A 60,948-nucleotide genomic window follows, 5' to 3' on the forward strand; every position below is an offset into this window, starting at 1 on the left:
AGTAATTAGGCAGCCATGCTTTCAGACCCCGAGTCCCTCAAAGTCTTGGGGCCCCTCAACTGGTCGGGGCCCAGTACGAGTGTCCCCTTTGACCCCCCCCCCCTTTCGCCTGCCCTGCCTTAAAGGGCTATACCATCTGTGACTCCCAAGTCATCACAGGTGTCTACTCTGCAGTTCCTGTATTCCCTGTCTCGACTCCCAGATCATCAGAAGCTACCATTGACTCCCAGGTTGTCAAAAGCCGTGTCGGTTTCCAGGCCGTCAACTTCCAGGTCATCAACAGCTGTGTCTAGGGTTGCCACCTCAATCATTATTGATTCCTGCAGATCCCCCCTGCCTGTCCTAATGCCTGTTCTCCGCTCGGGGAAGTGGGCATGGCCTCTTAAAGTGGGCGTGGCCTATTCAGGAAATGTGGGCATGGTCTCTGTAAACTTCAGTTTCAAATTAGTAGACTGAGTGCCGCCAATTCCTTTAACACTATATATACACACACACGTATAATATACATGTGTAATATACCGTAGGTATACTATACATATATTTTATACATGTATATATATATATATATATATATATATATATATATTTATTATACATGTATGGGTACTCAGGGGCGAATTTCGGGGCCAGGCCGCCCCTAGGCATAACATTTCTGTGTCCCCCCCTCCCCCTATTTTAATGAAATAATATATGTATATACATAGTTATTTATATATTTCAGAAAAATGTAACTGTAGCCCACCTTAATATTTTTTTAAGCACTCTGGACTGCTCACTGTACGGAGGACCCGGAGGTAGGGAGGCACTTATTAGTACAGTGATTAGCACAGTGTCTCCATCAGTCTCTCTCCGGCTCACACACTGTGACTGACTGAGTGCAGGGAGGATCTGCGCGCCTCTCAGCTCAGCTGCTAGATACACAGCAGCCAATAGACTGTGTGTGTGTAGAGTAGCCAATGGGCGGCAGCAGTGAGCCTGAGCCATTTCCGGATGCGCAGGGGGACCGTCGGACCCAGCCACTAAGCGGTGATGTAATGTGCATGGCAGAGTGGGTGGGCAGTGGCGGGTGACGAGCGGAGCTTCCGCCGACATATGATAATTCAGGTTTGCGGCAGCGGCGCTCGTCACTCTCCGCTGCCCACCCGCTGTGCCATTTCAAAGAATGTCAGTCTGCCTGCCGCCCCTTAATTGGTGCCGCCCTGAGGCCGGTGCCTCACAGGCCTAGGCACAAATCCAGCCCTGTGGGTACTTGTTTCCTAGCACTGCGCCCATCGCATCGTATACCATAAGACTAAATATGGTATACAGTGGGATGCGATGCGACCAGTAACAGAAGGTCACGTGCTAAACCATTTTCAGGGAACATATAACAAGACAGATATGACAGATAACTAGGATCAGCACCAAATCCCCGGGATTGGCATCCTTAGTTAGCTGGCGTGTGCCCGATACCCATCCCCACACCGGCCGACCCGCAGATTTACTTACATTGGCAGGCGGGCGGGCGGCCGGGAGTGGAGTGGGTTCTGAGGTGCACGGTGCCATTGGGCTCGTGCACCTCCTCATCAGCACTGCAGCGGGAGGAAGGCGCAGGTGAAGACACGGTCGGCCGGCGTCGGTGAAGGAGCGGGCTGGCCGGCGCAGGAGAAGAGGTGGGGGGCGGGCGGCCAGGAGGAGTGACACTGACAGCAGTGTGGTCGGCGTGCGTGGCCTGCGCAGCGTGACCATCACGCTGCGCAGGCTGCACGCAGGGGTCTGGAACAGCCGGGCAGCGTCTGAGCGAGTGCTCAGACGCTGCCCGGTATTGGACTGCGCATGCGCAGTCTAATACTGAAATCCCGGGATTGAATACTCCAATCCCGGGATTGAAATCCCGGACTTTTTAGGGCCAAATCCCGGGATCCCGCCGATACCGGGATTGGCCACCCTACACCTGACTGTCATGTCCTCAGGTACAGAATTTTGAGGGATTGTGATTCTTGTGAGTTTTGGAAGTTCTAGGGAGTTGGTTTACTGATTCTTGATCTTGGATGAGGCAGGCACTAGGGGAGGCCCGGACGCCAGGTCAGATATGTCCTTTGGCCAGGAGATGTAGAAATGGAGGAGTCTTTGACCTACGGATGGAACCGGATTAAGTCTAGAGATAGAGGAATCGACTGAAACCAAAGGAATCTTCCGATGTACAGATGGAACCGGATAAAGTCTGGAGAAATTTGAACCGGCTGGAACCGTAGGAGTCTTTGGTCCTATGGATGGAACAGATTGCGTCCAGAGGCAGGGGAATGGGCTGGAACTTAAGAAATCTTCAGGTGTACGGATGAAACTGATTGCGTCCAGATACAGAGGCATGGGCTGGAAATGTACGGATGGAACCAGATTGTGTCTGGAGGTGCTTGAATCGGCTGAGACTGGCGAGGAGCTGGGACCTGCTTTGGATTGACGGATAAAACCATATGAGGTCCAGAGAATAGAACAGTGTGTCAAGCGTAGCAAAGCACTGTGCCCGAAGCATGGAAAATGCAGCGAGCCATAAGAGGGGATGTGGTACACTTTGATGGTGTCCATGTCAACATTTGTGAAAAAAAGTGATAAATTCATGTCGACCTAGCCATTGTCGACCTAATGCTTTTATCGACCTTCAAATCTTGCCGACCTTAGCCATGTCTACCTATATTATAGGTCGACCTAAGCCCTGTTGACTCAATGCATGTTGACCTAATACTGTATGTGTCGACCCAATGACCCATACCCTTCTGGAAAAGCTCAATATTTTATGACTGGTTAACAGTCATCAAACTGATGGAACAACATAAAAATAAGGTTAGTGGCTGTGGCCTGATTGTAGCAACACTTAAATTGCTCCATCAGACGCCATCTAGTGGCCGCCAGCATGCAAAACACTTGAATTCCCTCCATATGGGTGAGGAGCAGCATTAGCTATTAATCAGCATTAGCTCTTTTATATATATATATATATATATATATATATATATATATATATATATATATATATATATATATATATAATGGCATTGTCACTTGATTGCATGCTCCTAAAACCTTCAGTGCATCACAAGTGTTCTACCAATTGTAGTGGCTTTAGCGGTCTACTTATTAAAAACATTGCTAACTAATTTGTATTGCTGAGAATGCTTTAAGTAACAACTCAATTGATAAACATGGAAGAATTCTGCTAAAAACATTACTGATGTTCAGAGGTTTTATTCTCGCCAACAGCTTAATACTGTATCTCTATTTGCTGCAGAGTGTGTATTCAGTGAGCTTTGACACGGTGAGCATTAACACAAAGGAGATCCTACATCATACTTACCTACTTATTGGCTGTCCCCTCTAAGAACAACTGGTATATACTGTAGTCATAAATATGTATTGTGGCTTCTATTGTCCAGTAAAATGTATTAGGTGATTAGAGGGGCCATGGGAGATGCTGGAGAAGAGGCCATAGGAAATCCTAAAGGAGGTGCTGCATTATGATGAGGCTATGACTGCTGTGAATGAAGGCAATATGGGGGTGATTCAGTATCACTCGGAAGGAGCGGAGTTTCTTCAAGTTACTCTGATTTCCCCGAACAATTGATATGCTATACATATCAATTGTTCAAGGAAATGTACATATCATTTGTTTGAGTATAATTTAATCATATTGTAAATAAATATTAAAGCTTTTTACATTTAGAAGTAAAAATATTACAAAACGAAAACCAAATAAAGAGATTTTATCATTTTTATGTGATAGTATAATTTGAATTATATTTTTTATGTCATATTAATAATGAATAAGGCTCAATTTCTCCCGAATGTCAATTTGACTTTTTACACTTGCCTAGATATAAACGTCCCACACAGATTTTATAAAACCCCATCTTATGTCAACATCGTCAACATGGCATACGAGACGCAACAAAGTTTGTGTTCTTTACGTTTCCACTTTTCAGGCATTGATAACTTCTAACATAGTATGGCATTGGCAACGCAATGATGTAGGTCATGGTACACAAGAAATACGCTCAGTTAGGCAGCTCGCTAACCCAAAAACTAAAAAATCACTCACTTATGTACAGGCAAAGGCCCTTCATGATTTCTTGTCATCTTGTAACTTAGCCTTCCTACAGCCCAATCATTACACTCATAAGGTAATAACTTTCTTAAATCAAACAGACTAGATTACCAATTAGACAAAGTTCTTCTAAATGTGTTATTCAAGTAAAGCTATAACCTACTTCTACCAGATACTGAGAACACCTTATTATACTGGTCAATTCTAAATGGGCATCACTAAGTGTCAATCACACTTCCCCAATCTAGAGGAAAACGTTATCTTAAAAACTTTACTATACTGTACTCTATTAAAACAATATCAGCCACTTCCTTTAAGGACATGTTTTTTTTAAATATTTTAGAGAGGATACTTGTCTCCTCAGAAATTGACATTTTATAGGCTTAAAGGTGCCCATACACGGTGCAATAATTGGAAGTGTTTTGGACATCACATTGCATGAGATTTGCGTGCAATGAGATCCAAAGCTAGTTCAAAAAGTATGTGCAGAACATACTTTTTGAACTGTACGATGGGATGTGCGCAGAAGCGGGCATTGCATCGCATCACACCTGCAAAACGCACCGTGTATGGGCACCATAACTAATTCTTCAACATGTCTTAAATGTAACCATTCTTATGCAAATATATACCACTGTTTATGGGAATGTACAGCAATACAGCGATTTTGGCTGACAATAATACAGTTCGCAATAGATCATCTGATACATTTTATGTCACTAACCCAAGAATGGGCCATCTTAGGACATTTGGCAACTACTCCAAGAAAATTAAATGAGTGTAAAAAATGATTACTATTCCTCTCTTCAGTAGCTGAAAGATGTATATTAGGTACTTGTGAGTTATCTGGACGCCCGATTTTTTGATTGTATGCCTTAAGTTAAGGCATACAATCAGATGCGATGCGATGCGATATCGCATCGCATCGCATCGCATCGCATGCGACCATCGGATGCGATGACCCGATTTTTCCATAGGAATCAATGTTAAAATGATTCCTATGGAAAAAGGGGTCCTTTTCATACCCCTACTATCCAAGTGGGCATGGAGTTGGATATAAACCTGTGGCGAGCGTAGCGAGCCACCGAGCCCGAAGCGTGGCGAGCGAAGCGAGCCCCGCGAGGGGACGGTATTCCGTGTCCCCTCGCGGGGCTCGCTACGCTCGCCACGCTTCGGGCTCGGTGGCTCGCTACGCTCGCCACAGGTTTATATCCAACTCCATGCCCACTTGGATAGTAGGGGTATGAAAAGGACCCCTTTTTCCCATTGAATTCCATGTTAAAATGGACTCAGTCCATTTTAACATTGATTCCTATGGAAAAATCGGGTCATCGCATCGCATCGCATCCGATGGTCGCATGCGATGCGATGCGATGTGCCCGATCCGACCCGATTTTGAAATCGGGCGTCCGGATAACTCACATGTACCGTATATTACAGCAATGTATTTTTACCATACCTCCTTCAAGTACCATGTTTAATGAAAAATTATTCCAAATATTCAAACATGAATGAATTCAAAGGAAACTCAAACAGAATTTTTTTTGAGTTATGGGAAAGCTACTGTACATGGACACACTACCAGCAGAAACAAATCAACAAATACATAAATGTTTCCGCATGACTCCATGCTCTTCCAAGACCCACAAATTGGCCAACATTAGGAATGGATGTGTCGGACATGCATGGTTATTTTTTTTTTTCTTCCTCTTTCTTTTTTCTCTACCCCATCTTTCTGTTTTTTTTTCTTATTTTTCTTTTCTCTTTCTTTCTCTATTTACTTTTCCTCTATTGAGTTCTATATATGATGTATATTACAGATGGAGCTGGTCTCATCTGAGCAGCTCCCGGCACGCTGATCACCGCCATCCCCCCGGCAAATGGGGGGTGCGCACGTTGTAGACGCTCTCACGCCCCATTCTCGGCAATGGATGGGTGCACCAGCCGCCAGATACCTGTGGCTGGTGCGGTGGCGGAAATGGTTCCATCTGTATGTTGAAAAGTTTCGTAAACATTTAAAGAGACTTTTAATTTACCAAAGCAAATTTTTATACCATGGACTCACACAATTAACTGATGATTGGAAAGGCTGTACTGATAATTGTGTGTATTTATGAAACATCTTTATTATTTAGAAAATGATAAGGAAATGTATGCAAATGTCATGCACAAATATAAGGCACAAATGCCATAGTGGTTAGCATTACTGAATCACAGCACTGAGGTCATGGGTACAAATATCCATTTTTGTGTTTTGTGCTCTGGTTTCTCTCCTCTCACACTCCGAAAACATATTAGTAGGTTAATTGGCTTCTGACAAAATAAAAGAAAATAATAATAAATAGCCATAATGCATTTGTCCGTTCCTGTGATGGAAATCATAGACTGTAAGATTTAAAGGAGCAGGAAATTATGAAAATGACTGAAATTTTTTTTCTGTAGAGGTATGGGTCATTGGGTCAACACCATTAGGGCGACATGCATTTAGGTGGACATGCATTAAGGTTGCATGCAGGAAGGTCGACATGACTGTAGGTCAACATGGGTTAACTCGACAGGGTCATTAGGTCGACACAAGCATTAGGTTGACATGGGGAAGATTGACAGTCGAAAGGTCGACATTGGGTTTTTGACATTTTTTGTCCCAAATGTTGACACAGTCAACATGGACACTAAAACGTGGCACCGCGTCCACTCGCATGGCTCGCTATGCTCGCAATGCTTCGGGCACACTATTTGATTCTTCCACCATGCCCTAGTGGATGGTAGGGCATGAGATACCATCTGTCGGCACATGTCGGCTCCAAAAAAAGTGAAAAACCCCATGTCGACCTTTTGACTGTCGACCTTCCCAATATCGACCTAATACTTGTGTCGACATAACGACCCTGTTGACCTAACCCATGTCGAGTTACAGTCATGTCGACCTTCCGGCATGTCGACCTAAATGCATGGCGACCTAAGGATGTCGACCTAATGGTTGTCGAGCTACTTGCTGGTGACCCAATGTCCGGATCTGCTCTGTAGAGGGCTGCAGAATGTGTGTGTTTCTGTACATAAATAAAGAAAAAACAGACAAATCTGTATAGAGCGCTTATCAGAATTTAAGAGTGAGATTTAATAGGTTGAGAGATTCAGAAAGTGAGAGATTTTGTGAGAAATCTCAAGTTTTTTTTAAAGTGGCAATCATTTACACTGCAAAATCAGTTTGATTATGCAGTGTGAATGATTGCCGCTTTAAAAAAACTGGAGATTTCTCACAAAATCTCTCACTTTCTGAATCTCTCATCCTATTAAATCTCACCCGAATTCTCAAAAGAGCAGCTGCTGTAGGGATTAGTCAGGTCCCTCAAATTATATAACAAAGAACAAAAGCATGCAGCGCTCAGAAATGAAATCTGATTGGATAATTCAATAAAAAGACATTTAATTAATACACACACAAATATACATTTAAAAGCGGTGATAAGAATATGATACCGGGACCTGAATGGAACTGATGGGGGTATATAATAACCTGCTCTGGACAGTCACATTCCTGATGGTAAGTCCAAATTGTATTCCTGAGTGAGCCCAGTGGGGCCAATGAGTCACTGGAGGTATCCCATTAAGAGTAAAGGTGGATGTTACCAGGAATGTCCTCTCTCCGGTACGATTGCACTTGGAATTGACCAAGATGATCGATTGAGGCTCTCCAGGGATGGAGTATATTTTCCTCTCTCCAGTGCGATTATACTTGGGTTGAGCCAAGTTGACCGATTGAGGCTCTCCGGTCCAGTGGGAGGCTGATTATGCAGCCACATGGAATCCTCAGCAAAGTGCCACTTGATGGAAAATTGTGGTATTTGGTCAGTCCAAAGTGGGGATTTCAATGAAGGTGGCGTCCAGAAAATTAAGCAGGTGTGGCAGTAAAAAGGTCAGGTCCCAATAAGCACCAACGCGTTTCGCTGTCACCAAGGGACAGCTTTTTCAAGGTGACCATTGTGAGTCCAAGATGGGGTTTAAATACCCTAGCCAATCAGCAATAACTCGGCACATGATCGCATTTATATTCTATTTCATATCAAATCAGATAATACATATAATAAAAGGAGACTCTCGGAGACAGACCTATTCAAACATATAATATAAACATAATAATGTGAATAAATAACTGTCAATAACTTTCATAAACCAACAACTTAATCTTGTTTGTGCATTGTGTAATACCCCATGGAATATATAATGATTTGTTCTGTGAATGAGGAGTGCAATCTATAAGGTTGGAAAATAGTTTGTATTACTTTAAATATTGTAAAGTTAACTTGACTCTTTCTGTCTTAATACAGTGGTCCAAATGAAGCTACAAATCAAATGCTAAAACAATAATTTTGGTGTTATATTTGCCATCTGCTGGATGACTGATTAATGTTCTGACGGTTGAGTTATACTACAATAATTTGCAGCACTCATCCATGCCAATCTGGGCAATCATCCAAACCTTCCTGCAAAACACCTCTACCCCTGCTGCCATTACAAAAACAACCATAATGTGTTACAAGATATATGCCACGCTCTGGATATTTCTATAAAAGGCTGCAGACAATCACCATAAAGTTGCATTAGCTTTAAAAATAGGGGATGATGTTTGGCTCTATATCCAAACTATGGGCCAGATGTATCAAGCTTCAAAAAGTGATAAAATGGAGAGTGAAAACAGCCAGCCAATCAGCTGCTAACTGACTTGGTACTTCCTGAGTTTGAAAAATGACAGGTGGAAGCTGATTGGCTGGTTGTTTATCACTCTATAATTTATCACTTTTGAAAGTTTGATACATCTGACCCTAAGGCCCTTATTCTGATTGAGTCGGATGGCTCCGAATGCGGACGGACAGCCAATGGTTGGTGTTTTCGCATGTGCAGAGGCGTATCTATAGCGGGGCTAAGAACACTCGGTTCCTGTCCGAAATACGCATCCATCCAATTCAACTAGAATAAGGGCCAATGAAAGTAAGCAAACTACATTTAGCTGTAGTTTCACATTTTGCAGAGGTGAGTTTAGTCTCTTTTGCCTTGCTTCTAGACTCCTTGGGGTTTATTTACTAAGATGGGAGTTCTATTGAAGATGGGATGTTGCTATGGGCAACCAATCAGATTCTATATACTGTATTATCTACTAGAAGTTGCTAAATAAATAAGAAGTAGATTCTGATTGGTTGCTGTGAGCAACATCCCTTCTTCAATATACATTTTAATAAAGAAAACCTCTAGGGGGAAATTTACTAAGCAAAATACGATAGGAATTGGTATTCGTATTCAGTCGTTTTCGTATTTGGGCACATATTCATATTTTTGCAAATGTGAAACGTTAGTATTTTGTATTTTTTAAAATCGTAACAACCTGTCATATTCGTATTTTTGCAAAAATACGAATTAATATGCCATTGAAAGAATACACCTTGAATTTTACATTACTCCAATGTAATATTGAAATTGAATATCAAGTCGTAATCAAAATACGAACGTATACTAGGCGTATTCTAGTACAAGTTATAAAAAAATACTTTTAAAAAATTGCACCTTAATTTGCAGGTGCATTTCACAAAATCAGACTTTTAACATATGTATACTAGGGGTAGTCTAGTACAAGTTGTAAAAGAATACTCCCAAAAAATACGACTTCATACGACATAAAAAAATCCAAATCTCACCATCAATCATACCCCCTTATTGCGAAAACTGAGACAAGAGATGACAACATGACTCACGCAGAAGTTTTCCTGGCTTGGTCGTATATAAGTAAAAATTAATATCCTCTCCAGATTCCTCTTTCAGACAATACCACTGTAGCTCCCTCCACAATTTCTATCAGATGCTCACAAAGCTGTCAGCCACTTTGTATGGGGGGGCTGAAAACCTAGATTCAAGCACAACAACTTGTTTAGGTGGAAGACCCAAGGTGGATAACAGCTCCCTATAATTTCAGAATACTATCATGCCACAATTTTACATTATGGACTGATCCCGCCCGGGCTCCAATAGTAAACAATGGGTTAGCTTAGAAGCGCTTTCTGCAAACCTCAATTTACAGGCCATACCGTGGATACCTGAGATCAGACATTCACTACACCCGACTGTGGGATCCACATTAGCCCAATTGAAAACCGCTATTCCCTATTTTTTACAACCCAATGTTCCCCTCTGGACTGTCAGGAGTATCCACAAGATGGAGGAGGGATGGTGTGACAAGGGTGAACCACATTTGGGCAGGGGGCTTACTTAAATCTTTAACTACTTTACTGTATATCCTCACAGGGGGGTATAGCTAAATTCCAAAGAGACCTCGCACCCTTTGAGTATTTGTGCAACCAGTCCCTGGCCCCCACACATATAGTATCAGGTATCTATAAGATCCTGATACATGATTATTTCCCTGACAACTCCTCTTTCTGTGAAGCCTGGGATAGGGATTTGTCACACAAGGGAATCAAAATTAACTGGGAAAAACACTGTGCAATTATGACGCAATGTTCTACAAGTTTTGAAGTTGTTGAGACGAAGTACAAGTTATTCACAAGATGGTACAGATGTCCTTCCCTTCTAAATAAATTCTACCCCACAGTATCCTTTCTGTGTTGGCGATGCTGTAGTTCCAGAGGCACATTGCTTCACATCTGGTGGGATTGTCCTTTGATAGTCCCCTTCTGGAATAAGGTTATAGAGCTATCCACAGAAATTATAGGCCATCCAGTCCCAAAGGGCCCAGACTTTTGGCTGCTTTCACACTCCAACATTCCTGTGGCTGCCTATAAGAAGTCTCTTCTTAAACATTTAAATAACGCGGCCAGGGCCATTGTACCTGTACGCTGGCACTCAGTGGCACCTCCTACCCCCTGGGAGTGGTTCCAGTGAATAGAATTTTATATGTACATGGATGACATTTTCTATGCAGCCCTGGATAAACACTCTGAATATGTAGCTACCTGGTTTAGCTGGATGGACTTTAAAACAACTAGGTCCTATACATCCTTGGTACCCACCAGTACAACGTAAGATGCCATCAATGTGAGTCGTTTGAAAACTGACCACTGATTCACAATTGTGCTTGCACTTCTGTAACCCCCCCCCCCTCTATTTTCCTCCCCTAATGTTTTCCCCCATTGTAGTTGTTATTTGTTGTTGTCATTTGTTTGGCTATTTGTTTATTGTTATAAAATATATAATATTGATGACTGCCCTCTACCAATAGCTCTTTTCTCACACAACAGATAAGGCCCCCATACATCAGAAATCACAATTAATTGCTTCTCAGATCTAGTGATTTTTTCCCCCAGATAAATTGTTTCTCCAATCTATCTGACTTGCCCCCACACTACAGATTTGTCTCAGTGAATGGCAGATGTTTCCTGTATTAGATTGCATCTTCACATCTGGAAAGTGCCCATACATCACCTCAATAAATTGTCTTTTCACCTGTCTCTTCTTGTCATAATTTAAATAATGGGCGATGCTATAAAACTTTAAGGGAAAAAAAAACAACACAGCTAAGGGTCCCCCATGTTTTACGAACCAACCATAGGTGTGCGCAGGCCATTTAATTAGGAGGTTCACCATTGGTTCACCACTGATCTGGGAGGACAGAGACGCTGAGCCCCGTCACCCCGCAGACTCTGTCGTTCACCCAGGCCCTTCACCCCAACTGCTCCCAGTCTGTCAGGCAGCTTAATCCGGGCTGGGGGAATAGTGGAGGTGCAGGGAGAAAACCAGCACTCGCACACCGGGCAGGACGCACATAGGCATGCAGAAAAATTGCAACCTGTAGGTTGCAGGCTGGAGGAGGCAGCAGCGGTGGGGGAGTGCAGGTCATTAGGGGGTGCCTGGGCACCCACCCTTTGCACGCCTATGGAACCAACACTGTGCTCTTTAGCTGGTGCAGGTTCCAAAAATACGGGGAACAAAACAACTAGGGGTCCCCCATAGTTTAGTAACCAGCACTGGGCTGTTGGAGCAGGCGCTGGTTCCCAAAATACGAGGGACAAAATGACTAGGGATCCCCCGTATTTTAGTAACCTGCACCGGGCTCTTGGAGCAGGCGCTGGTTCCCAAAATATGACAGAGAAAATGACTAGGGGTCCCGCATATTTTAGGAACCAGGACCAAGCTCTCTGAGCTGGTCCTGGTTCCCAAAATATGGGGGACAAAATGACTAGGGTTCCCCCATATTTCAGGAACCAGCATGTAGGTGACGCTGCAGCACTACCCCACTCCCATGGGAAAAAACTTTTTTTTTTAAATACATGCCAACCACAGGGGGGCCCTAGATAGAGGAGGGCCCCTAGCTAGAAGGGGGCCCAGGGGTACTGACCCCTTTTGCCCCTGCTTTAATCCGGCCCTAGCCACAGCAGCAGGGCCTCTCTCCCATGTTCAGAACATGCTGCTCAGTGGTGTGTGGTGAGAGGCAGCTGCAGCACAACATCTGTGTGGGCGATGCACAAAAATATTTGCTAAATATGCCAACATCTCTTTGAGAGATGCGCTAAATATGAGTGCCAACATTTCTGTGAAAGATATTGGATAAAAATGCCAGTGTCACCCACATTTTCTTATATGAATTCAAATAAAATATGTTGGGGGGGGGGGGGGCGTGATCACGATAATACAATCGGAATGACCATCCCCCCAAACATGGTTAAACATGTTAGCACCACCTCCGGCTTCGCCCCTTTTAGTTACATCCGCCAGCCTCACCTCCTTTTTTTTCTAGCTGGCTGTTAAAGGTAGGCAACTCTGCCCTCCTGTTACTGCTGAGCGTGTACTGTATCCAGTGCTTCTGGACTGTGAGATAGGACACACTGGTGATCACTGAATCTGCATACTGCAGCTGGGACCCTGTTTTTCTAAGGGGGGGGGGGGCACCAAACTGCAAACATGCCCCCTAATTCCACTGTCAAGAATATTGATTCTGTATTTTACATAATGAACCCTGTATCCATTGCAATCAGGACTGGAGGTGCCTTGGGAGAGGGAATGCCTTTATTTGGAAGGGTCCCCACTTTTTAACAAATTACAGCCCTGAGCTGGTTTATGTGATGACAAGAGGACCCCATAATGTGTGCCTCCCACCCTCTCCCCGTCTCTTCAGCCCAGTGCTTGGTAAAAGAAAAACAAGGGGGACCAGGGCCGACTCTACCATTAGGCAGCTGCCTAGGGCACCCGGATCTGGGGGCGCCACCATGTCTGTCTATCCAAAGATCAAGAATGTCTTGTTGCACTTAATGCAGGTGGCGCCTGTGGAACTTCTAAGACCTCACCTCCATACATTTCCTTGAGGCATACTTCCCAAGTTTGCTGCTGCTTTTTCCTAGTACTCTGTTGTGGGTGGTAAATTAGAGGGTGCAGGGGACTTGCCCACCTCCCCAGGGGGCAGGATGGACCACCCGATTTTTGGGCCTCCCTGCCATTTCCAGAATGTTGGGCAAGTATGCCTTAAAGCAGTGGTTCCCAAACTGTGTGCCTAGGCTCCCTGGGCTGCCTCGGGACACTTGCAGGGGTTCCTCGGGTTGGTCGTCCAGGACCAATTCAAATTATTTATGATCAATTATTTCTGGACAAAACCAGTGCTGGTGGCTGCCAATCATAAAATGTGTACAATCAGAACCAAATCCTGCCCTTTACCACATAACTGAACCTAAGAAGCACATATAAACACAATCTACTTAATTTGATATATTTTTTGGGGGGCCTAGGGGTGCCGTGGAAAAAATCTGATACTCTAGGGTGCCCTGATTAGAAATAGATTGGGAACTCCTGCTTTAAGGGTTTAGAAAGTGGTTATGTATGTAGGGGGGGGGAGTAGGTTGAAGTTTTGCCTAGGGTGCTGAGAATCCTTACACCGGCCCTGAGGGGGACACAATATTAACTCCCTTACAGTTTTCCCGGCTCGTTATGCTTTTGTAGGGGACCCTATGGCTTTTTAATTTGAACCCTATCATTCACTTTTGGTTGAGCTTGCTGTTGTTTTTTTTCCTTTTTCATCGATGACATCGGTGTCAAATTTCTATTGATGTTGAAACCGAGTGGATGATATTTAAGTGGATTTATGTAAGAAGAGTACTGACACTATTTGAACTCACTATGGCCCTTATTCTGATTGAGTCAGGTGGCGCATGTGCGGATGGCCGGCCAATGTTTCGTGTTTGTGGATGTGCAGAGGCGTTTCTGCAACGCGTCACACGTCCGAACACGGAGTGAGGTCCGTGCAGAAAACGATCGTACGGAACCATCCAAGCAGGGGGTGGAGAGCTGTTTGGGCTTGTCAAAATACAGTTCATGAAAATGCAACACTCAACAAATATATCTGTGATGAACAAAAACATCCCACATAAACCTTCTAAATACCAGGGATAGGGACATTTTTAAATACCTGCCCTAAAAAAAAAAAGATCTAATATATTTCCACAGAATTACTTATTGCATTTTACTGTCACTAAAAAGGCCTTTGTACCACATGTACCCAACATTTATTAAATGTACTGCAAATCGTTGGCTTAAAAACATATCTAATTTACATTGTAATTGGCTGTAAGGAAACGTTACATGGAAATACTATCATCTAGTGGTTGACAATAAACATGCAGTATGAGTGATCTTACAAGAAAACATTGTATCAAGGTTATCAGGACCCGCTGTGCCAGAGTTGTGTCCGACTGCAACCCAATAATGGATGGGACCTCTGGGGGGAGGGGCATGGTCTTGGATGCCCAATAATGGATGGGACCTCTGGGGGGAGGAGCATGGTCTTGGATGGAGGTGTGCCCAGCGCATACTTGCCGACTTACGGTTTTCCCCAGCAGCAGCCAGTACGTGCAGGTGAATAGACACTGCCTGCAGTGTCTATTTGGCCTGGCGATAGCGATGCTGTGGGGCCATTGTCCCACGGTGGGGGGGGGGGGGGGGTGGGACAGTTGGGAGTCCCCCCAGCTTGCCAAGAATAGACACTGTGCGCATGCGCACGGCGTCTTTTCAGCGCCGACGAGCGGCGGAAAACTGGGGCTCGGCCGGAGGACGCATCATTCTGTGAGGCCACGCCCCCTTTATGCAAGGTCACGCACCCTTTTCGAGGTCCCAACCTCCCAACTGCAGAAGTTGGGAGGTATGCTATCGCACACTGTGTACACATGGGGAAATTCAGGCAAACCTTCTGAGCAATTTTGATGATGTAGTCAAAATCGCTTATGCTGTATATACACGGTGCGATAGCCTTGCTATTCGATCCCAATTCGATCAGGATTGAATCACATGGCAGCAAGCCAAATGCATGCATTCAATTTTGACTATATAGTACAGATCTGTACTATACAGTCATTGCTGCACTGTCTATTTGGCTATTTGATTTCAGCTGCACATTGGCATCGAATGGGGATCGAAAGCTTAAAAACTTGTTTGATCTCCATTCGATATCTATGCAATGCTGATCGATTTTGACCATACAGTTAAAATCGAATGGTAAATCTCACCATGTATACACAGCATTAGAAGAATCACCCCGTGTGTACACCCGTTAACACAATACAAATCTTGATAATTGATACTATGCATACAAGTGTTCCGGGACTAATGGCCCTGGAGCTGAAATTGTTGAAGGGTGGAGGGGGTGAGGCCAATGCGCTGTAGGCATGTAGAACCCACACACACTATACGCCACCTAATTCACTATATTAAAATGACAAATTTTTGTATAAATAGTACCCCAGACAAAAAGAGTTTCCTTTCTTTCTGCAGCTGCTTGGATACTTATATCGTTTGATTCAGTATACAGGAATTCCATATCATTAGCTTGTGCACCAGATCCTAATTTACCTATTTTGTAGTGTGAGAATAATATTAGTACTTGAATACTGTCAGTCACAGTTCTGCTCATACAGCCACTTTAGGAAATGTATGCAGTGGCAGAGGAGTGTTGATTATGAGTGCACAGTGTACAGGGCCCCACTCCTAGATGTTCGTATGCTTCTGAGTGGGTAGTCTGTGTGTTACCCACTCTTTATAAAACAAAGGACCACTGAATATGGTGGCTATTAGCTTGCATCTTTAACCTGCTGACACGTAGTGGTGGATTCAGGAGGGGGGAGGGGGCACCAAGGCCGCCCTTGTTGTTTAGGATGAAAAAAAAATGTACATTATACTGTATGCGATCACCATCGAGTTCCCCAGTAACATAGAGCAGCTGACAGACTGAACTAAATGTCCATCAGATGTGTCATACATGACGTCACAACTAGGCAGGCATTAAAATGTGCAAAGTCAGTCACAGACCACCCGTACTCACAGCCAGATGTGCCGATATATATGAAGATATAGTAGCTGTGCTGCACAGTTGACTTGATGTGGAGTTCACAGGCATTGCATTTGACTACACCCTATGACCTGCTAGCGATGTATTACCTAGAGTGCACCCAGCAACAGATGCAGGTTACTGTATTTGGCATTCAGAATGAATCACATGTATCTTCTATGGCTGATCATGCTTAATCACACAGGTGTGTCACAATGATTTCAAACAAAAGGCCACTCGGTAGCATTCCAAAGATGCTTATGATACCTTCTGACATAAACAGTGTAACTCAGTACACAATGTTCTCCTGACAACCGTAACATTTATGATCAAATTATAGTAACCTGAAATGAATAGATTTTTACATAAAGGGCTTTATTCTTATCTGATTGGAACGGGGCAAGTTCCACCCCATTCCAATGTTTAGGGCTCTGTGCATGCGCATGGTCTATCATGCACATATTCAGGCCTCCTTTGCAAATTGCTTCAGCAACCTGCATAGTCACCGATCCATTCGTATACATCGGGCCGGGCGGTCAGCGGCGAGGAGGGGTTCATCCATGGGAACACCCAGCATTTTATGAGTTTCCGCATGAAAGAGCTGGATGTTCCCATGGCTATGCAGGTTGGACAATGCCCGCTGGCACGTCAGCAGCCAGCCCTTTCATTCGGGCAGCCAAACGCAATTAAAAGTCATTTTCCACTGACTCCTATTTGCAAAGGAAGGAGAAATCATTAGATGGTTGGTGACCATCAAATTATTTCTCCTGCAGCTGAGGCATGTGAGGGGATATGTCTTCATTACACATCCCCCCGCATAGTACCAAGAGGAATCGGTGGCAGGGGGCAGGTATTCGGCAGGGCCGTCGGGTGCGAGCTTCGCAGCTTATTGCGCAAACCAGAGTAACCCCCAAATGTATAACTTTCAGAAATAAATTAATCATATACAAAAAAAACCATAATATATTGATTTTTAAAGTTATTAATGCACCTTTCTTTCCAAGCCCAAGCAGCTGCAATCTGTTTTCTTTATTCTTCTTACATTTGTTATATATATGTAACCTTCATTTGTTTTGTAACATAAAAATATTAGCACACCAGTTGCTTTAATCTCCTGATCCTTACTGCCTACACAACAGAAGTAATTATTGTTTTGCTAGTTAAAAGCCCATCAAAATTTACTTTCACTTTGAGCTGTGACAGATTTTAGCCCATAAACTCTCCACCCCACCCCCAGTCCCTATCTGCTCCTACCTCTAATCTCTGTCCTCACAGCTTCCTTATTCCATATCCAACAAGTTTGAAACAAATCAGTGTCTGTTATGACATGTTTTAGCACATAATAATAAGTAATTTGGTCAGTTGAGTGACCTCTAGCGGTCACTGGCGGAAAGTCAAATCACAGAGGTGAGGAGATGTTAGCCTTTTATATAGATGACATTCTATATATAGCTTTGACGTTCACCTCCAAAGCTAGAGGAGTGGCCATTTTGGTAAAAAATAATCTGGAAGTCATTAAAAATAAAACAGATAATGCTTGAATCCACATATCTAAATGCCCAATCTGCCTTAACTGATGCTTACCAAACCTATAAAAATGCTGTTCCCTTACAAAAAAAATACATATATAGATAAAAAATCAAACTTTTAATAATATCCTCACATCCGGCAGAGACAGTGCAGTACACTGTTATGGTAACAAACCTGGTAAGCTCTTATCAAACCTACTGATAGGCAGACACCCTACTGCAACCATACAATCTATCCGTTCCTCTGATAATATCCTGATTAGATCAGCATCTGGTATAACTCAGATATTTCTAGAGACTTCTATTCAACATTATACTCAAAGCCCACAATAGATGTAGATAAACAGAATAGTTTTGGTCCGTACTTACTATTCCTCAGATCTTTGAGGCTCAGACGGATTTATTAATGCATCCCATAACCTCGGAAGAGGTTCTGAAAACAATCACTAACCTGAAAACAGGAAAATCACCAGGCCTGGATGGGCTTGCAAATTAATTTTCTAGAATTTTAGAGCCAAAAATGAGCTCCCCATTAGCCAAACTATTTAATCTTCTCTTATCAGGAACTGCTCCAATCCTATTTTAACTCGGCCACTCTGTTGCTGCCTAAGAGTGGTAACCAAGCTCATACAAACCAATATCCCTCCTTATAACCAAGCTCATACAGACTGATATCCCTCCTTAACTCAGATTATAAACAAGATTGTATCTGATAGATTGAAAAAATAGTATTACCCTTGATTGTTCACCCCGACCAGTCTGAATTTATCTGGGGACGCCAATCGGTGGTCAAAATCGGGAAAGTACTCACTGTTCTGGAATGGATAAAAAGACGATGCTAATTTTATACTATCCTTAGATACTGATAAAGTATTTTATATGGTGAGCTAGGATCATTTGTTTGAGATGCTGGGGAGATTTGGGTTGCCATACAAATTTAATACTTCCCGAGATGACTTTATACTAACTCAAACACTCAGGTATTGGGGAATGAATACCTCTCACAACTGTTTTGCATATAGGGTCTTATTCAGATCTGAGCTCAGTACAAATTTGTTCGGAAAATGGGCAAAACCATGTGCACTGCAGGTGGAGCAGATGTAACATGTATAGAGAGAGTTAGATTTGGGTGAGTTATTTTGTTTCTGTGCAGGGTAAATACTGGCTGCATTATTTTTTCACTGCAATTTAGATTTCAGTTTCAGCACACCCCACACAAATTTGTACTGAGCTCAGATCTTAATAAGGCACATAGAAAGGCCCCCACCAGGGATGCCCTCTGCCCCCTCTATTATTTGCGCTGGCATTATAGCCGTTGGCCATAGCACTGTGAACATCTAATATTTATAAAGGGGTAAGGGTCGGATCAGTGGAGCTGAAGTTGGCAATGTTTGCAGATGATAAGCTGCTATTTGCTTCAGATCTGACCACCATCATACCAGCTATTGTCCAACTACAATAAGTCGGAGCTTATGGTTATTTCTGGTGACCCATCATCTCTCCAGTCTCATCCAGATATCTCACAGTTCCCATTAGTGAAGACCATGTTTAGAGATTCATATTCCTAATACGCTTGATCAATTTTACATAATAAATTTCAAGCCTGTTTTGACCAAAATATCTAAACTCCTTTTGAATTGGACTAACTTACCCTTGTCTTTAGTCTTTAATAGGCAGAGCGGCAGTAATCAAAAGTGTAGCATTTCCGAAGTTGGCATATGTACTGCAGATGCTACCAATAGATGTTCCGAAAACCGACAATGCCTATATATAAACCAGGTATTCTCCTCCTTTTTATGGGCAGGAAAAAGGCTAAAATCTTGTATGCGAAGCTCCAATTACCTAAATCGGAAGGTGGGATAAATGTCCTAGATGTAAGTGTGTATAGTAGAGCGTTGGGTTTTAGATACATTAATGACTGGTTCACGAACTGTGAATTGGAGACCGCTTTCTTTCACCCTTACTCCCCAAGTGCGCTGCTTGACTCATCCAAAAACAAGATACCACTAGAAATGTTTGACACAGTTTTAATTAAAGATACTTATAAGACATGGATTGTCACAAATAGAAAACAACTGAGGAATCCCCAATCATCCAGGTTCACTACATTTTGGGGTAACCCATTGTTCACCCTGGGTGTAGATAATGCCACATTCCTGGGCTGGTGGGAAAAACAGCACCCATCAGTTAGTGATGTCTTCGACCCGGGAGGACATATTCTCTCATTTCAGGATCTGAAAGACAAGTCTAAACTGATGAATACTCACTTTTATATGTATATGCAAATAAGGCATTTTATCCAAACGCAACCCCCCATGCTATTGGAAAATACTCACGACCCTATTCATGTATTATTCTCCATTGCCCGCACCGATAGACTTCATGTATATTACTTACAATTACTTGACACAAATAAGGCAAAAAGTGGATGAGCTCAGAGTCCAAATGGCAAGTTGACATACCTAATTTAGTAGACGTTGACTACATACTGAAACAATCCTTGTCTACACTAAAACATCTCTATTTGGTCTTCCTACTTGAGGTTTATCTGAAAATTGTATCATGTGCCTACATCTCACCAGTGCAAAGAGCTCAGTGCCAGATGCATCAGATAGTTGCGTGAAGGAGAACTGCATCTTTGTTCCATAACCTATGGGAGTGTGGCAGGATAGCACATTTTTGAAATGAAGTAATGAACTTTATTAACTCTATGTTTATGATAAGATTGGTCAAATCTTCTATTGCATGTCTACTGTTTCATTTTAAGGAGTGGGACATAGGCACGAATTAAAAATAATTGCTACCTGTGATAACTGTGATATTGGGTGCAGCGAATGAACTGGTATTAAACCACTGGATTAAGCATTCCATCCCCTTTCCTTAAGACGCTATGTATGGAACGAAGGATTAGATCAATGAAGCCTTTGCATGAATCTTAAATTTTCTAAAACAAATAAAGTAAAGTCCATAAATTTCAAAAATGTATTAAAAGTCTCTTTCTCCACTCAGTGTTGGTGGTCATTTCAGACCGTTAAAAGGTTCAGGTATTTCAACATAGCAAACAAGTATTCCCAATGCGTTTCATCCCTACATGGGACTTCATAATGTAAGGACAATCAATACTATTTCCACTGTGGGCGATCCAAGAAAACGGACAGTCTAATCATCTATCTCCACAATAACAGCTTATCCGGAGGACATTCCGAGGCAACGTTAGACTTGTAAAAGTCATCCAGGTTTACCATCCACCCCATCAGAGGACCTCAATCCACCTATGGACTCTGCTCTTTGGGACTAATTGGCCACCTGGTGTTTCATCTGCTGCTAAATTGGAGACCATTGACCTCTGATGTCCACTTGGTAATATGCCCAACATGAATTATACAGTGATGATTATTGATTGTTTGTCCATAATATTTATAACAATCTTTTAATAATTTTAATTACAGCTAATGAAATAAAAAATTTAAATAAATTGTAAAAGATACCGTTCTATTAGTATTTCAACTAACCTATATATTTTTTTTGGTACTCTTTACTTAGAAGGGCGCCCACGATTTTGATCGTGGGCATCGTTAGTAAAAAATCTCCGGCATCTCGGGCATTGAATGCACTAAAAAATCGGGTGCGATCAACCGACGAGATGCCCGAGATTTCCCATAGGGAACAATGTTAAATGTCTCAATTGACCCAATTTTCCTGTTCAATGCCTCAATTGACCCGATTTTTCCATAGGAAACAATTTTAAATGGGCCACAGAGGCCAAATAGGCACCCTGAAGTGTATAATGGCCACCCGAATTGTTAACGCCACCCCACGATCAACGTCAACCCGATGCGTGGCGAGCGCAGCGAGCCCGCGAGGGGCGGCGGTACGCGTCCTACGACCTTTTCATACCCCCACTATCCACGTCGGCGTGGAGTTGAGAATAGAAAGTGTGGTGAGCGCAGCGAGCCACCGAGCCCGAAGCGTGGGGAGCGCACGCGGACAGCTGTGAAGCCCACGAGGGGACGCGGATACCTGTGAAGGTATCCGCGTGCACTCGCCACGCTTCGGGCTCGGTGGCTCGCTGTGCTCGCCACACTTTCTATTCTCAACTCCACGCCGACGTGGATAGTGGGGGTATGAAAAGGTCGTAGGACGCGTACCGCCGCCCCTCGCGGGCTCGCTGCGCTCGCCACGCTTCGGGTTGACGTTGATCGTGGGGTGGCGTTAACAATTCGGGTGGCCATTATTCACTTCAGGGTGCCTATTTGGCCTCTGTGGCCCATTTAACATTGTTTCCTATGGAAAAATTGGGTCAATTGAGGCATTGAACAGGAAAATCGGGTCAATTGAGACATTTAACATTGTTCCCTATGGGAAATCTCGGGCATCTCGTCTGTCGCATCGCACCTGATTTTTTAGTGCATTCAATGCCCGAGATGCCCGAGATGGGCGCCCTTCTAAGTAAAGAGTACCTTTTTTTTTTACAAGCCCTCACTGGTACATTATTCTGTTTCCACATCACTTCTGTTTATTTGGGAATTGACAAATCCCAGTACCAGCTGCAGTTAGTAGCGCACCAATCAAAACTGTTTTCTTTCAGTTCCATAGAACACTGGATTTGCATCCATCTCTGAATTAGGCCCTAAATTCCCCTTCCTGCACTGGAATCGCCGTAGATGCTTGTCGGATTTTCCGGTTGTGCAGCATTTCGGGGTGCTATTATGGCATTGATGTTGGTGGTCATAGACAGCACCATCACTGAAGTGCTTCCAGGGAGCCAAAGTCGATTAAATTCTGGCCAGGTTACACACTCCTAGCTCCAGTCTCCTCACATGCGACTTAGCCAGGCTAGTGGCATCAGGAGGAGGATGCTGGCCACACCTGTAGGGGGTGACACCAAAAAGGTGCCTTCTCCGTGGTTACAGAAACCAGGTGTGACATTCTCTTTCAACACCCGGATCCTGTCATAGAGAAGGAGCCAACAGTGCAGACACTAGTCATCGGGGGGGGGTAGGGAGTCAACCATCTGCTGTGCCTGAGGTATGTGACACATACTATTTAAAGAAAAAAAATCATACATACTCTGCGTTCCCCATATTACACTCTAAACTGTATTTCATTTTAATTCAGTAATGCTGGTTTCAAAATATTGGAGCACCTAGAAAATCCTGGGTGCTACTCTGCATTTTGATCTAAAAGGGGTATAGGACAGATGCCTCTTAATCTTGCACATTACGGAAAGTATGAGCTATGTAGTGTGAGGCTAAATGGAAAGTCTATATAGGCTATCTGGCTATTATTCTATGGGGTCCATTTATCATTGTAGATTTCCATTATCGGGGGTTATCCGCAAATATTAAGTATCCCCCAAATTATTATTATCATTTGTTTATGTAGCACCACAAGGGCTCTGCAGTGCCCAGTTATAGAGTACATGTCTTTTTTATTTACCATGTACTTGTCCCAATTTGCATTTGTACTGTAAATCACAATCTTTCTTGTATTGTTCTTTGCTCATCTATGTTTAGTCAGGTGCCGCGGAACCATTGTGGCGCCATATAAATAAACGATAATAATAATGGCCCTCCAGCTGTTGTGGAACTATATGTCCCAGCATGCCCTGCCACAGTTTTAGCAATCCATTATATTAAATCTGCGTCAGGGCATGCTGGGACGTGTAGTTCCACAACAGCTGGAGGGCCATGAGTTGGACACCACTGGAGTACATAAACAAATAAGCAAAGCAAGAAAATGGTGACTTATATAGGCCAAGTACAGGGTATATAAACATATCTGCATCACTAGATGATACTAAGCATTAGGGTGGCATAAAACCGAGGGATTAGGTGACGTTAAAGTATGAAGAAGGTTTAACCATTTGAGTGCTCTGTGAGAGATGAGCAAAATATCGGCTTATTGAATTCAAATAAAAATAATACTAATGTTGTGTAAAAAAAGATTTTTGTTTCCTATAAAAGATAAACATTACATGTCATTATAACATTACATGTAATTATAATGACGAGAGGTCCATGGGGAATAAATGATTTGAATTGCATCATTGTGGCCCCACCCCCCAATTTGCAATGCCTGTAATACCGCCATTACACAGTGGGTGAGCCAGCGTCACGACGATGCAATCACAATGGCCACGACCACTCGCAGACTTATTTGGGTACTCTTTACCTAGAACGGCGCTCACGATGTCCATCGCAGTCATCGGGGGTAAAAAATCGCGGGCATTGCGGCCATCGCATGCACTAAAAAAACGGGTGCGACGCGATGCCCGCGATTTCCCATAGGGATCAATGTTAAAAGTGTGATTGGACGCGATTTTAGTGTTCAATGCCTCAATGCCCGCGATTTTTCCATAGGAAACAATGTTAAATGGGCCACAGAGCCCTAATAGTCTGAAATGGCCCCCACAATTGTTAACGCCACCCCACGATCAACGTGAACCCGAAGCGTGGCGAGCGCAGCGAGCCCGCGAGGGGCGGCGGTACCCGTCCTCCGACCTTTTCATACCCCCACTATCCACGTCGGCGTGGAGTTGAGAATAGAATAGTGTGGCGAGCGCAGCGAGCCACCGAGCCCGAAGCGTGGCGAGCGCAGCGAGCCCCGCGAGGGGACGCGGATACCTGTGAAGCCCGCGAAGGGACGCGTTTACCTGTGAAGGTATCCGCGTCCCCTCGCGGGGCTCGTCACGCTTCGGGCTCGGTGGCTCGCTGCGCTCGCCACACTATTCTATTCTCAACTCCACGCCGACGTGGATAGTGGGGGTATGAAAAGGTCGGAGGATGTGTACCGCCGCCCCTCGCGGGCTCGCTGCGCTCGCCACGCTTCGGGTTCACGTTGATCGTGGGGTGGCGTTAACAATTGTGGGGGCCATTTCAGACTTCAGGGGGACTATTTGGGCTCTGCGGCCAATTTAACATTGTTTCCTATGGAAAAATCGCGGGCATTGAGGCATTGAACACTCAAATCGCGTCCAATCACACTTTTAACATTGTTCCCTATGGGAAATCGCGGGCATCGTTTTTTAGTGCATGCGATGGCCGCCGTGCTAGGTAAAGAGTACCCTTATTTGTATAGCCACATCCGATCTCCGCCCCCTTTCACGGCATGGCTGCCCTCTCCCAGACAGGACAGCCTCAATGTTGGCAATCCTAGTGACCGTGCATACGCAGACCCACAGGGAGCTCACTGAGCACATCAGAGGGATAAGCCGCTGTCCCTGCATGGGCTCAATAATATATTCAGGTGATAGGATTGTATATTTCAATGTGATCCTGGGCATTAATATTGTGCTCAGACTGCATTGAATATTATTATTATTATTAGCAGTTTCTTATATAGCGCACACAGATTCCGCAGCACTTTACAGAGAATATTTGACCATTCACATCAGTCCCTGCCCCAGTGGAGCTTACAATCTATATTACCTACCACATGTACACGCACACACAGACATTCTAGGGTAAATTTTTTGGGAGCCAATTAACCTACCAGTATATTTTTGGATTGTGGGAGGAAACCGGAGTACCCGGAGGAAACCCACGCAAGTACGGGGAGAATATACAAACTCCGCACAGTTAGAGCCATGGTGGGAATAGAACCCATGACCTCAGTGCTGTGAGGCAGTAATATGCAATCATTGATAAATGGGCCCCTATGTGATATATATATATATATATATATGTGTGTGTCGTCGGGTCGGCACTCCACACTGATGCTAGAAAACTGACCCTGGCAGGGGCAAACGCAGGATTTTCAGAAGGGGGTTTCCAGAGGGGAGGAGCAAAGCACAGAGATAGACACTTAGGTGACCCAGTATATGCTGGGTCAGTTAAAGTATTATAGATAGAGCAAATGTATATAAATAATAATAATAATAATAAAAATATATATATATATATACATACAGGGGCGTCAACAGCAGTGTAGACCCCTGCGGCCCCTACCGATCCTCCAGCAGTAGGGGTGGGGGAAGCTTTGATGTCCCGCGGGTGGTAGGGGGTATTATATCAATCGCTCAGCATGTAGGGCCTGGATCAGTAATTTCCACTAATTACCCCTTTACTGCACAGATGGTGGGACGTAGTTCCCCGCCGTCGGTGCTTCACTTGCTCGGACCAGGAACAATACAAGTTGTAAGGAGACAGCCCAGCCTCAACGCGTTTCGTCACGTGATGGACTTCGTCAGGAGTCGACACCTCCTGACGAAGTCCATCACGTGACGAAACGCGTTGAGGCTGGGCTGTCTCCTTACAACTTGTGTTGTTCCTGGTCCGAGCAAGTGAAGCACCGACGGCGGGGAACTACGTCCTGGCTTCCCCCGACTGAAGGCTGCATCCAAGGACTCTAATTACCGGGCAAGCTGATTGCTCCTTTCTTATATGTATGTGAGCTTTTATTTCATGAGTAAATTACTTTTTACCATCATCTGACTCGCTTGCGCTATTCTCTCTTACTTTTATATATATATATATAATGTCTTATCACAGCATGTGCATTAAATAATTTTTTTTTTTTCCTGAAAATCATTTGTATAACACAGCACACTTCCATTCTCTATATAAAAAAACATATATTTATGCAGCATTTATGGTGTAGATCTCATCATGTTTTCCTATATGAAGCACATTGCATTTATAACTTTGGCTGGGATGCAGTCACTAGGTCTACAAGCATTGGTCAACACATGAAATTGATATGGTCATTAGGTCAACACAAGCATTAGGTCGAAATGGAAAAGGTCGACATGAGTTTTTCATGTTTAAAAAAAAAAATTCATACTTTATTACCAAAGTGGGCATAACGTGAGCATAATGTGCTGAGCATAGCAGTACACTTATATGGTCTAGGTCGACATAAACAACAAAAAAACAGGAAAAGTCCATGTCGACCCAATGCTTGAGTCGACCTATCTCAGGTGTCAACCTAGTGACTGTTGCCCTATATTATGTCAACCTTATGACCCATATCCCTGCTGCTTACACTGCACCTTTATGCAACTCTTTCAGCGTAACACATTCACTTTATATAAGGCATGCCAAACTATACTGTAAATATAATCTGACATTTGATTGCTCCTCCCGAGTCCCCACCAGTTTGCTGCCTGTTATCTCACAATAGCCTTAACTAGAGAGAACAACATCCTTCTTCCATGATTGCCATTGGAAACCTTTTTTTCAACCATAAAAACTTTATCAACACTATGAGAAAACAGCACAATCCGAGCACAAACGGTGATCTCCAGACTCCAGGATGCACCCGGATGTTTGCGGTCCGCTAGCGCTGCGTGGCGAAGGGGGTGGAGTCAGAGTTTGGCTGAAACTCTTCTGTTACAGTACTGTACATCTCGCCCTCCTGTCTCTGGGCGGTGACATCACACAATAAGGCGGGGCTACGCACGTGACGTCAGCGTGCTCTACCTTCCCCACGTAGAAAGTTTGGAGCTGGCCTGAGACGTCATCGCCGACAGCGACATCGTCACCGCGGGCAGCAGTAGCAGGAGGATGCAGCCGCCGGGCCCCGCTGTACACCCGCATAGCAACAACCCCGGGGACTTCACCTTCGTGTCTTCTACGGAGGCGGACGGTGAGGCCTAGCCTGGGAGTCACTGTCACCTGTGTGGCGTCATCATACGTTACTGTCCCGATAGGAGGGCTCTGCATGTCATCAGCTGGGCCCAGCTTCCATCATTGCCCATTCTAGCGGGCTTATAGGACGGGGCTGGCAGTGACAGCTAGGGTAGTAATAGGCTCAGTATCACGGTGTCTGTGGGCTAGCTGTATAAAGGTGGCATTATACATATTGAACATTTGTTTACTAACAAGAGTATAGCACCGGCATATTGTTTTCTGGTTTTTATGTGGAGGATATACTATGTAGCCTAGTGGAAACATAGATACCTGATTTATGTTGCTAATATGATATAAAGTGTTTTTATTTTATTTTTTTATTTTAATAAATGTATTTTTTGTTATGCTGTAGTGCATGTTGACCAGGCTTGCATGTTAGTATAAATCTGGAACAGTGTTTTTATGTGCTTTTCTTTTTTTTACGAGTCACACAGTCTTGTTTTTAAAGAAATTGGAACCAAATTAATCTGTTTTGGTTTGCTTTGTACAGATGTGACCTCCTTTACCTTGGCATGCCTGGTACTTTTACAGTGCTCAAATAACCCAGGTTATTGCTGGTCCAGGCCTCAGTGAAAATGTCCACCCCAAAAATAACCTGGGAATTGAGCAGAACCTTGGATAGGGGTGAAACCCATGTTCAGGGGCATTGTAAATGGGTAGCCCGGGGCCCATTTACAGCAATAGGAGAGCTCATTCCTACCATCTGCAGAGTACTGTGGCTTCTGGAGTTAGGGGGACACGGCGCATACAGTCTCCACTGCTGTCTGCTATGCGTTGCTGGGGTAAATGTTCGCTATGCGCATTAGTGTGGCATCAATTCACCACACAGATACGGATGCTGAGGGCATCACAGCAGCAGCTTTCCTGAGTGCTGAAATTGCCTACAGTGTTACATATGCACCGTGCGGGTCCCGAACAGCGGTTTCCTGGTCCTCTCCATGCACCTGCCTTAAAGACCCTGCACCCATGTGCAGTGTGAAACGCACCGACCTGGGAATACTTAGCACGCAAAGGAATTTGTTATAAATGTGGACATTAAGCATATTCATAGTTTATTATTATTATTATTATTATTATTATTATTATATAGATTAAGCACATGAAATGCCAGCACCAGTAATCACTGTACTTCTACAATGTATTTTTGGCACATTAGAGATGTGCTTTAAGATGCCTATTTTGAGGAATACTCTCTGGCAGAATGCTTAGCACAGCAAAGTCCATGTAAACATTTGTGCTCATATACCTAACGTTAATATGTCATACTGCAAGAGACATCTGGCACATCTGATTGTTCAGTATTCCCTTTTTTTTCTTTAAATTTTTAATCTTGCTTTCTTTGCAGAGACAGAAACACACTGCTCATAGTGTACTAGACATGCTGGGCTGTAACTTAAACCACACAGGAGTAATGCTGTGTACACACGGGGGCTATAGGGGCTATAATCACTGGGAATATGGTCGATAAGTCGCCGGGTGCGCGCTCCCGTTTTCTGCTCCTGCGACCAGCTATTTACCTCTGCGGCTCCCCCAGCAGAGGTTCCTTTTCATCAGCGACCATCTCTGGTCGCTGATGAACAGGAGACACTGAGCAATATATTGCTAGCAATATATCTCCCCCCGTGTGTACGCACCTTAAGGAATAAACACATACAAAACTTGGCATGAGAAAAACTGTGGCCACTGAAGCGTAGCACTCGGTATACAGATTGTGACTCATTCGCACACTGCTGTATAAAAGTTATGCTGGCTACACACTAGAATGATCATGTGACCATTTTTTTTTAAATTGTATAATGGTCACATGATCTGTTGGAGCACACAATCTGCTCACTATCTGTACCCAGTCGAAGGGAGATTGACAAATCCTTACTGTAGCAGGTCAAATCCTAAATCAACCAAATGACCAGCAGGATGCGTTTAACCCTTCTTATAACCCAGGGCAAATTACCGGGTTGGTTACCCCTTGTTATAAGCTTTGGTGTATTCACAGTGCACTTTGATCTGTGTCAAAACTTCACCAAACCGGCAATTACCAGTGTCCAAGGTGTGCCTTACCTTTCATCATGACAGTGCTCAGCTGCATACATATCAGCCAGTAAGTGGCAATATAAAAGTTGCAAATTTTCCCTGGCACCTCTATGTGTTGCAAAGGAATGGTTGCAATGCCAGCCCACATAACCTGAAATTCAGAATGTCTCATAACATTCAAATATATTCTCCCTTGTGTCTGATAAAGATGATAAATGAGAATGTAAATAAAAAAATATACAGAGGTGTCCACATACATTATTCTCCATGTTATACATGACAAGTGAGCTCTGTGTGACTCTGTAGCACCAGGCAGCTTTTTCAGTTAAATATTTAGCAAAACAATGAGAATAGGACACACAAGCAGCTTCTGATGATTAAAATATGCACCATGTCCATATTCAGTGTGTTACTGCCACTGTATCTCCTGGAAAACATTGTAATGTAGCATTTTGTATGCAGATACAGTGACACACGGAATATGGACATACTGCATATTTTTATCAACAGAAGGTGCTTGTGTCCTTTTACTTGAGCCCCACCCCCCTAATCTGCCTAAAAACGGTAGTAATAGCTGGGTGTGAATAAAGCTTGCAACTTGGATAAGTCTGAATGATATACCAATTTGTGCTCTTCTAAACACAGCATGGAAACCTGAACCCCCTTGAACCAGCCTTCTAGCAGGTGCAATTTCTCTAACAATTCATACACACCGGGTGTTTTTGGCCAATGTGGATAGCCAGCAAAGTAGTGAAAATCGCTCAGTGCATACACACTCAGCATGATGTCACACTTACCTGTTGAGCCGGGACAGGAACACATGAGCATCTCACACTCGCGCATCCATTGTTCATTCGTGTCAAATAACTTAAAAGTTTTGCAAACATTCGGCTGACAGCTGGAAATATATAATAGCATGTATTTGCATTAAATTCAGAATATAATTGATACATAAGCTATCCCCTGCAGAATTGGCATTTGCTCTGATTTGTCTGCAGATAATATCTGAATAAAAACTATATGCACGATTAATTGCTAAATACATAGTACAGACTGGGCAATTTGCTCTGATCAATCTGCACGAATATTTGTAAAGCATAATTGGTGAATTGCAAAACTTATAGCATAGATTGGGTAATTTGCTGCAAACTTACTGTCGATTACCACGCATTCTGGATAACTATGAGCGCTCTAAAATCACATATGTAGTTGTGACATATATTAGACAAACGTGTTATTATATAAACATCACAACCATAAATGTGCAAGGTGCATCTCACCTAATACCTGCCAGATACAGGCATAGGGAGACATGGAATAAAGAACATAACTGCTTATTATATCTATACTATAAGTGAATATATGCACCCACTGACATGTGTATGACTTCTGATGTGACTGATAGGATTTGAAGAAAGAAGTGGTTCACTAGGCCGTACGGCAGGTCACCACCCATCTTCCTATCTGATATATTTGGAATACAACACATATATGTGAAAAGTGGAAAGAGATTATTCTTTAAAAACACGCAATAAAAACGATATTAGATGCAGAGTTGGGAATAAAACCCATTTATTAATTACATCTTAGCCAATAAGAATGTACCATACTTACCTGTAATATTAACAGGAACCGTATCATTAATATTTAATACTAACGGCCTACAGAGACCAATTTTAATCTTTCTATAATTTCTTTTTCTCTATATCTATCATCTTATTTTAATTTTTCGCCACTAAAATCCCTGACACAGGGAAACATATTATCGGGTCAAGCATTATTTTATAAATAATTAAAAATTTGAGATTACTACTTAACTAATGATGACCTGTAAGTGATACTCACTATTATAATTGTTCTGTACTATTTAATAAAGACATATTTGTATTTTAGTCAATTCTGACAATTTTGTGAATAAGGAGTGCGTCACATTGAAACTGATTTGCTTTTCTTCTCTACATAAGTTCCAATTTACCAATCAGTTGACAGCACCTTTAACCTAGGAGGCAAGTGTATATATATATAACACACTCCCCATAGGTGGGCTTAGTGCCATTCACATGTACTTATAACCCTATTGAATATTTGACGTACCATAGATGGTGCGGGTCGCTCACTCTCTCCTCACACTCAGCATGATGTCACACTTACCTGTTGAGCCGGGACAGGAACACATGAGCATCTCACACTCGCGCATCCATTGTCGTGAATGGGGCACGTGAGAGTCTCACACACATCTCATTTGAGCCAAATGCCACAGAGATAAGTGCAGCCACAGGAATCGCTAGTTCCACTGGGACAGGGAATGGCAAAATATGTAAGGTGCTGCCCAATATGCATGTGCTATATAAATGTTAATAACAACCTCTGTAGTCAAACATTGTTGGGATATGTGGTACAGGTATTGGGCAGCAAGTAGTTCTCAAAATGGTTGTTTTTAAAGCAGGAAAATTGGGTTGAGTAATATCGCTTTTACACCGCTATGCTGAATTGCCAGTCGTATTTCGCGCACTTTACATCCTGAGTGTAACCCAGCTGAGACCCCTTTCTGACTGGTGGCCTGGCCGGGCTTACTTCCATTGGTGACATCACTGCCGTCACTTGTAGATGAGAACATCTCCAAGCTCCGACTCTTCCTATTCTGTGAATAGGTGTTGGGTTGATGCATGCCTCAACATTGCACAATATCCTTTTGCACTAGACAACATCTCAGGTTGCTGTTCATTCAAGTGCGATAACCCGGGATATTAATGGCAGTGTGGAAGGGGTATGGGAGTCTGACAAGGAAGTGTGAATGCTAGATGCCTGGGGCCTAATTAAGAATTGATAGCAAAGCACCTTTTTTTTTTTTTTCTCTAATGGACAAAACCATATGCACTGCAGGTGGGGCAAATGTAACGTCCAGTTAGATTAGAACATCCATGAGGCTCCTGTCTCTGAAGCAGGAATTTGCAGAAAGTATTTTATGGATATCTTTATTTTATGTTTTTTTTTTTTTTTTGCTTGTACAGTAAACTAATGGTGTGTACACACGTTAGATGTGCCATAAGATCCTATCCACGATCTGATCAGATAGGATCGTGGATAGGATCTTAAGGCACATCCGATTTGCATCCTATCTTGACTATATAGTGCAGATATGCACTATATAGACAAGGCAGCCAAGACTTTCTGGCTTCCGATACATGAACGCGCATCGGGATCGGATCGGGTTTGCATGGGTTAAAAACCTTGCGATCTGCATCCGATGTTGATCCGATGCCGATCCGATGTTGACGATATCGTCAACATCGGAAAGGAAATCGGACCGTGTGTACACAGCATAAGGTTCAAGTTCCTTTCTCATTTGTTTTCATTTATAGATCTTAGTGGCTCTATAGCGGCTCCTGATGTGAAATTAAATCTTGGTGGAGACTTTACAAAAGAATCCACAGCCACCACATTTCTTCGTCAGAGGGGTTATGGATGGCTGCTAGAAGTAGAAGAAAATGATCCCGAAGACAACAAACCTCTTTTGTAAGTATTTGCTTAGTCTATGGTGCTTCGGCATTCACATGTTAGTTATGGATTAGTAGATGAAAAGTATTATACCATCTGCATTCGGCTTGCTAGATGCATTTGTGAGACTCAAAATATCTAGACAAGAGAATTTTCTTTATTATTGTGTATTGAAGTATCACACATTGTTATTTCACTTTTAAGCTGTGCGCCTCCTGAAGAGTCTCCTCCAAACCCCCTTTCTCCTAGAATTCTACCTTGGGTATTGGTGTCACCTAGAAGTATTCTCTTCTGAAGCTGCACTGCGCCACCTGTATTTGTTGTTCACCCCCCCCCCCCCCTTTTAGCACCATTAGAGCCACCGCTCCTCCAGGACAGCATGGCCAGAGACCATGGAGAGTAAGAGATGCTCACTCCAGAGAACTGAGAAATCACTGTCCATTAGCTGTGGCACTCGGGAGGCAGTCCAAAGCATTTGCGTGGACACTGCCCCCGAGGTAGGGACTCCACTATACCCCAGGGTACTGAGCACAGGCGGAGATCACTCCCCGTTATGCAGGGGACTGGTCTCCATCTTAATAGGATCGCATACCGGTTTGGGGAAGTCCTCTTCACTATAGATCACCAGTTTGAGGGGTGGGGGGCCGTAGTAGAATCCCGATCCTTGCAAGGAAGGTGGACCCTGGCAGAAGCATCTGTCCATAAACATTTTGGAGTGTCTTCAACGCACTGCAGTTGTCTCAGTCTGCTACAGGGAAGAACAGTCCAATTCCATTCGGACAACGCAACCACAGTGGCCAGAAGCATAGGAGCAATGAAGGAGGTAACAAAGATCCTTCAGTGGGCTGTACCAGCCATCTCAGCTGTGTTCCTTCCAGAAGTATTAAATTGGGAGGCGGACTACACCCAGGGGATTGGTCTCTAAATCCCCAACTGTTTCGGTTGATAGTCCAGAGATGGGGAGAGCCAGACATGGATCTCATGGCATCTCATCACAACCATAATGTACCCCTGTTCGGCTCCTGGTGCAGTGATCCTCTAGCGAGGTTCAGACGTTCTATCCATTCCATGGAAATTTCATCTTACCTATGCTTTTCCTCCAGTGTCATTACTTCCACGAGTACTCAGCAAATAAGAGCATTTGTTATTATATCCCTGTGATTGTTCTTCACTCTGATGTCAGATTACAAAAACTGTAACCTCAAGGAATTTATCCTTGATGCGCACAACTGCACATCAATGGTAATTGACTTTCCTTAATGACCTTGGTCTGCTTGTTCAAATTTTTTACTAAAACGTTTTTATTTTTCATTCAGTTGTTTTTTACATCATTTTGCATACTGTTTTAGTAGCTAGGATTACACCACCCGTGTTGTATAATAATATCTTATTCTGGATTAAAACTGCATAGGCTTTAGGATTAGGAATTAAGGTTATATTCTAAATATGTCATAAATGTGCCCATTATTTGTTTCTCAATGGATCTCACTTGGTACTACGGCCTCATGATAAAAACATTTATATCTACTGCTAAATTCTTATTTTTTTTTCTTCCATTTTTAATTTTAGGGAGGAGTTGGACATTGATCTTAAGGATATTTACTACAAAATACGATGTGTTTTGATGCCAATGCCATCGCTTGGGTTCAACAGACAAGTAGTTCGAGACAACCCGGATTTCTGGGGACCACTAGCCGTTGTCCTATTCTTTTCAATGATCTCTCTATATGGACAATTTAGAGTAAGAGTCCTTTTCATGTTAAAAAAATAGTTTATGTTGGCATACCTATCATCACTAAGTGGGAAAATTAATTGGAGGAGAGGTTTAGCAAGGTAGAAAACCTGCATTACCAGTAAGAAAGAAAAACTCTTGTAGGATTTTTAGCAATGAAAACCTTACAGCAATTAAAAAAAAAAATAAAAAAAAAATCTCCATCTCTCCGGTAAAGTTCTTCCAGCGGCCGGCCCCAGGGGTGATGACACTACATGGGGTAGGTTCACTCACACACCCAGGGGTAACTCATACCCAATTAAACAAACACTGATGCAGATGCTGGATGCACAATACACTTCTTTGGAACTATGTAATTAAGCTATTTGGAAACTTTCAATTGGTTAATTACTATGCAAAGGGGGAAATGGAGGTTGTTCTGCTGGGGACCCGGTGATTTTTTCCTTACATTTTGCTGTGAGAGTGCATGTAAAAAGACTCATTTTAGTCAAGCAAATGAATAGGAGAACCAAGTGGCTGTGGAAAAAACCCAGTGCTGCCAATTGAATCCCCCCCCCCCCCCCCCAAATAGAATGTGATCAACATATTATACTATATGAAAAATATATATTAAAAACAAACCTGAAGAGGCCGTTGGATAAATCTACTATGCAGCACTTTTTAAAGCTGGTGTATTAAATATTATTAATAAATAGAAACACACCTGGTTTCGTATTTTAGTAATTTTTGCCTCTTTAAATCCATTCACTAAATCTGCAGAAACGGTGGGTAGGATTTGATAAACTTCTCTGGTTTAGTACCTGCAGCAATTGTTTTCTGCATGTGTTCTGTTAGCTATGTACTAATCTTAGTTTCTGAGCATATGTTTTATTAGGAAGATATTTATTTTGGATAAGGCCCGCAATAATTAACCCCTGACTAACTTGCAGGCTGCACTTAACGTGGAATTTTGGTTTGAGTCTGCAGGAGGCTTAAACAGAAATCCGCAGTAATTGTTCATAGTCTGTGCTACAGTCAATTACAGTAAATTACTGGGCTAAATGAATAAAGTTCTTCAAATTATATAAAAAATATATTTACTTTGGATGGGATATGTGGAAGTGTGTGTATATAATAGTCCATGTGTATTTAGTAAAGGGCTAATGTTTTGCTATTATTTTTGAAAGGTTGTGTCCTGGATCATAACAATTTGGATATTTGGATCATTGACCATCTTCCTACTTGCAAGGGTACTTGGTGGAGATGTAAGTAACGTTTTGTTTTTAGCCAATATAGAACTGTATCAGTATAATCCTATCCGTATAGCAATATCTTGTAAGTTTAGAATATTTAAATCACTGACTTCTCTTTTCAATCTTGAATTTAAATTTTACATTACACACCTTACACATCATAAGATGCCCACCTCCTGGGAATCCAGGCATTTGTCTCAGAACTACCCTCTCAAGCTCACACCAGCAGAGTATCTATTGTAAAAGTGGTATATTAGGAATTGTGTCGACTCTTTGATGAAGTTCAAATAAATATTTGAGGAACTGAGATTCACTAGTAAATCTAAATCCCTAAGCTAATTCCTGTAAAAGTGTTTTCCCATTCTTCTAAAGAAAACATCCACAGACTACTAAATACATCATTTTTCTCACAAGGTAATGCAAGGTATTCCCTCCTGTAGGTATTTGCAGTTGGCCCAATTCAGGTGTGGTAGGAGTTGCTTGGCATCTGACTATCATTTACTGATGGTCTGATGCTGTACTTGCTCCCAATCACAGACCTGTGCTGGACATGTGCAGTACAGGTCTGTTGAATGTGTAAAGTACCAAACATCGGTACTTTGCATGTGTGCTGCTGCTAGGCTGATCTTCCTAGCAACACGCTCATCGTGTGCTGATCTGCAAGTCCCATCATTGGTTGCCTGTATCTTACCGTATTCAATATAAAACACTTCTACTCACATATAAAGCTATTAACAATACTGCACCAGCTTATATCTCTTTACTTATCACATAATATCTCCCATCTCGACCACTCGGCTCTGCACATGATCTGCGTCTCCCTTCTGCACGGATCACTAGCCTCCATTCACTATTACAGGACTTTCATTGGGCTGCTCCCATCCTATGGAATGCCATTCCACGCACAATAAGACTCTCCACTAGCCTCCAAACTTTCAAGTGTTCCCTGAAAACTAAGCTTTTCAGGCAAGCCTATCATATTTAAGTTCTACATGCATAACTATATAGCTTCCCTTCTGGACTTGTAACTTGGTGGAACTGCTATGCTATTACTGATGCCTGTCCTTGTGTTTCCCTCCTATGTCCCTATTCACTATTATTGAACACACTCAATTAAAACTCTGTGTCCTGCCTGAATCCTAGCCTTACCACTAAAATATCCAATAAGCATTATGCCTTACTAGATTCCGCACATTACTTTGAAGTCCCAATTTCGGTTAGATTGTAGGACTTCGGTTAGATTGATATATCAATGTACAGTATGGTTTCCACTACATTTATTATGTTTGTTCAACACTATTGCCCTATTTTACAGGTGGCTTATGGACAGGTTCTTGGTGTAATAGGATACTCCCTGCTTCCATTAATTGTGATTGCTCCTGCACTTCTAGTGGTTCGACCCTTTGAAATTGTTTCTACAATAATAAAGGCAAGTTCTACAGCTAGATATAGATTTCTATCACTACAAGTTATTATTAATAAATGCTGTATTACTTTAAGGGATTATTTGGGGGGGGGGTCAAACTTTACAGAAATGTGGACTTACTTGAGATAAACAAAGGTCTATTCTGGGGTTTTCATTGAAGGCTCACTGGGCCAGATGTATCAAGCCTTAACAAGGGATAAATGCAAGGCTGATAAAGAGAGATAATCGTCCAGCCAATCACATCATAACTGCAATGTTACAGGCTGCGTTTGAAAAAAGTCAGTAAGGAGCTGATTGGCTGGACATTTATCTCTCTTTATCACCGTTGCATTTATCTCTTGTTTCAATTTGCCTAATTTTTCAATTTGCCTAATTTTTTAGTAAAGTGTACATCAGGGCTGGGCAACACCGGCCCTCCAGATGTTGATGAACTACACATCCCAGCATGCCTTGCATCAGTTTCAGCATTGCCACAAAGCAAAACTAATGCAAAGCATCCTGGGATGTGTAGTTCATTAACATCTGGAGGGCCGGTGTTGCCCAGCCCTGGTGTACATGTTATCCCTCTCTATGCATGCTATTGGCAAACTTGAGTGTTGCTCTTCCAAACTTCTTGCCTGTTCTTGTTACTTGCCAAATAGCTTAGCATTACCGCTAGGTTGATTTTGCGGGGCACCACGCCCTGCCCATTTTTTTCCTGTATTCCAGCGCCCTGCTCCTTTTTTTTTTTTTTTACTTTATGGTGTGCCCTTGTCCAGCCGCTGATAGGCATGAGTGGCGTAGGGGTGGGATGCAGCTGTCAGAGCTGTGCTGACAGCTGCTCTCACTAGAGGACATAGGCATGCGCACAGGCACACCCTAATGCACTGCCCATGACGGCCAGCTCTCGGCTGCCGCAGCACTGTCGCACATATTAGGATGCTGCTTCTCATCCGCCCAGCTGATTACCCCCCAGCCCCCACACTAATAGCTGGGAATGGAACGGAGACTCACAGCGAAGGAGAGGGAATCCAATTCTCCGCCTCCTTTTAACCGTGGCGCATGTGTCAATATCATGCCGCAGCGCACCTGTGATTCTCCCCCCCCCCCCCCCCCGCTTCTCTGTATATTGTTTGGCCATTGGCTGCCGGGCACTGGTAATTTTGTCTGATGTGGGCTGGATGGGCATGGTATGGAGCCAGGTATGTACAATGTGAGGGTGCTGCTGGGAATAATGTGCTGGTAATGCATGAACGACTTTCCCGACGATGATGCGGGCATCATCGGGGAATACACACTGGACGGCTTTGAGCTTAAAGCCGCTCAAACGTGCTGTTTTGAGCCCAGTGTGTATTGGCCTTTAGCTGTTCCAGAGTATTCCACTATTTGACTTTAAACTACTAGGTTGCTTATGATTTGGGTAATTTTCAGTCAGTACTGTGACACGCTGTCCAAGCAACATATTTTGGCCATGGTGTCACACTTCTTTTCTTTATAAATTAGGTGGTATGCTTTTAATCAGGAGCCATTCCAAGCCTTCTTCATTCTTTTTCCTTTCCATACTTGATAATCTCAGCTTCATCTTTCCAATGAATGTGCTTCCAGAACTGGACTGTCTTTTTTCAGATGATGACCTATTTTTTTGGGCAGCCTATTTCTGCCCTTCTCTATTCTTGGTGATGATGAATGGTTTGCATGTTGTGGCGAAACCTCTCTGTGTTTGCTCTTGTGAAGGCCTCTCTGCATGATAGACTTGGATAATATTGTTTGAGAAATGAGTATCCTCCACTCCCTCTAATTAGACAACTAGGTCCAGTCAGTTGGTGGTTTTTGCTGCTTTCCTTACAATCTGAATAACAACTTTATGCAGGTTAAGAAAATGTACATTGCTTTATAATTGATTTTCTTTACCTTCATACCATGTATAGTTTGGAATTACATCTGCAGATGACACTTGCATTATATCTGTGGCATATTTAATTGCTCGTTTTCCTAATGGTGTGTATTGTTCTGTCTTACAGCTCTTTGGTGTGTTTTGGGCTGCCTACAGTGCTGCGTCTTTATTAGTTGGAGAAGAATTCAAGACAAAGAAGCCCCTTCTAATTTACCCAATCTTTTTATTGTACATTTATTTTTTATCTTTGTACACTGGAGTGTGATTATGTGTTTCTCAAATACTCTGTTCATTTGTTTAAGTGTAATGCTGGATGGATCGGTGAGAGGAAACTCTGCCCATAGAGCTCCTTTCCAAATTATTGGTGTGTATTAACGCCTATCTGTATATACGTATTACCCCTCAAGCCCTGTCAAAGGGGCTTACTCTATATGGCAATATGGTGCAGGCCCAGCTGGCATGGAAGGGATCAATGTCATTTAAAGATCTAATGTGTTGCTTTTTTTTAAATTAAAATATTCACATGTATCTTTGTCTTCAGTTTAAATAGAATTGAATACCTTCCAAGAAAGACGCATTTAATGGATCTGGTTTTCATACGGATGCTGGGTTGTGGCACCTGGTGTTGTATATGCACTATATATAGCTACAGCCCATAAATTAGCAGAAAGGAGACTATTGCATTGGATCTATAGGTCTGTGTATAGAAGGCTACTTGTTGGAATTACACAGGCCTATTTTGATGTAAAATATATATACACATACACTTCACACGCACGCGTGCGTACGTTCTATCTGTTTTTACCCCTAGTACTAAATGTAAAAGTAACTTTAGTCTTCTTTATGGGATGATACACTTAAATAGTCCCCCTTTTATCATGTGAAGGTTCTTTTATCACCCTCGAAAATGTACAGTCTATGAATTATTCCTTTTTAGATGGTTTTTATTTTAACAATGTGTCAAAATCTACAGTCTTATTGAGAGTGTGGTAATTCTATTCTATTTTAGGAATATTTTCACAAAGGATTTGTCACATTTAAACTTTCTCTCTACAACAAAAATGTAGAACCTCAATCTATAATAATATAGATATAGAGGAGTGTCCAGATTTTCTAGATTGGGGATGTGCCATTAACTTTTGCTGGACAAAAATTCTTTCAGTGTGTTTGCTAAACTATGACTGGTTAGAGTACCAGCGAGTTCTAGCTGTCGTAAGATGCAATCATGGAAGATCAGTAATGGGCTACCAAGTACATAGAAATGTACGCTCAAGTACCTTGAGTTGGTTTAGAGATATGTGGGCTTGGAGTTACTATGTTCTTAATGCCAAAACCAACCCAAGTTTGGATTTGTCTGGATTTTTCTTATTGGCTATTTTAAACACGTGATATCGGAGAGCCACTAAAATGCCTTTTTGAGATCCACGTAAATCCAAACCCTCTAATTTGGTCATATTATGATTACTTTCTTCATCGAAAATAACATCTGTTTCATTCGTGTTCCTATACTGTGATGTACATCCTCCAACTTTCGTTTTTTGGAGAACCTTGCAATCTCTCTTGGGTTTCCAGGTATGGTGTCTTTCTGTAGATTGGGGCGCTATGCTTAAAATCTGTTCAGACACTGTTGTGAAGGACCCCTGTGTATCTCCCCAACTGGCCTTGCCATTCCCCTTCTTGTTAAAATAGTTGGCTACACTCCTCACAGTACCTAGGAACAAACTTCTCAGAATTGAAACCATAGAGCAGCAGCACAAATGTACATTTTCTTTTTCAGGTTTGTATATTTTGTAAGTACACATGTACTGGTTTTCTGGATAAAAGATCATATACCTGAATTTATAAATGTTTTTCATTTGGCCCTAATAAGTGGATCATCTTGACATTAATGCTCATACTTTTTACAATGATGAGTTTCTTCTTTTTTGTCTATTCCAATTGTCCTTGTTAATACTATTACCTTTTCTTTCAAACCTAAAGTTTGTATTTCTTCTATCATAATAAATCTTACATTGCTGCTCTGAACAAAACCTAGACCTAATAATTACCCTTCTATTACAGTGCAATGTTTGTGGGATGGTGTATTCTTTGGTTGTTAAAGATGAGATTTTTTTTATTTTATTTCAAGTATTCAAACTATTCTGTAGATATGGTAAATAAATATTTATGAATTTGCTGGCTCTCCACCAATGTAACAGTTTATGATGTGATGCCCATCATTTCTTTAATTCTGCTGTTACATATGAAACTTTTTTATAGATTTATTGTAATTTCTGATTCAATGCAAAAAAATAAACTGCAGAGAATAAATATGCATTTGTATTGTATGTTTTTCCTCTGTTTGAATAATGCTTCCGTGTTTTTTGGTGTGTTTTTAAGGCCCATAATCGCTCAGTGTGTATGGGCCACCGATGGCAGACTAGCGATGATGCGCGCTCCCGCATCATCGCTTGCAAAATCTCCTGTCGGCTGGATTTACCAGCATGCCAGCGATGATGGATGATTTTTCATCCATCATCGCTGTGTGTGTACGCCCCTACGGCCGCCGGGCTGAAAGACTAACCACTTTGAGCCTGGAAAACCACCCCGCTGCCGCCCCTTCTCCCTCCCCCTGAAGTGCTGCAGTTCCCTCCCCCTGCTCCGTATACTCACACCGCACGGAGCAGGGAGAAAAATCTGCCGCCGCCCGCAGCACCTCCTGCTCACCTTCTCCCTCCCCCCTGCTTTGTACCGTAGCAGGAAAGAGAAGCCGCCTGACGTCCGCCGCTTAAGGTTCCCCGCTTGCACGGCAGCCCCTGCTCTGTATATTCAGTCACAGAGCAGGGACGAAAAGTCGCCGACCACCCGCCCGGTCAGTCAGCCGCAGATCTTCATCTCCCCCATCTGCGGCGGCTCCCACGCAGGGCAGAATAACAGAAATACTACTGGCCACCAATGATTATTAACAGGATATTAGCCAGTAATATATACATTGCTGGCACTTGCCAGCAATGTATATATTACTGGTACCCCTGCCCACCAATGATTATTAACAGGATATTAGCCAGTAATATATACATTGCTGGCACGTGCCAGCAATGTATATATTTACTGGTACCCCTGCCCACCAATGATTATTACCAGGATATTAGCCAGTAATATATACATTGCTGGCATGTGCCAGCAATGTATATATTTACTGGTACCCCTGCCCACCAATGATTATTACCAGGATATTAGCCAGTAATATATACATTGCTGGCACGTGCCAGCAATGTATATATTACTGGTACCCCTGCCCACAAATGTTTATTAATAAAATATGAGGCGGTAACGTATGGCCAGCACTGTATACGTTACCGCCTCCACTGCCAACAAAGCCTGCGCCAGCAATATATGCGTTACCACCACCACTGCCAAACGCCTGTGATCGCTGGATGTTTGCGATCTTATTGACAGCAGGTAGACATTTTGGGATGTGCCATTGCCATTTTTCGGGCGTTCACCAGAAAATGCAGATGTTCCCCAGCCATAGAGTCATCAGCGCCCTCCTCCCACCCGCGGTCATCGCAGTGCCGAGTAGTCCAGGCTTACTCAGTGCTGCGCACAGGAGGAAAATCGTTTGATGGTGACTGGTTTCTCCCTACGTGCACGGCTGCAAATGAAATTGCAGCTGTGCACATTGGTGGGATCAGTTTTGAATCAGGCCCTAAGAGCAGACATGCACAGAATAAAATGGCCGCTGCTCCCATCCTTGGAATTCAAACCCCGCCCATTATGTAAATAGCCTTTTATATGAAAGATTTTCAGCAAAGTCTTTCGCTTCCTAAAAATCTCTTGCTCTTTGGGAAAATAGCTCAGTGTGTACGCAGTACATTGGTGTGATATATATATATATATCACAGATTTTGGCAAAGTCTTTTGAAATTAAAATCTTCTAGTGTGTATGGGCCTTTATACTTGTTATAGTGTGTACACACGGTACAATATGCCATCCGATGTTGACGATATAGTCAAAATTGTGTCAGCATCGCATGCAAATCGCAAAGGTTTTAACCCTTGCGATCCCGATGCGCGCTCCCGTATCGCAAGGCAGAAAGTCTTGGCTGCCTTGACTATATAGTGCAGATCTGCACTATATAGTCAAAATTGTATGCAGATTGCATGCGCCGTGCGATGCGATCCAGATTTGGGTTAGTTAATAACACATTTATTGGTACTTGTGTAGTTTCACGGCGCCACCGCGCGCACAGTCTGTGTTTTAAACTTGGCAGCTTGCCAGTCTCTGTGTTTAACTGTGCGCGTGCCGCTCTAGATGTTCTCAGCGCAGCGCGTGCCTGCTTTACATATGTAATCTACATTATCAGCGTAGTATTTATACTACTCATTTAAAAGTAAGCAGATTGAATTCATGTCCATGCAAAGCCATCAAATTGGCAATATTCAAGGCTACATTAGAAACTTGTTTCAACAAGTAAAAAATTTGACCACCAGTGTATGTGTTGCTGTGGGCACACAAGTCAGGATGGCTACCACCATGGACACACATTTGTCTGAAATTACTCAGGCCCTACGGGAACACAATAGTCATATTGCCACCCTTAGTGAAACTATTCTAGGGCAAAAATCAAGCTATTACTGCACAGACCAATGCCTTAATTGCTATGCAGGGTCAAATAAATCATATGGAGCTGAATTTGTTAGGGGCAGCTACATCTACTGTAAGTAGTGTCTCCAGTACACCAGTGAGTGGCTCACCCACTTGACCCCCACATCAGAGTGTTAGGACCAGGGGTGGGCTGGGGTCAGAGGGGAAGATAGGATGTGCACATGCTCAGGCATCCAAAAAATTTGTGGTTATTTTACATATTTGTATATATGATAATGAGCACTATTTGCATACGTATGGCACCGTAGGGAAATCGCATCGCATGGGCCATTTTAGGGTCATGCGATGCAATGCGAAATTTAAGTGTAATTTATTCACTGTTCTGCCAGCCCCGGGCCATCACATCGCATTGCATGCCCTGCAAAATCGCATGCGATTTTATCGGGTGTGCGATGCCATTACATTAGCTATACAATCATATGATTGTATGTCCCAAAAATAGGTTTAACGCACCCCCCCACTATGCACGGCACCCCGAAGCGTGACAAGCGGTGGCGGAACGCGTCCTCCGACGTTTTCATTACCCCACTATCCACGTCGGGGTGGAGTTGATTTTATACAGTGGCGAGCGCAGTGTGCCACCGAACCCGAAGCGTGGTGAGGGGCTGCGGATTACTTTACATGTATTCCGCGTCCCCTCACGGGGCTCGCTGCGCTCGCCACGCTTCGGGCTCAGTGGCTCGCTGCGCTGGCCACACTATATAAAATCAACTCTACACCGAAGTGGATAGTGGGGTAATGAAAACGTCCGAGGACGCGTTCCGCCGCCCCTCACGGGGCTCGCTGCACTCGCCACACTACAGGGTGGCATGGATAGTGGGGGGGTGCGTTGAACCTATTTTTGGGACATACAATCATATGATTGTATACCTCATGTCATGGCATCGCACACCCTATAAAATCGCATGCGATTGCATGCGTTTAAAATCGCATACGATTGCATGCGATTTTGCGGGAGATGAGATGCGATGCAATGGCCTGTGGCTGAGAGGGATCCGATATGATATCCCGGCGGTCGGGATCCCGGCGGTCGGAATCCCGACACTGGAATCCCGACCGCCGAAATCCCGACAAGGGGGGGACATGGATCGCCCCCCCTTGCGGGCTCGCTGCGCTCGCCACGCAGCGGGCCCGGTGCCTCGCTACGCTCGGCACGCTATTATATTCTCCCTCTATGGGTGTCGTGGACACCCACGGAGGGAGAAAGTTTCGGGATTTCGGCGGTCGGGATTCCAGTGTCGGGATTCCGACCGCCGGGATCCCGACCGCCGGGAAATTAACCGCATCCCGGCTGAGAGAGCAGTGAATAAATTACATAGGAAAATCGCATCGCTCTAAAATGGCCCATGCGATGCGATTTTCCTAGCCAGAATAGCCCACTAAGCAAATTTATAGTGGGTGCCGTGCTAATACACAAGTACTGACATGCTAAATGTTTGGCCCAGTAAAAGAAGCCTATTTTTGACATACATGAGTAAAGATGTAATTTACCATACAAATGTCTCTGTGGTTTATTTACTCCTAATGTATTTTTGATAATACTTAAATGGTTTAATGGTATATGGTAATGTGTGGGTATGGGTGTAAATTAATGTTGTGTGATTGTTTTTAACTTGAATAGGTGTACAAAATTGTAATAATGTACTTACCACCATGTATTCAGCAAGGGATACCTCAGGTTAACCAGCTTCTGCTATAGGCCTCTGACTACTCCCCTAAATATGGATGAAAATGTATGGGAAATGGTTTATTTTATGTAAATACACTTACAGCAAAGGTACATGGTAGGATAGAGTCCACATAAAATTACCTGAGAAACTCACTGCGCATCAGATCCCCCCTCTGCGTACCCCTCACTACCGTAGGCGAGGTAGTTTGAGCTTCCTGCACGACTGCTGCATTGTCATCCTCAACATACTGTAAGAAGGTTGGTAGAGGGCAATGTTGTGTAACATGCAGCAAGCCTGGACAATCATCACTTCTTTTGCTGGGTGGTAAAGCAGTATTCCTGATGACCTGTCCAAACACCCAAAACAACTTTTCAGCACCCCAAAGGTGCGTTCCACAACATTGCGGGTGGCAACATGTGATGCGTTATAGCGGTGCTCTGTAGGGCCTTCTGGTGATTGCAGATGTATCATGAGCCACGGAAGACACCCATATCCTGCATCACTTTCACAGAAAAAATGAGGTCAGTGCAGTATATGGTAACGTATGTGCATTGGGGTAACATGAGTAAGTGGTACAACAGCAATATGCAAAAAAACTCGTAAAGGAGAGGGACTGCTTCCACCTATAGATTGCACATATCAGAGGGGAGTACACAGTACAGTGCCACTTCAGATGTAAAACAACAGGCACATTAGTACAGGGTACACTTACTGTTGGTAATTACTGGTTGTAACAACAGGCATAGGCATATTTTAGCCAGAATTACTGCATATTGTAATGGTAATGAGGATTTAATGTAGATGTGGGTATATTTTACACACTATTGGGACACTCCACAGGAGTGAAGTAATTTCACAGTATGTTAATTTACACATTGTAACACTATAAATAAAGGGGAAACATTTGTATATGTTAAAATGTACTTACCAAGTAGCCAGCCCTCTGGCATTTGTTGGTTCTGGAATCGGTCCCAGAGGGCTGAGTGCCGTAGAATATAGGCGTCATGGCAGTTCCCTGGGTAGCCTGCAACCACACTGAGAATTTTGAGGGTAGCATCACATACCACCTGCACGTTCGGGGAGTGCCACCCACGCCTATTGACGAAGACATGTCCCCTCACGTGCGGTGCCCGAAGCCCAATGTGGGTGCAATCTATGGCTCCCAGCATGTTTGGAGATGCTGAGAGCCTATAGAAAGCCACCTTAAGGTCCTGCCACTCAGACTCGGAACGTGTGAATCTGATGTATGTGCGCCACAGCTTCTTAAAAGAAAGTAACACTTGAGTGGAATGCTTAGAGAAAGTGGTTTGTGAGACCCCCAACGACCATGAGGTCACAGACTGAGTGGAGCCTGTGGCCAAGAAGTAGAGGGCACACATCAGAGACTGCATAGTTGGCAACCCCGTAAGGGTCCAAATTATCTCTCAACTGCTCATATAAGTCCAACAGGTTAATGCGGTTCAGCCTAAACATCCCCAGCGGATCGGTGTAAATGTGCAGTTTTTTCATATTCTGTGTGTAGTTTGTCTGTTTTCCCTGGATTCTGCTCCCTGGGTTTATTCCAGCCTATGTTTGCTCGCTGGTGGCCTCCAGTGGTAAGCCTGGGCCATTGCAGCTCACTCTATGTGATGTGTTTAATTAGGCTTCAAGCCTGCAGTGCTCACCTGCAGGCAATGTGTAATTAGCACCACATTGTGCTCAATATATAAACCCTCTGGTTATTCACTCCCATGCTGGTTATAGCTTTCTGTATCCTGCAGTGCATTCCCTCTATGTTTGAGCTCCAGAGTCTTCCCGGTCCCAGCACCTTGTGTACAGCGTCCTGTGTGCCAGCTTCGTTTGTGCCTCAGTCTGCGTGTATCTGGTCCTTGGTCACCTCAGTCCGCAGTACCTGCTTCATCCAGCCTGCAGTGTCCTAGCCTGAACCTGCTGTCAGCATTCGTTGCAGATAAGTCAGGGGTGCACCCCGCCAGTTACCCTTGTGCTTTACAGTATTGTATTTTGTTATATTCCATCGTTGAGCATTGTTGCCATTTGTATTTATTATATTACATCATTTGGGCATTGTTGCCATTCCTGTAGGGGTCTCAGTCCTGCACGTCAGGTTTAGTTATAGGTCCTTTTGCTGCTGGTCTGCCTCCACAGATACGTTGTCCTGAACATAAAACCTGCCTGTAGCGGAGTGGGGCGGACATAATTCGCCCTTCAGCCGAGACGGGTACAGGAGAAGACTAGCTCCGCACGTATCTCGTGGACGTCAGGCTGGGGCAACAGAGTCAGGGAGCAGGTCTTCTGACCACCTACAGAACCGTAACATTATAACCGGCCATAACAAAAGATTTCTGGAGCTTTCCTTGTCAGTCCAGTCCAGTCATTGCTAAGGTCTATATGCATGGTTCCTGCTCCGCATAATTCAGTCCAGTTTTCTGGTTCCAGTCAGAGAATGGAGGGGGATTCTGTTTTAGTCCTGTCAAGCAGACTGAAATCCTATGAGGACATGCAGAACCTCATATTACAAGCCTTCCTGGGGCTGTCCATTAGAGTGGATTCTCTGCAGCAGCAAGCTTCTATTAAAGGAGAAGAGTTTTTGGACAAATCAAAGTTTTGCCAATCATGCAAACAAAGAGGTAATGGCACCTTTAAGAATGACTGCTCTCCACCTTCTGTGTTTGCCAGGAATCAGAGTCCTGAGCAATCAGTTGTTATGCAGACTGTGGCTGAGCAGTTCTCAAAATCACCCTCTGACAAAAGTCAGCTGACTACCGTAGTTGGAGGTGATTTTCATTTCTCTAAAGCAGAGAAGACAGCAGGGTTAGAATTATTTAATTCTAATGTGATTCCTACTCCATTATCTCAGGGAAGGTTTCAGAGTATCCTGCGTCCTAAACTTTCTGAGGCAGAACGCCTGAGATGAAAGAAGGACAGTCTCTGTATGTACTGCGGATGTGTTACTCACTTAATTAAGGATTGTTCTCTCCGCAGGTCAGGAAGAAGTGATGCTTCTGGTCCTGAGGTACTGTCTGATAAGTCACGTCAGACAGTGCTTCCAAGCACCCCTTCTTCCACAAAAGGTGTCAAAGGTTCTCAAGTGGGCCAAGTATATAACTGGGGTCCCATGACCCGGAGCCCCAAGATAAATATTGGGAACCAACTGAAGGAGTGTAACTAGGGTGACCAACTCATCCCTTTAATACGGGACACATATTAATTACACAGGTTCTGTGGCTGGCTTTCACCTGGTTTTAAACTGCCACACCTCAAGACTCCATTTCACCTGGTTTTAAATTGCCACAGAACCTGTGTAATTAATATGTGTCCCGGATTAAAGGGATGAGTTGGTCACCCTAGGTGTAACTCCTTCAGCGCCAGGGAGATCCCTGATGTTATCTCCCTAGGGGAAGCCTCAAGTCCTGTAGCTGCTAAAACGTTGTTTGAGTTGTCTACCCCAGGAGACTTCTCAGATGCCGGGGGCCCGCCGGTCCGGTCTGACGCCGGGGGCCCGCCGGTCCGGTCTGACGCCGGGGGCCCGCCGGTCCGGTCTGACGCCGGGGGCCCGCCGGTCCGGTCTGACGCCGGGGGCCCGCTGTGTGACTCAGTTTCTGGCAGCCCGCCGAGCGAGTCTGATGTTGGGGTCCCGAAGGCCGCAGCCCCGAGTGGGGGCCCGAAGTACTCAGTTTGTAGCCCCGAAGGCCTCAGTTTGTAGCCCCGAGTGGGGGCCCACAGCCTCAGTTTGTAGCCCCGAGTGGGGGCCCACAGCCTCAGTTTGTAGCCCCGAGTGGGGGCCCACAGCCTCAGTTTGTAGCCCCGAGTGGGGGCCCACAGCCTCAGTTTGTAGCCCCGAGTGGGGGCCCACAGCCTCAGTTTGTAGCCCCGAGTGGGGGCCCACAGCCTCAGTTTGTAGCCCCGAGTGGGGGCCCACAGCCTCAGTTTGTAGCCCCGAGTGGGGGCCCACAGCCTCAGTTAGTTAGTCGCTGCCTCTGCTGAGGTCCCTAAGGCCACTATTTCAGAAAGGCTCTCACTGGTCTTAGAACTACAAGAGATACTGAAGGCCATAACCTCTAAAGGGGGTCCCTAAAGTCACAGCCTCAAGGGTCTCATGTGAGGTTACTGGTGCCATTACCCCAGTGAAGCACTCGAGCCAGTCAGTGCAAAAGGCCCAGCCCATAGCTATTTCCACTGGGTGTGCCTTTTTGTCTCCCTCTTACAGAAATCTTCCTGAATTAATACCACCTAGAGTGCGGGAATCCAGGTTTGATACTTGCTCAGATTCAGACTCAGAATTTGTGTCTGAGATTGATGGGTATCCGGTGTATACAGGTCCTATGGTTTATGAAGCCTGTTTAAAACCAGGGACATCTTCTCGTACCAAACATTCTAAGAGAAGGAAAAATAAGTATATGCACTGACCTTGTGCTTTGTCCTGTTTGTCTTATCTGTTTGTCTGGTCATGTTGTGTCCGAAGGCCACCTTTTGAGAGGGGGGCACTGTTAAGGTGCCCACACACGCACCGTTGCCGGCGGTGCAATGCTGTACGATGGGGTGCGCGCTCCCGCGGCACCTCATCGTACAGTACAAAAAGTATGTGCTGCATATACTTTTTGCACTAGCCTTTTCTAGCATAGCATCGCATCGTATGCACAAAGCATACGATGCGATGCTATGTGTGCTAGTTAAGCCCACAACGCACGCTGGGATCGGTGCGTGTGTGGGCTCCATTACAAGCTGCAGCTTGTTTTTGTTTGTACCTGCTTGCCAGGGTTTTGGAGAACCTGGTATCGGGGTCCCTTGACCCCTCTTCAAGGGGGGAGGGGGGGGGTACTGTTACCATCCGCCTCCAGCGGATCGGTGTAAATGTGCAGTTTTTTCATATTCTGTGTGTAGTTTGTCTGTTTTCCCTGGATTCTGCTCCCTGGGTTTATTCCAGCCTGTGTTTGTGTTTGCTCACTGGTGGCCTCCAGTGGTAAGCCTGGGCCATTGCAGCTCACTCTATGTGATGTGTTTAATTAGATTTCAAGCCTGCAGTGCTCACCTGCAGGCAATGTGTAATTAGCACCACATTGTGCTCATTATATAAACCCTCTGGTTATTCACTCCCATGCCGGTTATAGCTTTCTGTTAGCTTTGTGTATCCTGCAGTGCATTCCCTCTATGTTTGAGCTCCAGAGTCTTCCCGGTCCCAGCACCTTGTGTACAGCGTCCTGTGTGCCAGCTTCGTTTGTGCCTCAGTCTGCGTGTATCTGGTCCTTGGTCACCTCAGTCCGCAGTACCTGCTTCATCCAGCCTGCAGTGTCCTAGCCTGAACCTGCTGTCAGCATTCATTGCAGATAAGTCAGGGGTGCACCCTGCTAGTTACCCTTGTGCTTTACAGTATTGTATTCATTATATTCCATCGTTGAGCATTGTTGCCATTAATGTTTATTATATTACACCATTTGGGCATTGTTGCCATTCCTGTAGGGGTCTCGGTCCTGCACGTCAGGTTTAGTTAGAGGTCCTTTTGCTGCTGGTCTGCCTCCACAGATACGTTGTCCTGAACATAAAACCTGCCTGTAGCGGAGTGGGGCGGACATAATTCGCCCTTCAGCCGAGACGGGTACAGGAGAAGACTAGCTCCGCACGTATCTCGTGGACATCAGGCTGGGGCAACAGAGTCAGGGAGCAGGTCTTCTGACCACCTACAGAACCGTAACAGATGTGAGAGGGAGTCCAGGTACAGCTTAGCACTATACCTACGTGAAGCAAGCAGTACTCGGGGTACCTGGATCCTGGGCGCAGCTCCTCCAAACATAGAAAATCACAAATAGCCAACTCTGCACAATCTCCATCTCTGAAACCCTCACAGGTATCCTTAATGATGTTGGGGTATATGTAGGGTCAGCTTATGAATAGAAATGAGGACACCTGTGAGAAAATTAACCATTGCTGCACTTGACCAAAGTTGCTTCTGGGCCAATTTGCCCATCAGAACCTGGTCTGAAAAAAGTGCGATTTTTTTTAGACACCTCAAAAGTGGTAAATAAGCGATTTGTATACTTTAGAATGGGAAAAACATCTGGATGCGATAAAAATGCAAATTTTTACCGGCAAGTTAGAAAGAGTTATCGCACAAATTGTGCAATTTACGGGACTTATTAAATTGGCGATTTCTGCAAAAAAATGCGATAATGCCATTTTGTTGCCTAATTATAGCCAAAAAAAACAAAATCGCATCCTATGAAATGTCACCCTCTTTTTCTTTAATGTACTTGTCTTTCTGATGCACTAGCGACAAAATACACCGCTCATCGCCCACCAATGCTGAAAAGCACATGGGAGAAAGCAGCGTGTACGATAGTCAAACAGTGTAACAAACTTCATCTTATCTGCAGACACTTTCTGGGTAAATTTAATTTACTATTGTGAGCACATTTCTCTGCAAGGGCATATGCCAATCAGGGGAGTCTCCACTCTAACGTAGAGAGAAACAATACCCATTCTTTTTCATATCCATATCTGCTACTGTCACACGGATTGACCCGCTCAATTGTGAGGATTGGTTGAACCAATCCAGACATAACATCAGCAGCAGTTACCGTTGAAGAAGCACACTGCAGGGATATACTAACACAAATCTGTTCTTTCCCTATATCTATCATTGGATACAAACCTTTACAATTAAGACCAGTAGATTGCACCAGAATGACAGAAAAGACTAGAAATACTTTATCTCTCTCCAGATAATCCTAGAACCTTACCTGAAAATAAGGGACCTTTTATTTCTTGAGTAAATATATTTATTGGAATAAGAAAAGAGTGACAAGAGGCATTTATCCTTGAAAATAATCCTTTATTAATACATTCGCGGTCCACCGTACCTATTGTGGTATTCACTTACTGGCAGTCTGACAGTTCTTACTTATGAGCCAACTCTGATTGGTTAGCTCACTAGGATTGATTAACCAAAATATCCTACAGAGATTTTTTTGACAAATTTCTTGTGGTGTTTTGTTTTGTATGTTATGTGTGTGTCTGTTCTGTTAATACGTAATTACATAATAAATATATTTTAAACTAATAGACCAATAAATGTTAAGTTTTAAACAAGCGTGCCCCCCCCAAAAATAGAGTGCTTTCTTCTTCACGTGCCTACATCCTATATTTATCTCTGGGGAGCACCTCCACACTTCTTACCAGTGCCAAGGCACTTAATATGTGAATTGTGGATCTATAACAAGTTTCTTTGAAAATCAAAAATCCAAATAACATGTGGTACTAGTGCACATACTGTATATTCCATCCCATTACCCATTCCCTATGTTGAAACAATTGTCAGGTACCCAAGTTCTGTTCACGAACCAGGGATCCGAAAGCATGGGCAGTGGATGCCATGACCGTTCCATGGTGTTTCAGTCTCGCATATGTCTTCCCTCCATTTCCCATGATGGCTCGGGTCCTCAAGAGAGTGAGGACACAGGGGTGTAGGATCATCTTGATCGCTCCGGATTGGCCAAGGAGGTCTTGGTATTCAGACATACTGACGTTGTCAACAGCATTGTGGCGGCTTCCTCTTCGACCAGACCTACTCAAGCAAGGGCCCTTCCTACATCAGGACCTAGCTCGTCTCAATTTCACGGCCTGGCTTTTGAGACCTCTTTGTTAAAGAAGAAAGGTTTCTCTGATGCAGTTATTAGAACCATGCTCAGTGCTCGGAGACCTGTATCTGCTGCAAACTATCATAGGGTCTGGAAGACTTATATCAGGTGGTGCGAACAACAGAAGCAGTGGTGTAGCTAGGTGCCATGGTGCCCGGAGAAAGGGCATGTTTTGCGCCCCCCCCCCCAATTTATAGTAGGCGGGACTCTTGCATGGCGAAAAGGGGGCATGGCCTATCATTATACCACACACCGTAATGGCCATTGCACATTTTTGGGAACATTGTAATACCCATTACACATAAAGCCACATGCCGTAATGCCAATTACACATAAGGCCACACCTGATGCCCATTACATATTATATAACAAACCATAATGCCCATTACACGTAAGTGCCACTTAGCTACATGCTCGATGCCGCGGGGGCTTAATGCTCGATGCCAAGGGGGGCTTCATGCTCGATGCCAAGGAGGACTGAAATTGCTGATTGCCAGGGGGGAATGAAATTGCTCATTGCCAAGGGGAGAGCAAAATCCTGATGCAGCCGGCTCCAACAGCTGTACTACTGCCATGTATACAGCTGCAGGAATCTACTAGACAGTCTACACAGGGGGAAGGGGGTGATGTATAGGGCAGTAACATAACAACTCCCCTTAGAAGGGGGGAGAATAGGGTAGAGACAGCACAACCCCCTTAGAAGGAGGGAACATAGGGCAGGAACACACATTCTCCCCTTCCCCTCCAGAGGTGCCAGCTTCATCACCCAAATCAAGAAAAAAAAGTGCTCCATAAGACTTTACTTAAAAACTAAAATCCACCTTGATGTGATGTGTGACAAACTGAGGAGGGCACGAGGCACAGCAGGGCGGCAGCCAGCAACAGTCAGCCTCCTCCCCAGGCTACAGCCAGCGCTTGGGGAGTGACACTGCTGCAACCAGGGAGGAGAGCGTGTAGCAAGTTACTTGCAGAGAGAGGGTATAGTGTTCCAAGGGGAAGAGAGAGGACATCATACCTAAATGCTGCTGGCAGCTAGTAAGTGTTCTTAACTCTGATAAATTCAGGCTGCAGCTTAGCAGTTCTGTTATCTAAACTTTCAGACCCCACTCCCTCTGTGCCTGGCTTGTGCAGGAGCTACTGTATGTGCAGTTGTCTGGGAGATGGCTACAGTGCACAGAGGTATTCATAAATAACTTGCCGTATACAGCAGCAGCTCTCCTGGGCACATAACCCCCGACCTCTAACAGCGGAGCCCAATAAAGCATAAAACAAGGGCTGGAGAGGTGTACAGATAAGGAGAGAGGAGGGAGGAAGGCAGTACTATACCCTCCAAATGTACAGATTTTGCCGAAGTGTACCGATTTCCAGATCTTCAGCCAGCGTGCAGTGTGTGTTATGGTCAGGGCCGGCGCCACCACTAGGCAGTGTTAGGCATTTGCCTAGGGCGCCGGCCACTGGGCGAGGTAGTTGGGAGCAGGGCAGGAGGGAGAGCTGGAGGTCTGGCTTAGCGGGCAGGAGGGAGGGCTTGCTGCGCTGTGTGCAGTTCAGTCCCAGACCCCAATGCATGTTAACTGACATTTTCCTTCACCCGCACCACGTACAGCCGCTCAGCCGGGCAGCGTCTGAGGGTGAGCCAAGTGCTCAGCGCTGAGCGGCTGTACACAGTGCGGGTGGAGGAAGTCGGGAAGATGTCAGTCACACTGCGCCAGGACTGAACTGCGAGGCCTCCCTCCTGCCCGCTAAGCTCTCCAGCTCTCCCTCCAGCCCGCTGAGCTAGACCCGTGCGCCTCACCTCCTGAAGGGTGAGTAATATATACACCGGATCCCCCCCCCTCCCGGAGCAGCACAGCGGCTTATTCCTCCCCACCTCCACCCGTGGAGCGGGTGAGCGCCGGGGCGCCCCCCGCCGGGGCGCTCCGGCACCTTGCACCGGCATTGGTTATGGTGCGGTGGGGGCAGTACAGTTTCACACACTAAATCCCACGATTCCTTGCGCGAAGGCCTAGGCTTGTATCCGGTGTCCTTGGTTTCTGTCATAGATAGTTTGCCCGGCTTCATCAGCATGCAGTCTGCATGTGTCCTGTGCCTGAGCCCTGAGATGCAAGCCATGCACAGAATAAGGAGTATGGGGAGACCACATGGTAACTTGGCAGGTGAAAGACACAGCAGTGACAGCACCTCACACATGGGTTCTGTGCGGATAAGATGCTTTCTCTTGAACCCATATGTGAGCATGCAGTGCCCAGACCGGGGCCTACCCAGAGGGTTTCTTACCGTCATCGTAATCGTAGCCGCGCACATTATGATGCCGGGCCATGGCATCGCTGTCTTCTCTCACTCACTACACTCACCGCCCGCACATCGCCTCTTCGGCCTGGGGAACCACCGCAGCGCCGCCGCTACAATCCCACTGTCATCGTTACCACGTCACCATATATATGTGTGAGGATCAAAAGCAGCGGCGGAGAGCTGGTCTGTACTGGGCCACATACGAAGCTATGCCGAGGCAGTGCCCGCTGGATCACCGGCCATGAGCTTTACATTTGCCTCCCATAGCCAGGTCGTATAGCAGAGGGTCCATTTATGTGTGGTCTGTATGCATGTCTATGTGGGGATACAGATTAGTGTCTGATTAGCAATCGTGTTATGTACACTCCTGTCACTCGTTGTACAGCATTTACTAAAAGTACATTTACTAAGAGCAATATTGGTTCCGTGTAGGCAGAGGTGCAGAGTGGGGGTAGATGACCTTCTATAGGCTGTCACAGCTATAACTCTTCTGCACCTTTTAGGCGTAATGCGCTGCTTGCTTTCTAGAAGTTCTTCAACCTACTTATTGCCCATTCTCCATATATATATGTGTGTGTGTGTGTGTGTGTGTGTGTGTGTGTGTGTGTGTGTGTGTGTGTGTAAATATATATATATATATATATATATATATATATATATATATATATATATATATATATATATATATATATATATTAAGCGCTCACTTTATATTTTAAATGCCCGGAAAGTGGGTGGCCACGCCCAATTTACTTGTGGTCACGCCCCCTTTCTGCGTGTGTACCAATTTTTGCCCTTCAGATGTTGGAGGGTATGCAATACCTTAACCATTTCAGGGCAGGAAGCACTTCAAGTGCATAGAGATCACCTTGCAGTTGGCAGCATCAGACAGACTGCCCTGGCGGAGGAAGGAGGCACATTGGCTGTGATGCTGCAGTCTTGTCCACTGTGTGAATTATTGATTCATTGATAATCTCCCTGCCAGGCAGTCAGTCCCCCTCCTCCGCCCTTGCCTTGGAGCAACACTGACACTGCTCGCGTTCCAGTCTCTGCATAGACTACAGAGAGCGGAAGCAGCCTTCCGCTGCAGGTTACTGGTGCAGCAGCCATCCCCTCCCAGTAATGCACTGCAGGTGACGGGCATCTATTATCAGGGTGGTGGGTACATACAGGGTGCGATAGAGAGGGAGGGGGCAGGGGCTTGCTCCGGCTGGCTGGCTCGTCATCACAGCCGACTGAGCCTGCCCGAGCAGCAGCTTCAGACATGGGTATTGGAAGAAGTATGGGTATTGGAAGAATAACTCCCTGTAGGAAAGTTTGCACCTCCAGTAACAGAGCCACTCTCCTTTGAAAGAAGATAGACAAGGCAGATTGCAGTTTCAAAACTGCAGACTCAACCCCACCAGAAAACCATCCTGGAGAAACTCCAGGAGCCTCGAGACCTTAAACCTGGACATGTGAACCTTCTGTCCAGAGGCATAGGGAAGGCGGAGCCAGTGGAGCACACGCTCGGGGCGCAGGGCGCCACCCCCCTCCGCAAATGAGCCGTGACCGCGGCGGCAGGGTGAGCACTGCAGGGCAGGCAGGCGCCGGGCTGAGATGCCTGAGAGACTAGCGAGTCCCGGAGACCAGGACTCCCGGCTCAATCTGCCTTGTCTTATCTTCTTTCAAAGGAGAGTGGCTCTGTTACTGGAGGTGCAAACTTTCCTCCAGGGAGTTATGAGGATCAAACCTCCATATAGACAGCCGGTGGCACCTTGCGATCTGTCTCTGGTGTTGTCGGTTCTGCAGAAACCCCCATTTGAGAATTTAAGGTCGGCTGATCTTAAATTTCTTTCTTGGAAATTTACTTTTCTATTGACTATCGCTTCGGCGAGGCGAGTGTCGGAATTGTGGAACTTGTCTTGCAAGTCTCCTTTTCTGGTTTTTCATGATGATAGGGCTGTTCTGCGAACAGTGCCTACGTTTCTAATGAAGGGGTAGTGTCAAATTTTAATTTGAACCAGGAGATTGTGCTCCCGGTGTTTTGCCCTCCAGAGAAGGAAGAAATAGGGACAAACTGAAGAAATTGGATGTGGTTCACATGTTGCGCATTTATGTGGACCGAGTGAACGATTTTCGAGGACTGAATTGTTATCAGTGCTATATAACGTACATAAGAGAGGGTGGCCAGCTTCTAAGCAGACCATTGCTAGATGGTTATGGTCAGTAATTGCCTTTGCTTACACTAAAGTTGGATAGAAGAAAAAAGTGTTGCTGGTGTCGCGCTTATATGTTAGCCTTCAGAGAGACTCTAAATACATACAGTGTAACAGGGAACAATCGTGCAACACAGTGGCGATTCCGAAATCGACAATATTTGCACTATGTTGTTTTCTTTCTGTGTCATTACAGATTTTATGCATTACAAGGAAAGCATTGTAATATATGTTTTTTAAGGTGTTTTGGATAAGATTTCAGAATCGCCAATGTGTTGCACGATTGTCCTCTCTTACACTAAAGTTGGCAGGCCACTTCCCTCCAGGATTAATGCCATACCACTAGGTCAGTTGCGTCCTCTTGAGCTGTGCATCATGGGGCTACAGTGGAGCAGCTGTGCAGGGCCGCCACCTTGTCCTCTGTTCACACCTTTACCATATTCTACAGGTTCCATGAATTCGCATCGGAGGACGCTTCATTTGGGCTTGCAGTGATGAGAACTGCAAACTTGAGCGTACCCCCCAAAGGACCGGCTCTTGAACGTCCCATGATTAGCTGTGTCACCAGGATGGAAGACAGAGAAAAGAGGATTTTTGGAAGAACTTACCGTTCGAATCCCTTTCTCGAAGTCCATTCTGGTGACACAGCGATCCCTCCCTTACGCTCAATATGTTTATACCATTTAATGTGATTTGTCATGTTATATGGTTATTATTTGATTGTGCATATTAATATGTTTAGGCGTTGTACTGAGTAATGTATCCTAGTGTGCTCTGGAAGTTTAGCTGAGGAATGCTGGGATGCAGAATGGAGGAGCCTACCTCTCAAAGAAGCTAGCATAGGTGCCTTGCTCCTGCAGACCCTCCTACATCCCATGGTTAGCTGTGTCACCAGGATGGACTCGGAGAAAGGGATTCAAATGGTACTGTAAGTTCTTACAAAAATCCCTTTTCACATTTTTTTTTTTTTAACACTGAGCAGCTGTTTTGACACACCTTACACCAGGGGTAGCTGAGTCCAGTCCTCCAGAGCTTCCAACAGTTCACAATTTCCAGACCACTTGACTGCTTCACAGGTGTACTCATTACTCACTGACACATTTTAAGAGAGCCACTGTTGGAGCTAAATACTTCAGTTGTGATTCTGTGAGGAGATTCTGTAAGGATACATATATATATATATTTCATTTATGCGATGTCCTGGGGGAGAGGAGGAGGGCTGTGCTGGTTTAGGGACACCCCAGACATGAACCCCAGAATATTAGGGCCCTGCTCAACAGAGGTGACCTCAACATTGGCGGGTAGTTTCATATCTTTAAGGTCCATACACACTGGGCGACTATGCCCAGCGTGTATGGACAGCGATGATGCCAATCATCGCTGCGGGGAAAGCCGCTCAGTGCATACACACTGAGTGGCTTTCCCCCTGCCCGGCACCGACGGAGGGGGGAGGATGGCATTGCATATTATGGTATTACCAGCAGATGAGCGGCTTTCCCGGCGATGATGTGGGAGCGAGCAACAGCACTCACCGCTCATCGCCGGGGCACACACACTTGGCGGCTTTGAGCTGAAAGCCGCTCAAGCTGGCTGTTTTGAGCAACTTTCAGCTCAGTCGCCCAGCGTATATGGGCCTTTAGCCAAATACATGCTCACAACCTTTAAAAAGTAATATACATAATGTGATGAGTAATTATTGCAATGTTCACTTGAATCCCTCTCTTGCATACTGTATAACTGTCATATAGTTATTGAATATTACACCTTTGCCAATTTTGGAAACTTTACAAAGCTCTTATTTCATACAGTATTTACACACCATTTTTTTTAGTTTGATGTAGTAAGCACTGTTATACTGTATGTACATATACAATATGTAAAGCCAACCACAACATTTACAAAACATTCTTCTCATTCTCTAAAGGTGGCCATACACTACTGCAAGAAGTCGCAGTAGTATATGGTCAGCCTATTCCCCCTTGAGCTGCCCTTTACTGGACCGCAGAATGTAATTGCAAGCGATCCTTATACATGTAAGGCATCTCATGTGATCCTGTTCCCTGCTGCCAAGAGGGGGGCCAATTCGGAGTTCAGACCTGCTGCACTTCCAACCTCCGACTTGGCTCCCCTCCCAGCAGTGGGGAACAGGATGTCTAGCACATCCGATTTGTCCACTTTTCAGCCGATTTCTCAGCCTGATCTGTTGGAATCAGGTGAAAAGTAGCCAAATTGGACTAGTTTATGGGGGCATTATACGTTACAGGCACCAATCTGCATTATTGGCAGCTATGAAAAAATATATAATTTCCCCTTATTTGTAAATTTCCAATTTTCATCTTTGTTACATATGAAAAAAAAAAAGGCATTCATTCCACCCAGGGCAACTAATTCGATGGACTCATAGTTTATTCAAAAGAGGAAGGGAATATGAGCAATGTCTTCATTAACTTAGGTAATTTGGTACTTGTTTAGTTTCACGGCGGCCGATATATCAGATGCGATCTCGGCAGATATGTCGGCCGATCTGATGCGATTTTTTTTACTTGTTCAGAACCCCACTATCCACTACGCATGGAGTTGATTTTATATAGTGTGGCGAGCGCAGTAATCCGCGCCCGCTCGCCACGCTTCAGGCTCGGTGGCGAGCTGCGCTCGCCACACTATATAAAAGCAACTCCATGCGTAGTGGATAGTGGGGTTATGAACAGGTAAAAAATCACATTGGATTGCATCGGATCAGCCGATATATCGCCCGATATCACATCCGATATATCGGCCGCCGTGAAACTAAACAAGTACCGGTAATTTTGTGTTTATGAAGTAAAACATGGGAGTAAATGTGTGCATTTCTAATAAAGCTATATGATGGGACCAACAACCCGATAAATATGTGTAGATGTCATCATATTGGGCCTTATTCAGACCTGATCGCACAGCTGCGAAATTCACAGGCCGGGAGATTATCTACAGATAATATATAATTATGCGCATACATAAGGCCCATAGTACGCATTTATGAGGTTGTCCTGCGATGAAATACTACAAACATTAATAATGTACAGTAGCACCCCAACTATTTGTGTGATACTATAAATCACACAAGAATGTTTATTGTATATTCCTCCACTATCAATAACATTAATGTACTATCCTAGTATGTTTATTGAA

The 60,948-nt window shown here is 44.2% G+C and overlaps 1 protein-coding gene and 1 long non-coding RNA gene across 2 annotated transcripts; one reads left to right on the forward strand and one right to left on the reverse strand.

Moving 5' to 3' along the window:
- Window positions 1-19,946: 19,946 nt before the first annotated feature.
- Window positions 19,947-27,547, reverse strand: LOC146063598 (uncharacterized). The gene is made up of 3 exons (XR_014471623.1): window positions 27,016-27,547; window positions 20,500-20,570; window positions 19,947-20,154 (listed from the first exon to the last, which is right to left on the reverse strand). It is a non-coding gene; the product is annotated as an uncharacterized LOC146063598 (long non-coding RNA).
- Window positions 27,173-41,654, forward strand: YIPF4 (Yip1 domain family member 4). Its single transcript, XM_083176128.1, has 6 exons — window positions 27,173-27,508; window positions 32,946-33,099; window positions 34,651-34,822; window positions 35,980-36,057; window positions 37,361-37,474; window positions 39,472-41,654. The coding sequence occupies exons 1-6, from the start codon at window positions 27,427-27,429 to the stop codon at window positions 39,607-39,609; spliced, it is 738 nt and encodes a 245-aa protein (XP_083032254.1). The 5' UTR covers window positions 27,173-27,426; the 3' UTR covers window positions 39,610-41,654.
- Window positions 41,655-60,948: the final 19,294 nt, after the last annotated feature.

Source organism: Crinia signifera, chromosome 3 (genome assembly GCF_055691185.1).
Source record: "Crinia signifera chromosome 3, ASM5569118v1, whole genome shotgun sequence".
Classification (NCBI taxonomy): domain Eukaryota; kingdom Metazoa; phylum Chordata; class Amphibia; order Anura; family Myobatrachidae; genus Crinia; species Crinia signifera.

Bases quoted from the DNA above. Each gene is read 5' to 3' on its own strand.
- YIPF4 (XM_083176128.1), top strand. From the start codon at position 27,427: ATGCAGCCGCCGGGCCCCGCTGTACACCCGCATAGCAACAACCCCGGG. The intron at 34,823-35,979 runs GTAAGAGTCCTT...TATTTTTGAAAG, and splicing joins CTCTATATGGACAATTTAGA to GTTGTGTCCTGGATCATAAC. The intron at 36,058-37,360 runs GTAAGTAACGTT...CCTATTTTACAG, and splicing joins CAAGGGTACTTGGTGGAGAT to GTGGCTTATGGACAGGTTCT.